The following is a 69,546-nucleotide window of genomic DNA, read 5'->3' on the forward strand; positions in this document are numbered from 1 at the left end:
TATCAAACTTGACCATTGCCAGGCGATCCTGGAGCTTGCTGCTAAGCCCCTGCTTGAAATACGCCTGCTTCTTCTCATCAGTGTCCACGTGATACCCGACATACTGAGAGAGTGTATTAAAAGCCTGGGCATACTGCAACACACTGTTATTGCCCTGCTTCAGAGCTAAGAACTCGGTGAGCTTCCTGCGAATGACCCCTGCAGGGATATGTTGTGCCCTGAATGCTTCTTTAAACTGTGTCCAAGTGAATCGAGTACCAGCAGGGAACATGGCCACATGATTGTCCCACCATGTGCATGCATGACCCCTAAGCTGCTGAGCTGCAAATCCTGCCTTGTCCCCATCATTGTATGGGTGCAGGGTGAACTTGGACTCAATGGTCCGGAGCCAGCTGTCCGCTTCTAATGGTTCATCCGCTTTATGAAAAAGCGGTGGCTGAGTACACAGAAATTCCTCGTATCCAGGAACAGGCGGTGGGTGGTTACGTCCAGGCCACAGTGCTACCCCCTGCGCCACAAGCTCACGGAGGAGTGCCGTCTGCTCGTTGCGCCCAGTAAGCATGGCCGCAATGGCCTGGGCCAAATCAGGAGGGTTCGGTGGGTCTGCCATTCTGCATTCAACAATGATTGGATTAGTTGTATTATTCTGATTACATAAAAATAATTATGACAGCAACCAATATTCAAATCATGGAAGAACTGGCAGAAATTAAAACATTGGAACTCATTGCAAAGGCTTCTGTCTGCACCAACCGGTCAGACCGGTGCAATCGACCGGTCAGACTGGTCTATATGGCACTGCCAACTGGATGTAGATCAACCGGTCCGACCGGTAGCCAAGACCGGTCAGACCGGTCTCCCACCCCCTCCCCCAGAAATAGATTTCCAAGCTAACATTGTGTACCAATCCCTTAACCCAAATCTTCAATGCAATTTGAAAACAATAAATGCCATGACGCATGATATGATACATGAGTCCCTAAACCAAGTCACATATGCGACGGGAAGAAAATATAAATAGCATGATGCATGGAGGTCCTACGTGAAGCTCTCAACCAAAACTGAACCTCTAACTACGACTCTAATATAACCTATATAGGACTTACTACGAATAACCCCACCCACATCGTTAAACAACTTTTACCCTAAATTAGAAATTCATTTTTAATTTGTAAATCCTTAAAATTAGTCATGCTCGTACCACCCCAATGCGTTTCGTCTTTGATACCACCTGTGACGGAACCGCCAAATTAAAACTCTAAATTAAGCATAATGGCCATCATTTGAATATATCAGGCGCATTCGCTTAATGGTTTAATTTGACAGTTCTTTCTCAACCCACGGCCCGATCGAAACAACACCGGTAGTCCCACGCGAAGGCGGGTACAGATGGTACAAACATGATAAATACTTGAAAATACAAGGTAACAAGCGATATGAAACAATATGCTTTACAACATGAGTTCAAATACATACATTATTTACATAAATTAAATATTTTACAAACTATAACCAAAGTTCAAAAGGAAAAGATACTACCATTACACCAACTCCTTGGGTTCAGGTTCATCACAACCGGTCAGACCGGTTCACCTAACCGGTCAGACCGGTTCACCTCACCGGTCAGACCGGTGCTTCTCAGCCTATCCTAACCACCGGTCAGACCGGTCCACCGACCGGTCAGACCGGTCTAACCAAAACTGAGGGGCCGCACACTCTGCCCTCAAGTGTGCAACCCGCCGACCCCCTAACCTAAGGGTCCCGCTCCACCACCTCCCACCCCTCTGTGTCCCGGCGGATGAACTTGACACAGCAGGGGCAGAACTCAACATCTGGGTGCCCTAAAATAAATTAGTGGCAACAAACCCTGAGCAACTAATACTCAGCAAGACTTACCCGACCAGTGGGTATACTTAGCCTACATACTAGACATGCAAGGCATTTAGCTGATGGTTATTTTGCAGAAAAAGCAACTAAAGTACTTCCTTATTTTCATTGGCTGGTGGTTAATTCTCACTGTTACAGTATTCTGCACAAAAGCTGGGGGGAAAAAGATACACAAGCATATGTCGAGTCACATATCAAACCTTGGGGGACTATGTTACACAAGCGAAAACTTGTAATATAAAGATTACAGTCATATGTCAAACTTTGCGGATTTCAGCCTGTCAACGGGGCGGGACGGGGCCGGGGGACGCCCCCATCCCTGCCTCGTCCCCGTAAGTTCTAACGGGGCAAATATCTCCCCCATCCCCATTCCCATCCCCGGCGGATCCCCGATCCCCGTTGGGGCCCTGTGGGAACTGCTAAACAAGGTGAAAAATCGTCTCATTATGTTCATCTCAGCGCATGCATTTAAGATATACAAGTCGATAACGATAACCACTAGGCCATTGAACTATTAACTATTAATTATTAGAGTTTTTTCTGTCAGATTTGGATTATATTGGGCTACATATTAAATGAGCCATAATGCATTTTTTCGGAGCACCACGGATCCCCATGGGGCAAAAATGCCCCCCACCCCGCCAACCCCGCGGGGGCAAAACGCCCCCCATCCCCATTGTTCCTGGGACGGATCCCCGTGGTTCCCCGGCCTCATGGGGAAAATTGACAGCTCTGATTAAATCTGCTGCAAACGCATGCTATTTCCAATTCAGTTTAAAGACTTTGATTGCAGGGAGATCCACAGGCCACCTGAACACTATAAGACTTCTAATATTTCTTCATAGTATTTTTAAAGTGGCAATAGTTTTTTATATTTTGATAAGGGACGAATTTACTAAGAGTCATGTAAACCTGAAAAAAGATGCAAAAGTTGTGTAAACTTCTCAAACGACAATGCAAAGTTTGGGAGTAAAATTTCAAAATATTCATGGAAATGGCCCGTGACCTTGCGGTGGAGCCTGTATCCAATGGATTTTCACTCGTCAGTGCTGACTAAAATTTCTCCCTCCATATGTCTATTTGTCTGACAGGCGGAATCTATGCCAACGGATCCAGCGGAAACGACCCAACTTTAGTGCTTCTGTATTTACCCACTGACGCATGGGACCGGATCTGACCGGGCCAAAGTCAAAGTCAGGGGAAGACTTATCCATCCAACCACCCCCGATGGGGAACACTAGACCCTGCCCTTGTGGGCACCCTCGTCAACGAACTCCGACCGCACCACTGCTCGGCTCAGCCGTCGTCGTCGCTGCCGCCCCACCAGATGGAGGCTGCCACCATGTCCCGCGGCAGCTCCACTTCCTTATTCCTAGGCGTCGACGTCGGCACCGGCAGCGCTCGCGCTGGTTCGACCTCCGATTCTCTCTTTTCCGATCCTCTTTTTTTTTTACCTTTTTTTTCGTGTAAGGATTCGTCTTCGTTTCCATAACTTGGCTATCGCCGGTATCTTGTTAGATAATTAGTTGGCTAGGGATCGCCTATTCCCCAAGCTGACCGTTAATTCTGAGTAATTTACCGTTTTAAAGGAGTATTTGGACTCCAAATTGCTGGCTGTCCAGTGATGACTAAAATGGTTGTTCATGACAAAGTTTGCTGTTAGTTGCTTGCTCGGATGTAGAGTAATCTAGGATAGGCATCTTAAATAGTCCTTCTGATTCATTTTATGACAGATGTTCATACAATAACTGCACGGTGCACGCAGAACTGTCTTGGGTTTTGACACACATGACATCTTAGAAGGGAAATACTTAATCTATTTATACAATTTCCACTACAACCAAGTGTTTTTAGCCCTTTGTTTCAGTCTCTCAGAAGTGAACCCCAACTGTCATTTGAGACATTTGATCTCCTGGCTGTAGATACGTTGTACAAATATGTTGAACATGTCAGTTCGCTGTATACTGTTCTTTGTCCATTGCTTCAGGTATCTTTGATCAGAAGGGCAAGTTGCTGGGGTCAGTGAGCACTGAGCAGTCCTATACAGATATGGAAGGAGAAAGACTGTATTGAGGTTGAGAACTGTTCATAAACGTGCAATGTATTGCATAACTGAAGCATGCAGGAAGTACCGTTTTAATGTGTTTGATTTGTTTTTATATCCAGCAATCGTCGACGGATATCTGGCATGCAGTCTGTGCTGCAGTGAAATCTGCTTGCTCACTGGCAGGTGTTGCTCCTGAGGAAGTTGCCGGCCTTGGTTTCGCCGCTACTTGCTCCCTTGGTTTGTTCTGAACTCTATTATCTTTTGCATCATCATGTGTGGAGGCCAAAGGTTAACATTTAAATGGAAGGGTTCGTTTTGTGTATCTGGGTTGTCTATAGGATTTTACCAACTCAACACAATCATATGCTGCTTGTAGTTGCTGTTGATGCTGATGGTTCCCCTGTGTCGGTTTCTTGGAGTGGTGATACACGGAGGAATATCATTGTGTGGATGGACCATAGAGCTGTGAACCAGGCAGAGCGAATCAATGCTTGCAATTCACCAGTACTGCAATACTGTGGTGGTGGCGTTTCCCCAGAAATGCAGGCTCCAAAGGTAGACTTGTGTGTTTTGTGTGTATGGTTGATACCATGCATATATGCAAACTTTTGTCTTCCTGGTTCATCATTGGTTGCCAGTAGACATTTCTAATCGTGCTGCTGGAAACGCTAGCCATCATGTTCATAGTCAGATAATATTTATCTTGTTCTTATCACATTGCAATCCTAAAGTTGGGCTTGAATGTCTCAGAAACTTAGATTCTAGTATTTAGGAAGTGGAACACCATAAATATTTACTCTATGTGATGTTGTTAATATTCTGACTTCTTTACATTAGTATTAAGAGAGACTGGAAATGGTGCTCAGAAAGTGATGCATGTTGATAATTGTTTGCCAATATTTGCTACAGTTAATGCTGTTTCGATTATTCTTTTCACATTAAAGATGTTGTACTTGAGGAGTGGCGAAGCAATGGGTACTGTGTTCTATCTTTGTATCTGAGTTTCTGCATTGCTAGTTTCATAGTCAGACTTTGTGCATTTGCAGCTCCTATGGGTGAAGGAAAATCTGCAAGAGTCTTGGTCTATGGTTTGTAGGTGGATGGACCTCAGTGACTGGTTAGCATATAGGTGAATCCCTATCTTTGATTTTGCTGTAACCCAGAAGGTGGTGGATGGTGAGTTTCTTTTAATATTTTTTTGCTCTGGTGCTTTTTTTTTTGGGTAGAGCAACAGGTGACGACACCCGAAGCTTATGCACAACTGTCTGCAAATGGACATATCTTGGACATGCACACATGGAACAGTGGCAAGAATCCGATTCACGTGATATGGAGGCATGTGGATGGGACAATGTTTTTTGGGAAGAAATAGGGTTGGGAGACCTTGTCGAAGGAAATTGTGCAAAAATAGGTGAATAAGATTCTTTCATTTTTTGTGCTGAAGTTATATATTTATTGTTGTATGATTTGTTGATTTTTCTAATACAGCATTAAGTCTTTATGCAATGTAAACAGGACGCAGTGTTGCTTTTCCTGGTCATCCTCTTGGTTCTGGTTTGACAGCTGCTGCTGCAAAGGCAAGAAACTTAGTTGTACTCAAAGTTTTTTGAGGTAGTGTTGTTTAAGTTTGCTCTGTGATAAATTGTATCATATACAAGATACAATGCAATCCAGTTATATTGGTGCTTTCTCTACAATGTGTGTTAGCAAGAAATGTCTGTGCCATTGATTTCCATTGTTCACCATCTTGAAGTTGTTGCTTCTGAATCTCAGGAATTGGGCTTGCTTCCTGGTACGCCTGTTGGAACTTCGCTTATTGATGCTCATGCTGGTGGAGTTGGAGTCATGGAAAGCATACCGGATGAACAATTTAAAGCTGATTGTAAGTAATGGTCAACTTTCATGATTTGATACATAACTTGGTTTTAAACTTGTATTCTATAATGTCCTTACATCTTTATTCAGTGCCTGATGAAGAAGCAATATGCCATCGGATGGTATTGGTCTGTGGGACATCTACATGCCATATGGCTATCTCAAAGAACAAATTATTTGTTCCTGGTGTCTGGGGACCATTTTGGTCTGGTACAGTGCTTTCTCACATGTATTTCGTTTTCCTACTTCCTTCAAACCACATATTTGTTTTGAATAATTTCTTGCCAGCATCTTTGTTAATTTTCTTTATACTTAGTTATTTTCTATCTTTTGTTGATCACGCTGGCTAATACTGCACATTATGCTTCCAAATCCAGCAATGGTACCTGAGTTTTGGCTCACAGAAGGTGGCCAAAGTGCAACTGGTGCTCTACTTGATTACATTACTGAAAACCATGTTGCTGCTCCTCTTCTTTCTAATCGTGCTTCTTCTCAAAGTATGTTTCATGTCTTCTGAGGCCCAGTATCTTATTAGCTGCTTATAACCATGTAAAGGAACATAATTTTCTGCTCAAATTATCCAGGTATATCCATATATGAACTACTGAACAAGATGTTGCTTTCAATGTCTCATGAACAAAATAGCCCTTTTCTTTCAGCATTGACTCAAGACATCCATGTCCTTCCAGATTTTCATGGAAATCGGTAAGAAATAACATTACACATTTACTGTTTAATATTCAGGAAGAATGTTGGTTATCTTTGGTCTCCTTCACATTTTTTTCTTCTCTGGGACACAATAAGATCACAGACCAGTGTTCTCCCTCCCTCCCTCCCTCCCTCCCTCCCTCCCTCCCTACGATTTCTGTTTCTCTCCAGCTGGTGAAAACTCACTCATTGGATTGCATGAACTTTCATAGAATGCACTTATCGAATTGGCAGTGAGACATTTTTCTTCTTTTGTAATCCCAGCTAGATGTCCGATGAACAATATGACAACATGATACAATAAGTGAGGCTGCAAGAAGTACCATTTATTTCTATGAGGCTAAACATCATGCCAGAATGGTGGCATATCATACAATTCGCTTGCTTCATGTTATTTGTTCTTTCCCTCATGAACAGTACTTTGTATATTTTGGTTGAAACTTACTTTTCACCAAATGGCACACTTCCAGTGTATTTGACTTGAATGCAAACTATTACAGGTCTCCCATGGCTGATCCAAAATCCAAAGGGGTGATTTATGGCCTGACACTCGATACAAGCGAGAAGCATTTGGCTCTTATGTACCTAGCAACCATTCAGGGCATTGCTTACGGTACTCGTCATATCGTGGAGCACTGTAATGCTCATGGACACAAGGTACTTATTTTCTCTCAACGGTTTAATGGTTAACTTTGTCAGATACCATAGAGCTTAATGTTTAGATTACTTATATTCCCCCTTTTATATATAATAGATCGACACTCTTCTTGCCTGTGGCGGACTTGCAAAGAACTCTGTTTATATCCAAGAACACGCAGATATCATCGGCAAGTCCCTTTTCCTGCAATTTATGCCTCTACTGCTTAATCTTCCCTCCTTTTTTTTTTGCGAAACTGCTGCTTCGCTCTTCTAACGCATCACCTTTTACATCGTACTGTGCAGGATGCCAAATAGTACTTCCTAGAGAGAACGAGCCTGTGCTTTTGGGCGCTGCTGTTCTTGGTGCTGTTGCTGGCAAGAAGTTTCCTGGTGTTCGTGATGCAATGAAAGCGCTTAACGCAGCAGGGAAGGTATTTCCCAATGTTTCTTCAGCTGTGCTAACATATATAATTCTTAACTTGGATCTTCCGTCTTTACTGCTAGTTGTAACTCGGATATATGTTTTTGCAGGTTGTAAATCCGTCGTCAGATCCTAGAGTGAAGAAATACCACGACGCAAAATATCAGATATTCAGGTCCCTGTATGAGCAACAGCTCTCTCATCGCTCAACCATGGTGCAAGCATTGCAGTAGGGCTCTGGATTATTTGCATGTAAATGATATCATCTCTATCAATAGAAGTGATGATAAAATACCTGTATGAATGAATAGTAGAAAGCAGGCCAGCAGACTAAGATGATCCTTGTTACAGAATGGGGAACCCACAAGTTTGTGTGATGTTAATAAAGAGAGCAAGTTGTGATCAGTTGGAACGCGTTGATGAACCGCTCACATTCCCGATTCAGTTCTGCACAACTTCCCTTACCTGCTATGCAAGGGGCACTGTAGTGGAAAGTGGTTGCCTCTGAAGTGCGACTGCTTTCACTGTCTGTGCTAACCTCTTCAAGATCAGAAGAACCATCATTATCACCATCAATTCTTGATGGATTGTACTCCCCTTGGAGCAACTTGTCATCGAAAATATCGCTTATCTTTGCTCTCCGTGCCAGATTTTAAAGACGTTGAAATTGCCAACACCTGAAGGCCAATACTCGCAAACATTTATGGAGAATTTCAGTTGGAGTACCCTTATAGGAGACGCATCCAGAAACTCTTCTCGAAATGAGCTTCCTGACTTCCTTTGTGCTGAGCCTTGTGTAGCGAACATTAATTGTTCAGCATACATACATACTAGAGACGCGTAGGAAAAGCTTGAGTAGGGAGAAGAACCAACAATCGGGCGCTGAGTCAGCCAATTGACCTTGTCCGACTTGAAGACGGGACCAGCGTAGCGGATCGAGCCATTCGGATTCTTCCGTGGCCCCACGTACCTTGTCCGACTCCGTCTCGGTCTTGATGAGGGGCGGCCGGCGGCGGGTGGTCTTGGAGTATTTATATTCAGCGTGGAGTACAGAGTACTCCAAGTCTCCACTCTCCAACACAGACGGGGACCATGGCGGCGCGGCAGCAAGAGCAGGAGGTTGAAGAAGGGATGCTGACGCCCAAAGTAAGCCGCGCGATCAACGTAGCCCTCATGTGCCTGGGCGTCGTCTCCGCGCTCTGGGGCTCGCTCGTCCCCGGCATGACCATGGACTACAGGATCGCGCTCTGGATCGTCGCGGGCGTTGCCTTCCTCTCCGGCGCCGCCTTCTTCTGCTGCGACCTGCACTCGGCCAAGATGATGCAGCCTGCCTTGGACGTCGAGTCCGCCGGCGAGCTGCGATCTGCTCCGACCCCAAAGCGAAGCAGCAGGACGAGTAGTAGCTAGGCAAGTTGCTGCTTGTAATTAATTAATTGCATCGATCGGCGGCCGCTTTTAATCGGACGGGCTTGTACAGAAACCACATACTCCCTCCATACCTAAAAAACCTGACGTTTAGGACAGTGACACGGTCTCCAAAACACAACTTTGACTTCTTATTCCTCTAAAAATATTTATCAAAAAGTGATATATGTATACTTTCATAAAAGTATTTTTCAAAACAAATCTATTCATATAATTTTTACATTTTCAAACTCAACAACTTGAGAATTATTCATGATTTATATTCTCAAGGTTTGACTCAAACCTTGTCCTAAACGTCAGGTTTTTTGAGTATGGAGGGAGTATATGTGATGATCATGTACGGACCCGCATGTAATTAGAGGTGGTGAAGGGCTCAAGATTTTAAACTAGAAAATTTAAATGTCGGATTCTAAAAGGGCCGGACTCTAATTTTATACAATTTTGAACAAAATAATTTAAGAGTCTTATTGAACTGTGAAGAAGCCATTAAACCCATGATCTATTACCACCTTTTATACGTGGTCATCGTGATCACGGAACCACGGCGCACAAATGGCAAACTAAGTTCAGCTAATTATCCGGTCGCCGGCAAGGCGGCAAGTTACCTCCCTCGTCGGCCCCCCTGCCCACCGGCCGGCGGCGAGCCCCTCGGGAATGCGTTATCGGGCCCCCTGTCATCTGGGCCTGGTTGTACCTGAGCACACACCCGGCTTGGCGTGGCCCGAAACGGCTGCCCCGGCCCATCCTCGCCATCCCTAAAGGCCCTGTTCAGCTGTTCTTTTCCCGGCTTATTTTGGCTTGTTTTGGCTTATTTCTTCTCACATGGTACTATTAAATCAGCCGGCTTTTAAATCAGCTGGCTTTTAAAGACGGACGAGCTGCCACGTTTCTCCGCGAGCCGGGGGGAGGCAGGCAGCTCCGCCACCGCCACCGGGCACAGCTAATTTACGGTCAACCGCACGGAAGGGTTCCGTGCGATCGATCTCCCGACCGTTTTTTTTTTCATTTTTAGTATTTTTTTGTCGTTTTCCGATTTTGGAATTTTTTAAGAGAAATTTTGGAGAGAGAAAATTTTTTGACGAAAAATTTTGGAGACAAAAAAAATTTCAAGCAAAAAAAAGGAGAGCAGAAAAAATTTCAAGAAAAAATATTAGAGAGCAGAAAAAAAATTCAAGAATTTTTTTTTATCATTAAAAAATATTCATCCGAAAAAATCAAAAGAATTCAAAAAAAATGTTGAAAAAAATTTGCGAAAAAAAACTAAAACCTGGGGAGCTCCGCCTCCCCGCCGCCGGAGCCGCCGCGCCGCGCCTCCCCGCCGCATCCAGGGGCGGATCTGGCCGCGGCTGCGCCGGAGCGCGGATCAAGCGGCGCGAGGACGGGGAAAGCTCGCCGTCGCCGGATCGGCGGCACTTGGCCCCGTCCGAGCTCGCTCCGGCGCTCGCCCGCTTCCGCTTGAGGCTCCAGTTCGGGGCGGCGCACTGGAGGGCGTAGCCAGCGACCCAGGCCGGAGTGGCACGGGCGAGTCCTCGTCCCCGCTGAGCACCAGCACGACCGCGGCGACGGTGATGAAGGCGAGGTTCCAGAGCAGGTCGAGCGCCACGACGGGGCGGGAGTAGGCCCAGTCCGCCTGCCGCTCCTCAAGGTGCTCCGCCGCGGCCTCCCGCACCAGCACCGACGGCTCCCGCATCGCCCGCTGCCCGCCCCGGCGTAGCAGCCGCGCCGCGCCGCGGAGGGAAGGCCGCCGGCGCGGGGGCTTAGGGAGCGGGGCGTCGCCATCGAGGGGAACCCGTGGGAGATCAGGAGGAGAAGGAAGTGTTTGTTCCAGGAGAAGGGAATAGGGACGGATTTGGGGACGGGCAAAAAAAAAGAAGGAAAGGGCGCGCGTTGACATTGACCGTGAGTTGTGAAACTCACGGTCAACCGCATATTCAGCATCGCGACCGCCACCGCCGCCGCGGGATCCGTCGGCGCCGAAAGCCGACCGGCCGGCACCTACTACGGTTCCGCCCTCTGCCGGCCTACACGTGCGCGCTCCCGGACACGGGCAGGCACGCATGCCTTTTCCCGGACACGACCGCACAAGAACACATGCCCTTCCTGATCGATCGTGCGCGTGCGCGCCCGAGTTCGTTCTTGTGCGGTCACGAGGTTGGGTCAAGTCTGTTATTATTTATTAATTTACAGTGTAGAATTATCAATTTTCAACTACAAAATTGAATTGAATAATGAGGATCATCCAACTATTAAATTCGTACAAATTTAACTCTTAGGATGGTTTCAAAGATAGTTTTGTATTTTTAAAAAATTTCTACTTAGATATAAAAAATCAAAACTAATTTATTTTAAATAAAAATTGGTACCAATTTTTTTTCTAAAAATGTAGCATGTCCATATTATTGATCTATTTAAATTTTTTTATTTAGAATAATAGATATAACTATAAGCAAACAAATACTAGAAATCTATCTATCTATAGGGATGAAAACGGTCGGGAACGAGCGGGAAAACCCTCAAACCATTCCCGTCACCATATTTTTTGACCGGGATCAGGATCGGGAACGGGAACGTCGGGCGGAAAAACGAAATCGGTAATACGGGACATCGGGAACGGAAGAGTTCGATCGGGAATATGTCGGTTACGGTCGGGAACCGGGAACTCAAGACGGGAATATATATGTAACCCCTTGAAATATTAAGCTCGAGAAGATAATTCCAACTTACAATTAGCAACTATGCAGTATGCACACAGCAATCTAGCATACGGCTGGCCGCTACCAACTACCATCAACATGAGTACAGGCAGTAAGGCGTACATTAGGCAACAGGAGCAGCGAGCACAGCACAGGAGTACAGCAGGCAACTAGCAACATGCAACTCGCAACTAGTCCAAGTTTAAAAATGAATGCCACAACACCACGGGCAGCAGTTCACAAGTCCAAATTTAAAGATAAATGCCACAACAGGCAGCAGTTCACAAGTCCAAATTTAAAGATAAATGCCACAACGGGCAGCAGTATCATGACCAATTAACCATTCTCCAAACAAGTCTAATTTCGCAACTTCCAAACTCTAGAAATCATCGGCTTGCCCATTCATTTCTCCATCACTGTCTGCACCATCGTCATCCTACAATACAAGAGGACGGTTAACAGATTTGATATGAATGGTTGCAACCTTTGGCATGGTTTCTAATACAAGTATGTACAGCAGATTTGAAAATTAATTTTTGAGAAGCACAAAATTATGGACAGCAGGATCATCACCTTCAACAATGATGGCATTTCTAGCATCTGTTCCTTCTCTTCCCTGTCCACCAGTAGCACCACCAAGATTTACAGCAGCATTACCACCAGAAGCATCACCAACAGCACCATTGAGAGGAGTGACAGCCCCACTTGGCAAAGAATCACCAGAACCTCCACCAGCTACATCACTAACACCCCCACTTGACAGTCCAACAGCTGCATGAGTTGAACCTCCACCAGCTGCACCACTTCCTGGGCTAGATCTTGATGTAGGAGTTGCACTGGATAGACAGAGACCAAGATCTTGAGTTGGAACAGGACTTGGGCTTCCATTTGATGAGCTTGACCCCTTAGATCCTACCAAGAGAAAAAAATCAAAGACATACACCCATTTTTAGATAATAAGCTTCATTGAATCAGTACGAAAACTAGGAACTACGCAACTACAAATCAATTTACTACTCTATACTAAACTAATAAAATGCAACTGGAGGATCTACTCTACTCTCTACTCATGTACAGATGACAGATCTATCGAGAACTATAGCAGCAGCATGAACTAGTGAACTACATACACATTGATTTTGAAAATTACCTGTGGTTGACGTTGGAGGAAGAGTGGTGCTGTGCACCACCACCGGCGGCCGTGGTGGCTCGAGGATGAGCCGGCGCTTGGATGCCGATGAGGCAGCACCAGGACCTCCTTGACGCGACATCCTTGGTGGCGGCGGCGGGCCTGAGGACCGGAGGACGGAAGAGAGCACGGGCGTCGCGTCCTGGGGGCTGCCGGGGTGCGGCCCTCGCCGTCGCTCGCCGGTCGGCGGGCGGCGCGCGGCGCAGCGCCGGTCGGAGGGGGACGGCGAGAGGGACTGCTAGAGGGCGGAGCAGGCGGCGCGGCACCGGTCGCCGGTCGGAGGGGCTGAGGGGGACGGCGGGAGGTCTGCCGGAGGGCGGAGCGGGCGAGCGGGGCGAGCGCCGAGCGAGAGTGCGAGACTACGGTCTGCTGGAGAGAGAGAGAGACAGAGAGAGAGAGACTCAGAGAGAGTGTGCGGCGGCGGGCGGCTGATATGGGGAGGGAAAGGGGAAAATTAGGCGCCTTTAGGGTTTGGGGAGCGGGAGAGCGGGGCGCGCTGCCAAATTTTGGTGTGCGCTGTGCGCGGGGCGCCGAATTGGGCTGGGCCGCTGAGATCGGAAGAAATTGGCCAAAATGAGGTAGGGGTACGGGAATTCCCGCGGGAATTTTCCCGGCTCTATACGAGAAACCGAAAATACGGGCGGGAAAATGTCTCAACCACTTCAGTTTCCGTTCCTGACCATATTTCTCGGGAAGTTTCATGTTCCTGTTTTTCCCGCCAATTCGGGATACGGGCGGTATATTCGGAATACGGTCTCGGACGGTACGGGATTTTCTCATTCCCGCTTTCATCCCTATCTATCTATCTATACTATAAAGATCGAAAACACTTGAAAACTTTTTTCACCCACTTTGGGCCCACCGTACCCCACGCCGGACCCACCCGTCAGAGCCGAGGGAGGTGGGAGGGAGTGAAGACTCGTAGAAATTGCAAGTTGGGGGATGTTTCTGTCCAAAACCAATTATTTTTCTCACCTGCCGCAGTCCTACGCCGGAAAAAAATTCCGTGCGGACGGACCGCACGAGCGCTCCCGTGAGGACCCTCTCCCGATGCTGCACGCGTGGCAAACAAATTCATCCGACGCTCCAATCGCACGCTCGCTGCCTCATCTATCGAACGCTGGCTCGGCTTGCGCTAGCGCAGGGCCGCTCCCTTTGCGTCGTGCGGCTCGCACAGCTCGGTTCCCAGGCTTGGCTCGGGTTCTTCTCCATCAGGCCATCACGCCACTTCGTCGGGAGCCCTGACGGACGGTTTGTTTCTGATCTTCTAGATCGCAACGAGCAAGGGCAGACGTCGGGCGCCATGACAGAGCTGATCCAGAGTTCCAGACATCGCAAGGGCTGCAGCCCGAGCTCCAGCGGAGCGGAGGCCATGGCCGCGGGCTCGCTCTCTCTTCGAGCTCCGGCGGCGGCGGCCGGAGCCGGCCCACCGTGGCTGGCGGCGCGAGCGCACCCCTCCTACGTCGTGCTCCGGAATGGAGCGGCGGCGCCTCGATCCGGCCCGCCGTTGCGTCGATTCAGCACGGCGGTGGCGCGGGGACGAGGCGCCGAGCAACCAAGCGTCGCCTGGGAATTACCGCGAGCCGCATATGCGAGGGAGCAGCGATGCGCCTGTGCGAGCCGAGCCAACGAGCGAGGCAGCGAGCGTGCGATGGAGCGTCCGATGAATTTGCTGGCCACGCGTACAGCATCGGGAGAGGGTCCTCACGGGAGCGCTCGTGCGGTCCGTCCGCACGGAATTTTTTCCCCCTACGCCTACCCCTCCCAAACCTGACTGCCGCGGCATCCGAGCTCCGCACTCTGACCCAACCTCTCGGGACGGCGCTTGCTTCTGCGCTCGAGCACCACATCGTCATCTTCGACGTCCGCATCCGCCGCTCGGCCGGAGACGCCCCGACCCCATCTACATCCCTACTGGCGGCGGCCACTTTGCTCTCGCTTACGGCGAGGAGGCCAAGGAGTGGTCGTGGTTTGAGATCCCCGAGACCTGACCCGCTGGTTCGAGCGCAAGCACGACACTTCCTATGCGGTGCACGCGTCGACGAGCAGACCATGTTCGTTAGCATTAAGAAGGGTGGCGCCTCTGCCGCGACATTCTCGTTCAAGACGGAGGAGCATGGCGGCGTCTGGCGCCGCCACGGCAAGTAGGCGCTGCCGTTCACCGCCCGCGCTCAGTTTGATAGCGAGCTTGTTGGTTGGGCTTCCCGGGGAGCTGGACAGCATCGGCCACTTCTGCACCTGTGACGTGGTGCTCGCCAACCCTAATGCCGACGGCAAGGGGCAGTGCCTAGCCCGGAAACTAGAAGATGTTCAGCGATGTGATCCGACCGAGAGGCACGTTGGTGTGACCCTCGTGTACATGGGAGGCAGAAGCAAGTTTTGCCTCGTGCAGTGAATATCTCGATCGTCGACGGATCATTGACAAGAGGTGTGACTGCAACTTGGATGACGAATACGACTCGGCCGATGAGAGGAATGGCTGCCGTCTGGAGGAATCATACTAATGTGATTAGCTTGTAGACATTATTTTTATACGGTTATTTATTATTACAATCCTCAAAATTATCTTAAAACATGTAAGTAGTGTGATGATAAGATACATGTACTGTGAGTGCAATAATGAGTTTAGCTACACATTTATCCTCTGATTTAGAATCTAACGATGTTTTGGTTTCACAACATACCAGGTAGCATTATTACACTCTGAATTCGTCTTCTTTTTTTGTTTGAAACGTATATGAGCTCACATTGTGAACAAACTTATGCTGCTTGCTATATCATCCTGTACGTTTTTTGAAAAAGGATTTAGAGAAATGACAAAACACTTCTTCAGGAGAGAAGGATAGAGAACACGCCAAAGTTGAAGTCCCAGCGTCAACTCCACACTGTTCCTTTGGCTTGTGCTGCCTGCAACAATATGCTATTTTTGCAAGACTTTCTTTTTTATGTGCCTTTTATTGATGTGTAGATTTTTTTTGGAACGAACTGGACAGGAGCTCTGTCTTTCAATTAAGAAGGAAAAAAAAGTTAAAAGTACAAGAACAAAAGGAGAAAAATGGCCAGACACCCCTGCCCTGCAGCCCAGACAAGAGTCCTAGGCGCAACACACAAGCATGGCCGCAAAAAAAGTAACACGATGACTCCAATCGGTTTTGAACTGTTCTAAGCGCTCTTTAGTCCTTTCGGCTACCTGTCGTGCCGTCGAGTGGATGTTGTCAAAAATACGGTGGTTTCGCTCATTCCGTTGAAGTCTTGCCTCCGATTGGTCGGCACCCTCGAAGCTTAGAAAAGATTAATTTACTGTCAAGTGGTGCGATGAGCCACACGTCCTTCGCTTCAAGAACGGAATTTATCTGAATAAGATCATCATTAGCTATAGGCTATGGAAATGCCTTTTTTTATCTGAAAAAAAGGTTAGCATGCAGATGAGAAATAGTGTTGTGAACAAACATTTGGATATCCCTTTCACGGACGCTAACTGTACTTCATTCTTGTGTATTACAGCGTGAATTCACTTGTACGGTAGAGTTGATGAGAATCTTGTCTACAAGATTAGTATAGAAATTTTGCTTGTCCATCACTATGAATTTTCTTTCTTTCATAACTCCAGCCACTGTTCTCTTTTCTCTGATTATTATGATGTGAGCACGTGGTAGAAAACCTTTTATAATGTTTGGCAACTTGCGATGGAGAATGAGAAACTTACTACATGATTCAATTATTCAAGATATTTTCTTTCTTTTTCCTCTTCGAACGTGTATGAAAGTGAATGAGTGGTCCAATAATGATTAATGAATTTGATGATCAACGATTTATAAATACGTGTGTGCCGCACGTACACTTTACTAGTACAAAAAATGATCGGAATAATTGAGAAGCACGGTGTCAATAGATAGGTGACATTCTCTAAAAATAGTACTAGTTTAATATTTCTCTAATGTAAAATAAATTACTTACAACTTTTTTTAGTTTACATTTAAATATTTTTATTTTTTGCAAAATGAAAAATCACGCCTACGTTGTACGATTTTGTAGTTGAAGATTGAAAATCAGACTTTTATAATAGTAAGTGTATAAAGTGGATGTTTCCTTTCTTTAAATGAAAAAATTTTCTCCCAAAGTTCCACGTCTTTCTTCTTCTTTTCTTTCGAGTTATTTTTTCCCCAACTTTTCTCCCTCTTTTAGCACGGATCATGAAGCGAATCCGACGTCAACTTTTTTTTCCTCGCAGAGGGAAAGATCGAGTTGCAAGAGAGTTAATGAGAGAAAAGATAGACATGATTTCTCATGCAAGACACCATGTCTATACAAGAATCAAGAAAGGGAGAAGAGTGATAGGGTGAGACAATTTGAGAGAAGAAAGAAGATTGGATGAGATATATTTTCTTCATTCATCATAGAAACTATGCATTGGAGAAGTAGTGTCTATAGCTAGTTTTTTAATCTCTTTTTTCTTTAGACATCACCTATGCACACAAGGTTGGGGATGGCCTCAGGTCGCGGAACAGGATCTATAGCTACCCACATGCCGCATGCGCCCCCCGGCGGAACCGTCTGGAACCCTCCGCACCGCCGGGCCTGGCTTAGGCTGTAGCGCATCACGCACATCACACCCACGGCGATGGCTACGGGTCCAACGGCCATGTTGATCGGGGTGTTGCGCCGCGCCCCCCGTCGATGGGTGGCCTGACCGTGCCGCCGCCCCACGCACCCCCCGCCATCCGGGCATCCAGCTCGTTCACACGCGCGCGCGCAGCTCCCTGACGTCGTGAGACGACGTGCACGATTAAATGGGCGATCATAACTTCGAAAAGATCGGGGAGCTCGACTGCTCGAGCTGACGGGGACATGCATGATCGTCGGTTACACACATTTCACTCGGGCAACAGGTGAGTACCATCGGCATCGGCTTCGGCTTCGTTTCCTTATTCTTCTTTTTTACTTCATGAACTTGGACTTCACCGATGAGACTGTTTGAGAGAAGCCTCGCTAAACAGTCGAGTCAGAAGCTAGCATTATCAAAGAACTGGTCCAATGGTCCATGCGCATTGCACTCGCACTCGAATAGTACGATTCCAACCCGAGCTCATAACTCCTTAAAAAAAACAAATCCAGCTCAAAACTAGTGGGAACTACTACACTAGTATGACTGGCTTTGCGATGCCGATCCGATCAACGCGTAGATCCAAAGGGGGAAACACGCTCGTTTATCTGCGCCCGCGGCACAGAATCTCAATCATCAAGACAATGCCTTTTAATTAACAAAATCCGAAAGAAACCGACCCGAACTTTGAATTTAAAATGTTTGTTGGCTCCAGAAGCATCGGAGACCATTTGGCTGCACTGGCGAATGGTGTGACCCCCCCCCCCCCCCCCCCCCCCCCCCCCCGTGGTGATGCAGATGCTCGCATCGCAAGAAGCGGCTACCAACTAGAACAGCAGCCGCAGCCAAGACGCAGCTGGACCTGGTCTGGACATGCAGCATGGTCGATTCGGCAAAGCGATCGACACGGCCACATGCCCGCACCGGATCGCCGCGCCGCTGTCGCCGTCAGGCCCCGCGGGATATGACGGCATCGCGTTCGTCACCCGCGCCCAAATGACCGCCCTGCCCCGTCCCCGGTCCCCGTCCCGGCTGCCCTCGGCGGCAGGTCACGCGACGCGACCGCCGCCGCGCGCAGACGACGTCCGCGTCCTCGTCAACGCGAGAACCGCCCAATTTAATACTATTTTAAACGAACCGCCGGTCATTATCATCTAGATAAGAGTTAACACGTACTTGCCAGAGTGCGTGCCACGTGTTATCCCACATCTAGAGACACGAATAACCGACACGTCATTCATCCAAAATAATATCAAATACGGTAGTCCCGGTATGTGCTCCAATATACGCCCAGGATTCAGCATATGCACATACCGTTTACAATCGAATACATTGCCAAATACTCCCTCCATTCAGTTTTGATTGATATATTTCCATATGGCACAATGACCAAGGGCACCACAAGTGTGCTTATCAATCTAATAAATGCAACATATTTTTTTGTTGGTCCTCCAATGTTTTAACTGGAAACTCCTTGTAACTAGTGCTATTTATTGTCACAACCCATACCAATAGTAAATATAGCTATCATTTTTGAACATTTAAGTTTTTGAAATATAGCTATCAAAAGTGAATGGAGGGAGTAAACCACAAAGAGCAGTTTTATACAAACCAGAGTTCACAGCTTAATTATAAGTTCAACATAGGTGAGTTTCAAACTTCTCTTACAAGCCTTGGGCTCACGAAAGTCATATTAAACAGAAACATAAAATTTATTGCATTTACATACTCTCACGAAGCTCAGATACGATAAGTACTTACTAAATTAATGATGCCTTGCTCAAGGACACCACTACAGCCACCACGACCTATTCTTCCCCCGCGTTTGGATCAGCGGGGTAGAAATGGCCGAACACCACTTCGGGCTCACCTGCAACTAGGTTTAGAAAGCAACCTGAGTACAGAAGGTACTCGCAAGACTTACGCGATTACATATACAAGGATCATGCATTGGCTCAAGTAAAAACTTTAAGGTTAAGTAATTATTGCATCAGCACTAGCTCTCTACACTATCCCCTATCAGAATTGATTAATGTTGCCCAAACCCCTAAACAATTTTAGTACATTAAGAGAATACAAACTACTGAGGCACAGAGGTGCCATCAACCATTTCCAACATAACCGAAACTTTCTACGAAGAGTTCAACGGACAAAGAGCTTGCTCATAACCGAGAGCGCGGCAATTCGAATTGATTATAACCTTGCAAGGGTGTACTACTTTACCCACACGACGCAAGGACCATGCGACTCACCCAACCCGCTAAAGTTGGATAAGAGGGTACTCGCATCAACCGTTCCCAACATGGCTCGATCATTGAAATCTTCACACCTAGCTTACGCGTAGAGACTTAGTTTCCATCGGGGATATCTCTAAACTTTCCTACTCATGGGTCCACCCGGGGATACCTCTAAGCCTCTCTGCATAGCCCTTGGCCACGTATCTAGGACTGTACATCAATGACCAAGTCAAGGAAGGTAATTGGCTTATCCGTTCTATTATATTGGATATGTGGTAGCACGAAAAGGTGCTCAAAGCCGACGTCATCCACGAATGGTCCTTAAACGATCCAAGCAGACTATGCCCATGTGACTCCATTCACTAGGCCCTACCATTCTGCTCAAACCTCGATACTACCAACCTCTTAACAACCCAACCGAAACAGTGCGATCAAGGATTATCGGTAAGTGTGATCCTCCAAACTGTTCCTGTCTAGCGAGCAATAGGAGTACTCTAAGCAAGGCTAAGCATCTAGTCAAGTTAAGTAATTAACTAACTAACTAGTGCCAAGAACACGGATAACAAATCAAGGAAAGGTAATGCATGGAGGCAGGTACAAGAGTGCAATACATACATACATACTATATATATAACCCAACATTACCCGGTGAGATAACTAACTAACTCAGATTAAATAGGAGCAATGAATCATGCTTAGCTGCTTGCCTGGGTTAACTTCAGACTCGACCACGAACGGGACTCCGGGTTCGGGCTCCACGGACTCGGCGGGTTCCATGGATTCGTTCTCCGACGACTTGGTCACTAAAATGCATGAATGCGTTGCACGAAATAAGGAATGAACTAAACAGCAAGCATAAATCATGAAACAATTTGACAATGCAGAGGACATCACAAAGAACTCATGAAAATTGGTTTTGCAGCAAAAGCATTTTCCTACATTTAATCATAAATATAACAGTTTTCAGCCACTTTAAACAAAGTAAAACAGAAAAGGAATGCAAACTCAACTAAACAAATCCAAGAAAATTATCTTTGAAACTAGGCAGCAATACAAGGCTAACAAAATTGGTTTTGCCATTTTATCACTTTCCAGTAAAAAGTTCTAGAATAAACCATTTTCATACGAAGTATAGGAAAACAAGCTAAAACTTTGATAACCAGCAAGGAATCATGTGAACAAGTAGCACCACTGAAAACTACACCTCACAAGGAGTCTAACAAAATTTGGTTTGGCATTTTTCCAGCAGCACACAAATAACTAAGCAATAAACTCACTTTTGTAAGATAAATCTATAGATAAATCTACAACAAAGTAACATGCACAACAATATTTTTCCTAAGTAGATATCAGCTAGAGGAATCCAACAAAACAAGTTTCACAATTTTTGGAGCTATACATGATTTTCTATGGATTTTGCAAGCTTGCAGGAAAATAAAACCCTAGCAAAACGCTAGGAACACCCGGATTAGGCCACACCCGTCAGCCAGAGGCCGACAGGTGGGTCCCATGGGCCAGCGACCCACCCGCCGGGTCAAGGCAAGCCACGCGCCTTGACCCGCGCGTGCGCGGCGACGGCGCGAGGCGGCGCGACGGGGCAGGGCCGGGGAAGCCCGGAGAAGGTGCGCACGGGAAAGAGGAGGAGGCGGTGAGCCTCACCGGCGGTGATGCGGGCGAGGGGCAGCGGCGGAGGGGGCGGCGCGACGAGCGGAGGCGGCGGCGGATCGAAGCTCTCGCCGGCGGCTCTGCAGAGAGGGAGAGGGGGCCAGGTTAGGGGCGAAACCGAGCGAGGGAATGGAGGAGATGCTCTGAAAGGATCACCGGGGTGTCCGACCCTAGAGGGGGAGGGGGTGAATAGGGTCGCTAATCGCTTTTTAACATAGGGCTCAAACTACTTGCATAAGATAAACCTAACACGTCCTATACATGCTAGTTATGACTAAGGTTTATCTATGCTACTCTCTACTTACTCTTAAAAGACTTGCAACCTAGCCAATCCTAATCATACTAACTAGGAAAGTAAAGGTACGCAAGATAGAGTAAATGCGGAAACGTAATGCGGTAAGTAAAGAGGTAAGTGCAAGAGGGATGCAAACTCCCGAGTAGACACGGTCATGTAACGTGGTTCGGCACAAACGCCTACGTCCACGGGACACCGAGGCTCTTCCGATCACCGTCTTGCACTACGCCACCAATGGCGATGCCGGCAAGCAAAGGCAAGTGCCTACAAGACACCGAGTCTCGTGCACTGCCACCGTCTCTCTCGGTCACCCGGCCGAAATCCACTACGGAGCTTCTCCACCAAGGAAGGGGCCTCCTCTTCCCCTGCACAAAGTGTCGTTGCCACTCCACACCAAGACGGAGGGTCACACGACGGATCACAAGTTGCTTGCCGCAGCAAGACTTCTCTTAAGGGAGCTCTCGCAAGAACTAATCCCTATTACAAGCACTAAGCACTCTCACAAGTGTGCTTAAGCCTATATGATGTACAATGAAGCTCTATGGTGGTTGGAGATGTTCTTGGGTGTGTTTGGGATGTTCAGCAACTCCAGCACACTTCAAATGGACGGGGTGAGGCGTATATATAGGCCACCAAGTCTTGTAGCCGTTGCTCCAACGGTCAGCTGAAAAACTGCGTATCACCGGAAGAACCGATGCCTCTTGGTGGGGTAGCGTCGGTTCATCCGGTCACTCACAACATGAAGTAGCCGTTGAAGTCCTGACAGCAGACGCAGAGACCACCGGTTGAACCGATGCAATGCACCGATGCCTCACCGGTTCAACCGGTGCTGAAAGAATCTTCTCCTGGACGCTGACGTCATTACACCGGTGGTATGCACCGATGCACCGTCGGTTGAACCGGTGCTGAAGAAACTTCTCCTGGGCACTTGACATCGTCTCTGGTACAAAGGACGGCCAATGCACCGACGGTATGCTCCGATGCACCGTCGGTTGAACCGGTGCTGAAGAAACTTCTCCTGGGCGCTTGACATCGTCTCTGGTACATAGGACGCCCAATGCACCGATGCCCTATTTTGGACCGTCGGTTCAACCGGTGCCTATAGGCTGACTTGGCTTCGATTCCCTTCTGCACCAAGGTATTATGGCGTCGGTTCTTCCGACTACCACCGGATGCTCCGATGCCCTGGCGTCGGTTCTTCCGGTGCTCCTGAATCGAAGAGCTTTCAGGGCGCTGCCCTGAGACCCGCGAGGGGCGGCTCCCCCTCGACCCCCGTCCGCTAACCGGGTAGCGGAACCCCCGTAGGGGCGGCCCTTTGGGCCTAGCTACGCCTATCTTCTCTTTGTCATCACTTGAACCTAAAAGCCTGAGAATGGTCATCTAAGCAAACACATTAGTTCAAGTGTTGCGTGTGTCATCAATCGCCAAAACATTATATTGAAATATGGCATGAGAGGCCATTTTCGCTACATGCTCCCCGCGCAATGAATTGAGCCGCGGCTCACCGGAGCGGCCGAATCGCGGCGGCGGGCGGCGATGGGAGCTCGGGCCGGCGGCGTTAATGGAGAAGGGGGAGGCTAGGGTTAGGGTTTGAGGCGAACGGGGGTCGGGGCGGGGTCTGAGGCGATGAGAGGAGGGACGGTTGGGCACGGCACACGAAGATAACCGGCACGTGGCCCGAGGATGGCCGGCGGTGACGACGCGTGCCGCGGCGCGCGGGAGAACAGAGGAGGAGAGGGAAGGGGCTGACAGGTGGGGCCCGGCGGAGGATTTTATTTTCTTTTTCCATTTTTTTTCAGGGCTGTGACAGTCAACTTGCGCGCGCGCCCGGCGGCGCCGCGCGGCGTCAACGCCGGGGGAATCCACGGATCGGTGTCGACGCGCCGGGGCGCGCCGCCGGTCGGCCGGGGCCGGCCGGCCACGGGCGGCGAAGCAAGTTGCTGTGGATTTGCCGGGGGGCTGGGCAGCGGCATCGAATCCGTTGGTCTGTTCGAGGGAGATTTTTTTTCCACGGGAAGACAAGTTTTTGGGCGGTTTGTCTTTCGTGCGGCACGAAGCGTTTGATAGCGGACCCGGTCGACGTATACGGTGCCGGCCAACTAGGTGTACACGCGATCGCGGCCGCGGGGGATTATGGCTTGACGTGTCTGCAATGCAAAACTGTTTTCGTCTCTTCTCGAAAGTTCGTTCATGGGTTGAATTATTCATACTATATGGGATAGGGGATGGCTAATTAGTAGTGGTATGTTGGTTTTTTCATTCAAGAAGATGCCGGAGCTCACTTACACAAATCACACACTGACCTTACGAACCCCATTACTCCTATGATCATACACTCATACTCCCTCCATTTTTATTTATATGTATTAGGTTTGTCATTCTAAGTCAAATTTGGCAAACTTTAACCAAATCTATAGAAAAATAACAACTATATTATCCAACATATACACTATCGATATATACTTCACGGTGGATTTAATCAAATAAATTTGATATTGTAAATGTTATTATTTCTTTCTATAAGTTTGGTCAAAGTTTGCTAAATTTGACTTATGACAAACCTACTACGACATGTAAATAAAATCGGAGAGAGTACAAGTATCTTCGAAATGTCATTACCGCCACAACATGAGATAAAGCCGCCGCGTATGCGCCGCCGTGGATGGACATGTCACTTACCACTAGAAAGAATATCATCGTCAATTTCTACATTAAATCTTGAAAATCAGGACATGCTCGGCAAATCTACTTGGCTATAATTGTATAGACCACCACACCACCCGCTTTTGCACAGTTGTGGCTTATACATGCAAAACGTTCGAGAGCGAGTCCATCTCCGAGCCCCGTCGTCGTTGACGGCAGCATTTGGCTTTCGAACCCACGGGGTAGGTATATACACGGCAGAGCAATTAAGCACAAGGCGCGGACTCGGAAGAATTGATGCAGCAAGGGTGAGACAGACGCGCCGAGGCTACTCCTGACATTTCGCGCGCTGCACCTGCACGTCGCCGCAGCTCGCGCTGGTGGTCTCCGAAGCGAGAAGGCAAGGCCAGCTAGACGGACGTGGATCGGCGGCGATACGGCATTGCCATCATCTCGTCACGCGTTAATGACGAGCGCGAGGGGTGGTTAATCGGTTGCCAGCGCATTCATTAAGGGCAACTTTTAAAAATAATTACTTTTGACTGCCCGGGCCACGGCGGCGACGTCAAACCGCCCACGCCATAAAGCTCATCCTTGTCTCTTCCGGAACCCGCGGCCGACCGACCCATCTGTATGCCGCCGCTTTCGCAGTAATAATATCTCCCTGCCCGATCTTATCGTGCACTTATCACTCGAGCACATGGTTTTAAATAGTGGGCTAAGGAGTTTAGCGGCTGGACTCAAAAAATAGCTAATAGCGGGCTAAATGAAGCTATAGCAGGCTATAGTGGCTAAATTACACATAAGTTCAAATAGCGGTACCATGTCTCAAATAGCTATAACGGAAGCTATAGCGGGAGATTTAAAACCTTGCTCGAGCATATACAACTTAGCTTGGGAAATTACTGTGATTTTTCAGCTAGGTTAGTTTAGCTTGAGCGTTAAGGTTAAGCCAGGCTCTATCGTGCCGGGAAAATAAAGAAAAATTTAATTATTACAAGAAAAAGGTCATCGAGCTGGTCTGGCATGTACACGCGGCGACAAGCAGCAGAGATGCCCATAATTTTAATAGCTTATCCGTACAAGGATTATCGAAACCCTGCCTGTCTAATGACCTAATCCCCGGCGGCCTTGACCAGCGATCACACACACCCTCCTCTTCTCTTTGTGCTCCGAGATGTCCGTGCGCGGGCCCCACGGCTCACATGACCCGGCGTCGGCACGTGGGCCCCCACCTCCCGAAAAATCCACGAGATCAACATTTCGCGCATTTTCGCTTGGCCCGCGGCGGCCCACGTGTCCCCCAAGCCCACGTCACCATCGCCGCCCCTTGGCCCGCCACCATCTCTACCCCAGACCATCCCATCCGCCCGCCCCCGCCTAGACAAACGCGCCCGCCCCCACCTTCCCCTATAAAGCAAGGAATAGTCGCGGCCTGCCCCCAGCTTCGCTAAGCTTGCTGCTAAATCCTGCCATTAGTGGTAAGCAATTAAGTAGATCAAGCAGCGTCGGTGCAGGTCGGAGAGCTTGGGGAGGAGGGGCCGGATGGAGGTGGGGCTGGCGGCGGGGTACTGGGGCGTGGGCGGGCGGCGGTGCGGGGCGTGCGGGGGCTCGCCGGCGGCGGCGCACTGCCGGACGTGCCCCGGCGGCGCGTACCTGTGCGCGGGGTGCGACGCGGAGCACGCGCGGGCGGGGCACGAGAGGGTCTGGGTCTGCGAGGTGTGCGAGCGCGCGCCGGCCGCGGTCACGTGCCGGGCCGACGCGGCGGCGCTCTGCGCCGCGTGCGACGCCGACATCCACGACGCCAACCCGCTGGCGCGCCGCCACGAGCGCGTGCCCGTGCAGCCCATCGGGGCGGCCGCACCTGCCGTGGACCCGCTGCTATTCAGCGCTGTAGTAGCGGAAGAGAAGGATGCTGACGCCGCGCTCGCCGGGATGCTTGCTGGTCGCGCGGTCGGCGGCGCCAATAGTAAGGTCAACGGGAAGCTGGACTTCCTGTTCACGGACGTCATGGACCCGTTCCTCGGCCAGGGCTTCGCTAGGTTCGTGCACGCCGACAGCGTCGTGCCTAGCAACGGACCAATCGGCGGCGCGCTGGACCTTGACTTCGGTGGCGCCGCCGCCGCCGCGGTCGCCACCAAGCCCTCCTACAGCTCCTACACGGCGGCGTCGCTCGGCCACAGCGTAAGTAGTTGATTACCTAGCCCCTCTCTGATTGTTTGCTAGTATAATATTATCTCTTACACCTCGTGGGCACGTCTTCCTAGCAGCAATTAATTTAGAGCTTTTCCCTTAATTTTGCTAATCGGCTTTGGCTTTGGTCGAGCAGGGCTCGTCGTCGGAGGTCGGCCTGGTACCGGACGCGATCTGCGGCCGCGGTGGGAGCGTGACCGGCGGCGTGATCGAGCTCGACTTCGCGCAGTCCAAGGCGGGCTACCTGCCGTACGCCGCCGCAACTCCTACCCACAGTGTAAGACCCTGTGCCCAACCTACTTTCCTATGCAAGCTAGACGAACATGGAGGCAGGGAGCACGATGCGTGCTAGCTATCGGATTCGGATCGATCATGCGCCGATCTTACTAACTTGGGTTTTGGCACGACGAGCAGGTGTCGTCTTTGGACGCGGGGGCGGTGCCGGATCGCAGCGACGGCGGCGTCGTGGGCAGCAGGGTCGCCGCGGCGGCCGTGGAGAGCCGGGAGGCGCGGCTGATGCGGTACCGCGAGAAGCGCAAGAACCGGCGGTTCGAGAAGACGATCCGCTACGCGTCCCGCAAGGCCTACGCCGAGTCGCGGCCGCGCGTCAAGGGCCGCTTCGCCAAGCGCGCCGACGACAACGACGCTGACGCCGACGCCGAGGCGGCCGGCTTCCCCAACGCAGCCACCGCCGCCGCGGCGCCGCCGCCAAAGCAGCCGCAGCCCGCCGCTTATCACTCCTACGTGCTCGACTTCGCCGCCGGCTACGGCGTCGTGCCCACCTTCTGATCGACGCGCCGCCGGCGTCGTCGGGTGCGATTGCTGCGCCGCGTGCCACGTTTTTGAGCCGGCCGGCCGATCGATCCGCCGCCGGCGTAACGCGCGCGTCGTGTTCGACGACGTGCGTGCCGTCGTGCTGCATGCGCGCGTGTTTGCTAGAACACGGCGAGAGTTCTAGTTGGTGATCACCCGTTTTGGGCTGGCCTCGGTTTAAATTAGCAGTCTAGCGGGTGCTTCCTGCTACGTGTTTGCTGGAACGGCAAGTTTCCAGTTCTGTAATTTTGGATCAGGATTCAGGAAGATGCTTAGCATCTGACGAAGCTCTTCGAATGATTCGGTATGCTATATATATTTGTTTGGAAAGCCATGGATCTCTCTTGCAAGGTTGCATGCATGTGCTACACACCATGGGAAAACGAAGCTCCGTACGGCCGATTGCCCTAGCTAGCGACGAGCAGCTTGTGAGGCTGGCACGCGGTTCAACCTATCAATCCCTTCCATATTTCCCCAATCTGTTTGTCCTGACGACGACGTCTCCGTTCCAGAGAATTTAGATGAAGATCGCAGCCACAGTCTTCATATGAAGAACACGTTCACATGGCAATCACCATCGAGTTAACAATTTGAGTTGTTTCCAACACAAAACCGCCATCTCTGTTACGTTGGGGACAGATCGATATACAGACTTGTGCACAATCACATTTGCAGATGCAGCAGGTTCCAGCACATCCTTGACCTATAAGTGAGGTATGTATTGAGGTCGATCGATCCGAAAACGCTTCCCCCCTTCCCCCGTCGCTCTCGCTCGAGGGCAACTCGGGGGACTTTCGGACCCGCGCCGCCGGTAGCCCCTCAACCTTATCCGGGGGCCGCCGCCGGCCGTCGGCGCTGTCGAAGCCGGCGGCCCCGCGTGTCCCTGCCTCCTTCCCTTGCCTTCCCCCTCCTCCTCCCCTCACCCCACCCACCATGCATGGTCGTGCTCAGGCTCTCCTGTAGGTCGCTCGTCCTCGCCGGTGAGGACTCCTTCGGCGTGTCTGCCGCCGGATCTGCACCCCTTGCTCCGGATATGCGCTCTCCGAGTCTGGGACGGCAACCCACCGCCGCTTCTTCTTTCATTGCCTCGGTCGCATTGGTCGTTGTTCGTCAAATCCGGCCTGTTGTAGGGGCTGCCCGTTCAGTCTTCCGCCGAATCTGCACTGCGAAGGTTCTTCCTCTTCTCGATTGAGCCTTGCAGGTGTGCCACATCATCGTGCCGTGGACTGCCTGCCGCTTTGTTGCCTCGCCGCTTCTGGGACTTCGTGGTAGTTTGTGTGGAGTTGGGCTTTGGGGGTCATGAGCGAAAGCTCTGCCTAGCATTCGACGGCACCGACATCGGCTGCGTCTGTGGATGTAGCTCCCCTCGCTAGGGGTGTTGTTTTGTTGTGGCCACCAAACTCAGCTATTTGCCAGGTGGAGACTTGGTCCGTTCCTCGGAGGACGGACGGACGATGGTGGCATCGTCTTGCAAGATCTCCACATCCTTCCTCCCGCTGGTCTCTCATTAGTTAGGCAACTTGTGCAGGTTTCCATAGTGTTTTTTTCTTTCACTGCGGTCCGTAGTCGTTAGGTCGTTTTGGTGTGGTGGTGGTGATGTGTTTTCTTTCGATGTTGCTCTCTATGTCTTCTGTAACTTTGCCCTTTGAGAACTCTCTTGTAGTTGTGTTGTAGTTGTTTCACTGTAAGTCTCTCTTCTTCTTAAGCCTTGTTTAGATGCATAAAGTTTTTGGTGTAAAGCACTATAGCACTTTTGTTTGTATTTGATAATTATTGTCCCGCCATGGGTTAACTAGGCTCCAAAAATTCATCTTGCAAATTATAGAATAATTGTGTAATTAGTTATTTTATTTAACTATATTTAATACTTCATGCATACGTTAAAAGATTCGATGTGACGGGGAATCTTATAAAGTTTTAGAATTTTGAAGGAAACTAAACAAGAAATCCTTGAGCTAGAAAGAACAGTGCAGAAATAGGTGTTCCAGTGTTCAACAGTTCTCCTGATGCCGAAACGGCAAGAGAAGGAACAGTTTGAGCTGCCGTCCGTGCAGTCCAACTGGTCGCGCTCATTGGTGGAGTGCTCGGCAAGGCCGTAGGGCGTAGGCGCGAGTAGGCCTTTGTGATTGGTCGCTGATCTCTCCTCCCATCGCTTTGCCTTCGCTTCAAGCTTTTTGCTGGCATCTTCCTTATCCTTCCTTCCGGTCTCAGTCGGTCACGCCTACCATCGGCAGCAATTCAACACGTGCTCTTTCGTTTCGTAAGGAGGTAGCAAAAAAAAAAAACTATGATAACTGGAACTACCTGTGGAACGAGAGCAATGCTGTGCCAGGGCGTCCATCTGCGGTTGCCTGATGGGCCCGGCCCAAAGTATTGGTTCGGCCCATGGGCTTCATGGTCCGGACTCTCCTCTCCTCCTGCTCTGGAATTAGGGACGAAGCCCATGAAGGAATCGATCCCGACAGGCCCAAGCATTGAAATTAAACGCTGTAAATTCTAAAGAAGCTTCGGTTGATTCTCAAAAAAAAAAAAATGAAGAAGCTTCGGTCGGAACAGACGCAGAGAGAGATGACGAGCATCTGCAGTCTGCACGAAGGAAAATTGACCTGTCAACTGTCAAGAATATAATCCTGCGTGAGTTGACAGGCCACGGGGGCATCTAATCCATGCTGTCGGGGTCTACTAAGCTAAGCATGCATGAAAGAATTCTTGACGCTTCAGGTGTCCTTCAACCCAAATCTGGTTCTCTTCGGACCCATTTGGAACAATTACAGCTTATTTTATTATTATTTTTAATGTTCTCTCTCATTTTGCTTGAGCCATCAGCCATCTACAGAAATTTTCCTGAGTTGACTGGCCACGGGGGAATCTAATCCATGCTGTCGGTCTACTAAGCCAAGCATGCAGGGATAAAACTTCTTGACGTTTCAGGTGCCCTCCCACTGAATCGAACAGGGCCAGTAAGACAGTGCGTGGTTGCCGAACATCTTAGGGCCCATTTGGAACAAGCACAGTTTATTTTCAGAATTTTTATCTCTCATTTTGCGAGAGCTATCCACCGAAATTTCGATCCTAGTTTTCACGCTGTTTAAAAACCTCTACAAGAACAAATTTTTTTTTCTCTTCATTTTTCATTCATGTGAGCCGACATGACGGCCGCCCAATGCACTGTGGCGGGTCGATGCTGACAAAACTGCACCTGACGGCTCGCCCACAAGGCCGGAACGAACGAAGCTGCCGCAGGCCAGTCAGAGCACACTACCCTCACTGTCCGTGATCTGCTGTCCCTCAGCACGTACGTCGTCCATGGTGATGCGCCTCGACTCGACCTCGATGGATGATGGCGATGGCTACCTCTGTCCACGCGCACACCGTACCCACGATCGGTCCATCCGCAAGCTGTCCATTAGTCCACATGCTGCACAAGTCCGTGGCCACCTCTTTGGCTCTGCTTGGAATTCAGTAAGAACATTTTGAGCTCTGTTTGGAATTCAGTAAGAACATTCTGAGGACATGGGATTCGGTAATTTCGATTGTGAATTTTCATCGCTGGAACTTATCTGATTCCTGTGAAATTCAACTTTTCAAACTTCAAGCTGCCCTGTGTGTCAACAGTCAAAGATAGATCATCCATGATCCATCTCACTTTGTTAGTTGTTACTCTTCTCGGTTCCTTGCAAGGTTTTAAATCTCCAGCTATAGCTTCCGCTATCTCCGGCTATAGCTGTTTGAGAGAGATTTAGCTAAGTTTTTTCATGTATAATTTAACTCTTAGCTGCCGCTATAGCCGGCTATAGCCGGCTATAGCCTGTTTTTGAACAAAGATAGCTAAATAGCTTAGCCCGCTATTTAAAACATTGGTTCCTTGTTCCAACTCTTTGGAGTTTGAATCATTTGGAGCTAATGGTCTCGATGATCCGCAGCTCCAGCACCCGGCTAATTTTTACATATACGGAAAAAAAAGTAGACGCAATCTTGGAACAAAAGAATTTGCAAGAACAGGATCTAGCTCTTTTTACGAGACCTTTCATCTCTCACCGATTACAGAACTACCACCATAATCACTCTGCTCGTCGCCGGCCGGCCGCGGTCGGGCCCCGCACTCCACGCACCGCCCCTCATCGGAGCCGCCACCGCAGCCCACGCCCAAGGCCAGGTCGTCGGCGTCCAGGCCCCAGACCGAAGGCGACGCCGGCGTGGCGAGGAACGTCGGCCTCTCGTCGCCGGCCATGATGACCACCACGTGCTCCCGCCAGCGATCCCCGGCGGGCCCGGCCTCGCCGCCCGCCGCGGCCTTCCCGTCGCCACGCCGGCTCCCTGCGCCGCCCTGCCGCTCGTCGCCTTCTTCCGACTCGCCGTCGGCGAGGAGGCTGCCGGAGAGCTTCCAGTAGGAGCAGGCCAGGGCGAGCAGCGCCAGCGCGATGAGCCCCAGCATCGCGGCCAGCCCGCCGAAGAGGTACGGCACCGGGGACTGCCACGGCGAGTGCGGCGCCGCCGCCGCAGGGCCGCGGCCCATGGCCATGGGGTGCTCGCCGCCTGCAGGCCACATGGTCTTGTTGATCTTCCCTTCTAGCGCATGCCAGTGGCACGAGGCTCACTGTCTCTGTTGCTGCTTGTGTTTTTGCTGTCTGAGAGAGAGATGGTGAAGTGTTCTTTGGGGTTAAGTGAAATGGCAATAGGAGGGCAGTGGTTGTACTTGCTTAGTAGGCCTCTATTTATATAGTTTCATTAAGCTACAAATATGGTAATAAGTTGGTAATAACAAATCAAGTAGAAAAATATTTAGTCTAGTACCGTGAAATTGAAAAAGGAAAAGTGAAATTGAGCGAGGTAAATATTTTGCATTCATGTACTACTTTGTATCGATAAATTAGATCTTTATCGGGTTATTTGTAAAGAGGAATTATTTGAATCCTTTGCAAAAGTGCATTATGATCTGCCCCAGATCCTACGGCAAAGATATTCGAAGCACGACACCTTAGGTTGCTTCACCGGTTTGTTAGCCTGGTAACTTTTTTCAATTGCTGCTTAGTGATCCATAAGTGAGAAAAGCAACCACTGTTTTGCTTTTCATGGTACTATAGCATATCTGTGGGCATTATCACTTGTTTTTACAACTCTCACAAATTGAAGCCACGTTCTTAATTAATTCTTATCCATGAGCAACTAACATGAATGCTATCTCCATAAGTGGCTCCAGCATTATATGGCCTTTTGCAGATGTGCGCACACTGTGGCTTGCAATTTGCCCATTTTGTAAGTTGAAAGAATTCCACAAAAGGATTGAACAGATTGATCAGCAACAGATCTCTCTCTCTCTTTTTAGCTTACCTAGGTCTTGCAAACACTGCAAAAAGCAACGAGTAATTAAACCATGTTATTCTCCTTTTGAATGATTCCTTTACAATGGTAGTGTTACTGTATATCCTCATCTAGAATCAAGAAAGTTTCTCACGTTATTCTTTTTCTTGTGGTGGGATAAGCAAAAGTTTAGATCAAACATCAATTTGAACTTTTGAAGATTTCAACATGAAAATACACTGAATCTCCGACACCGAATTTAAGTGGCAACTGACCGTAAAAAATATGATTACAAAAATCTTATAGCAATGGATTAGACGGCTCTGCCTCTGCTCATTTCAGGATAAGCAACTGCAGACCTCACCACAATAATTGAGCACTACAGAGAAATTCAACTTTTGCAGTGGTAGAGTTTCAGTTTATTTTGTAAACGTCCGTACCACTCAAAAGATGAAAACTACATGACAAATATGATGCAAGGATCTTTCCGAATGTAAACAATTGCTGGAGCCTTCTGATTGTTGTGCGGCGTTGCTGCTCCATGGCCTGGCGACGACACCCGCGCTGCTCCGTGGCCACGGGTCGGCGCTGCTCCATGGCCTGCCGACGGCCTACTATGACCAGGGCGTGTCCGCGCTGGCCGCCGACCCGTCCAGCGCCACAGGCGACGTGCGCGGTCTCGAGCATAACGGCGCTGGAGGTTGACGGAGGCAGGGGGTGGATTGCGAAACACGCAGGGCACGGTGGGAAGAGGCGGGCATGAAAATGAAAATTTTACCCATCTCTGTCCGGTGCCTTCCGATCAAGATCATGTGGCCTCCGTTGCAGTTTCTATAGTTTCCACGGGAGGTTTGGTTTTCATAGAATACGGTGCTTTTACAAAAAGCTACAGAAGCTGCCCAATCCTTTTAAAAGAAACTGGCCACTGGAAACTATTTTAATATTTATTCATAACCAGAGAACGCTTTAATAATTGCGTGACTTCCTCTGTTCTACTTCTCCCTACTCTGTTAAAGGCGGTGACAGAGCTATCATTTTTGGGAGAAAGGCAATAACCTTTCGTTTTTTGAACGTTTTCGAGCTTTTGGATACCTTGATATTTGGACACATACACACAACAACCTGAGCCCGACTCTTGCCAGTAGAAGTGCGTTTGGCTTGGGCACTGTTGATGACGACACTTGAAAATCACATGCACGCAAAAACGACTAGGATGGGAGAAACCCCTTGTTTTCATGAAGGAGAGTATTTTTCTTTTTTGCCTTCTTTGTCGGCATGATATATGTCCACTCACAAATAAACTAAAAAAATAATCATGCTGCATAATTTTTTTTTTTTTGAAAAAGGGATGCACGATATTGTCTCTCTACCTCAAAAACAAAAAAATTGCATTGGGATTGGGAGGAGGGAGTTACTAAAGTTGAAGAAGAATCTATCTGCATGCATGCCCCAATCCCCATCGACGGGCTCCACACCTTTGCCACCTTTCTCAGACGGACACGGCTGAATTCAGGACAGCCCGGCGGCCACTTGGTTGCGCGCGATCGCAATCAACCCTTGTTGTTCATGAATGTATAATTCAGACGGAATTCATTGAGAGCTTAACCTGATCGGTCCCCTTTGATTACCTGGTTTCGGGCCGATCGAAAATCACATGCAGGCTGCTCTTTTGGGTTGGTTGGCACACCGGTGCTCGGTTGGCACACCGGTGCTGCGATCCCCACCGAGCGCGTCGTCACACTCTGATCGGATCGCCGTTAATGTCAGGTTAAACTCCTTCCTCATGTAGTAGGTTTTTTTTTAATAACTTCCCCTCATGTAGTTTGACCGTGAAAATACAGATACCGTCTTGCTTTTCAGGTTAATCTCAGGTTGTTTTAGCGTTTTTATTTGACCTGAATCAGCGCCTAATTTGTGCTAGCATGCAATGTGATGCTGATGGCAGCTGCTTTGTCACACACTGAAATTTTTGAATTTCAGGACGTGATTAAAATTAAAAATAAAACAATAATTTTCTCATAGTTTTTAAAATTTTCCAACATTTATTTTCTTTACAGGGAATTTAGTGTAAGAGAAAATAAATATTGGTAAATTTTTCAAAATTAATTGATGTGTTTGGTTTGTTTTGCATTCATGCTGCAGTGCATTATTTTATTATTTGTTGTTCAATTTAAATTTGAATTCGTTTGAGTTTGAATTTAAATTGAATGTGTTTGAATCTTTTTAAAAATGGAAAAGCCTTCCTTTTTACCCTATCCCTTTTGAGCCCAGCCCACTCTATCTCCATATCCCCTTTCTTTTCCTTTCTTCCCCCGCCGGCCCACTCCTTTCCCGCGGCCCAAGCTCTCCACCCCGGCCCAAAACCACTCTCCCAGCCCACTCCGGCCCGGCGCCCCTTTCCTTTCTCCCTCTCCCACCGACAGGCGAGGCTCGCACGTCAGGCCTTCCTTTTTCCTCCTCCCGGGTGCCGCGCCGCCCGCGCCCTTGGCCCGCACGTCAAGGGGGACGCCACCCCTATATAAGCAGGGACCCGCACCCCCCAGAACCCTATCAAGCCGAAGTTGTCGCCCCTTCACGCGCAAACCCTAGCCGCCATTGTTGAAGCTCCGCCCGAGCTCGGAGCTCTCAACTGCGCCGCAGTTCCACCGCTTCCCCGACGACCTCGAGCCGCCCCGGAGTTCCGCCTCGAGGTAGTGAAGCCGCAGGACCCTTTTCCCCCCGCCCTCTCGTGCTATCTCTCCCGGGAGCGCTCGCCGTTGCCGCTATCCGCCATGTGCCGCCACGAGCTCTGCTCCGGCCATGCTAGCCCGCGCTGCTGCCCTAGATGGCTTTGCCGTGTCGTGCCCTTGCTCCCAGTCGAAAGAGCGCTCAAAATCGAGCCCTGGACGGCCGATCCGGCCTAGTCCGACGGTGCGTCGCCGTCCACGCCTCGCCGCCGGCGCCTTGCGCCGCCGCCAGCTCCGCCCCAACTCTTCCCGGCCGTCAGATCTCAATCGAACGGCCACGATTAGATCTATCCAGAGGCAAACCTAGACAATACCGGTCAACCTTATGTGACTTTGCAAACGAGACTCTCTCTTTTATAGAAATAAACCCGCAGTCCAGCATAGTTCAAAAGTAATTAGGTTTAAGTCCTTTTATTTCTGTTTTAGCCCTTGAGCTTTTCTAAAATCGAACCCGCCATCCTTAGCCTGTAGATTTTCACGCTAGCCCCCGAGTTTAGGGTTTAATTATGTTTTAGTCCCCGATTTCTCCAGATCTAGCCCCTGGAAGCTCTGTTCTCTTACAAATAAATCCCTAGAACTCTGTTTTAGCCATAACTTCTCTGTTTTAGCCCCGTTTTCATCAATTCTTGCGCTCACGTGATCCTTGCAATGTGTGTGGTAGCTTTATCACTTTGTTATCCTCTGTGAGCACACTTTGTTGTGTCTTACAAATCTTTTCTGTTAGTCCTTAACCCTTTAGTTAATCACGACTAGATCCCTGAAGCACCGTTTAGTCTATAGAATCGCCGTTTTAGCTTTGTTTTCTGTGTTTCTTGCGCTCTCGTAACTATAGCAGTGAGCCTTATCCTTTAGTACGCTCTTTTAAAGCTTTTCTTTTGTTTTTGGTGTATTGTTCTTAGATCTACTTTGTTTGTTTGTATGTTTGTCGATGATTGCTTCGAGTAGAAGGATCGCTGTTTGAAGATTGAAGATCAAGAGTTCCAAGTGAGCAATAGCGGAAGAGCAGTAAGAGTAGCTTTTTATTGGAGAAAGGCAAGTGACCCTAACCATACTTCTATCTATGCTTATTTATGAGAATACTTAATTTAATTGGAACATGGAGAACCACCCAGGAAAACAATACAACCACAATACTACATGGCTCTGGTCTTGGCTGATTAATTAGAAACTCTAGCTTGTGACAGTCTTACCGAAAGGACAAGAGGGGCTGCATCGATGGGGTATAGCTCGGTCCTCTTAGGGTAGCGGCCTTTGCTAAGGAGCTGACCATTAGGGAGGGTTATGCTCTGTTTTGACTCGAAATCTTAGCGGATTGTCATTTATTAGGGAATCTTTGTAAAGGCCTCGTAGCGTCCATATGCAACCATACCTTGGAAGTGTGGTATTGTGTCTGATCAACACATGTGTGGTTGGGTTCAAAGTTCTTCGGGACTTTTACGCGAATTGTGGTGAAAGTGTACAACCTCTGCAGAGTGAAAACTAACCGGTTAGCCGTGCTCACGGTTAAGAGCGGTTTGGTCCCTCACATGATTAATTTAACTTAAAGATGGATTGAAATCATATTCTGGTTATTTCTTGTGGCCTTACTGAGTACCAACCATAAGTGTACTCACCCTTGCTTACTGCTGCTCAGAAGGAAAAAGGCATATCAAATTTCTTGAAGATGTTGCTGAGTTCTAGGCGTATGCAACCCCCAGTCGATTGCCTATGAAGTTTGAAGCCTTCGTTTCCAGAATAAGTTGTATAACTCTGATAGTCTTTTAATTGTTTTATTTATCTTTTTCGTGATACTGTTACTGATTATTCACTTATAATGTCACTATATGTATGAAACTTGATCCTGGCATATATATATATATAGCTATGCATTCGGTTTTGTCTTTAAAAACCGGGTGTGACATGCTTTTAGTTGCTGACTGTTGTTAGCTTTACTATTTTGGTGTGTTCTTGTTGTCGTTGTCTCCGTTGCTCCATCCGTTGGGGTTGTTGCACCGTTCAGTATGGTACTCTTCTTCTATTTTCTTTTAGTATACAATCGGCAACTCAGGAAAAGAAAAGTGACTCTGATGAGGCCAATGCAATGCCAGTAATCATCCAAAGATTAACCATTTGGTATAGCATAGAGAGCTCCAACAGCTGCTCAGCAGTAGCTGCGGCGGCTCGATCAGCTCGCCTGGCCCCCAGTGTCCCACTGGCAAATGAGTGTGCCGGCCACCGGAGCTAGCCGGCAGGAGAGGCCTACCCGCCTGCGCTGCCGCTCTGGGATAAGCTCGGAGCCCAAAAGGCTGCGAAGAGAAGATGCCCAATCCAAAAGGAAGATGGGGGGAGACAAGCCGGAAAGGAGCTCATATCCGATGCTCGATTAGCTTTGCTCGCCGACGAGGCAAGCGCTGTAGCGCTGCTGCGGCCGGAATGACGCCGAAGAGACGGGACAGTGGAGCACCCAACAGCTCGGAGTTGATCCCGATCGCAGCAACTAGATGGCATTGGAATTTTGCAGGAAACGGAGTGGTTTTCATTTCTGAATTAGAAGCAGTCTTCAGTTAATCAGTAACAGTGTGCTGTCAGGGGGAAGAACCTTGAAATGCGATATTGCGGTGCTTGGAAGCAGCTGGATGAGTGACGACAGTGGCGGAGCCACCACTAGGGCGAGCCAGGGCGGCCGCCCTAGGTCCCTCTAAGTGAAGTCTAGAGTATATTTGTTAACAGTAGAGGTAGCAGAAAAAGAGAAAGAAGGATGGATCTGAAAAACATAGGAAGAACATAAGAGAACAGAAAATTGGCTTCCGCAGAATAGATTACTTGAGAAAGGAGTAAGAGTTCAAACAAGTTGTTCGATACCATTCCTCCTCGCACGCACTTAGTATTTAACTAGCGACTCTCTTGCGTTTACATGGACTTGACCTGATACGTGCGCGCAGGCACATCTAGCGAACCCATTCGCGCCAAGACAGACACTAGGCTTCCTGGTGCGGGGCCCCATAGTAGGAGATGCTTTCTCTGGTTCGTGGGTGCTGACAATATCCCCGTTCTCAACTCCGGCAGGGGCTCATGGCGGTGCGGCAGCGCCCCCCGAACGCCAGGTCGAGTGGGCTGCGGCCTCTTAAGTGGCTCAACCTAGCGCCCCAGCCCAGCACCGCATCTTGCCACCAGATGCCGCTGCCAATTTCGGCAGTTCACCATCTACCCCCCTGCAGTCCCGCTCAGGCGCTCACGCTGGCGTGTCAATGCCGTTGCGCGACGCCACTCCACGCCCGTCCGTTCAGCAGCCCCATCTCGGCGCCCGTCGGGCGCCTGCAGCCGGGCAGCAAGTCTCGGCGTCTCGCTCTGGTCGTGCAAAAATTTTATCGTAAAAGTCCGCCCTAGGTCATTTTCTGGGCTGGCTTCGCCACTGAGTGACGAGCTGGTCTCCATACAAGTCCCAATTGAACGGCAGTCACAGTTACAAGCAGAGTGAGCTGAATCTGCATCTTCTTCTTAAAAAAAAAAAGAAAAAAAAAGAAAACTGAATCTGCATCCACATGGCAGTCACTGTCCACAGCACACCTTTTTTTTTTTTTGAAAATCTGCCCACAGCACACCTTGAAGTTCAGTGCCGATAGGAACGAGTTCAGAATTTCGGCCTCGGGGCTGTAGGCTCTAGTCAGCCTCTGCGCTGCCGTCGAGGGATTATGCTCAACATGCAGGTTGGTCTGGATGCTCATGTTCAGCAACAGTGCCCAGGTGCTAACGCATGGCAGGTGGCAGCTGCTGCCGATCGTGCAATTTGTGCTGTCTCTGAAGAAAGACAGGAGGAATCTATCTGATATGTTCATGTACTTCCTATTTTGTTGTTACCTCGTTGCGTGCTTCTTGGCAACCTCTTGGTGAATAAAATAGTTGCAGGGTCTGATGCTGCTGCGAGACATCAATCAATCCTAATCACTATTTGATAAACCACAAGTCAGAATGCTCAACCGAATGCACAGTTTGTTTTTTGAAAGCAGAAAAATTCCATCTGCCAGGGTCTTCCCTTGAACCATAAACATTCAGTGCACACGGGAAGGAATTCAGCATCCGGGCTCTAGGTCAGCCGTCAGCGGTCAGCCTGTGTGCTGCCGCCGATTCTGCACGACATGCGTGTTGGTCCGGATGCTCAAGATTCAAGAACAATAGTGCACACCTGTGGGAAGTGCAGTGCTCAGGTACCATGCATGAGAAATTGGGAATCTTTTGTAGAAAACTGCAGTGTCTGAAGAAAGGCATGAGGATCCTTACTTTTTTTTTGAACTAACCAGACAAGAGAGCTGCTGATTTTATATTAAAAAAGAAGATGAAAATTCAGATTGGACAATACAACAATAGAGAAATAAAACAACAACCCTGCATCAAACAACTCGACAACCACATGACGCATCACTCAAATACTCAAAGCAACAAACCACCACTTTTTGTATATATATATAACTTTGTTGTTACCTCATTGTGTGCTTTTTGGCAACCTCTTGGTGAATAAAATAGTTGCAGGATCTGATGCCGACACCATACATCAATCAATCCCATCACCGTTCCATAAACCACAAGTCGAAATGCTCTACCAAGTTCATGATTTTTCTGATAAAAACAGTAAAATTCCATCTGCCAGGAGCCAGGGCCTTCCATAAACCATAGAAAAAGGGTCAGTTTACCTACTTTATCATACTGGCATAAACGCAGCACAGAGATTTTTTTAGATTAAGGAAAAAAAACAACATCCGGCCTCAACATTCACAAGTGGCCTTGTTTACTTCCCCGTAAAAAATTTTACGCATCAATCACATCAATATTTGAACACATACATGACATGTTAAATGTAGACGAAAAAAAATTCAGTTTTCACATATTGCCTTAATTTGTGAGACGAATCTTTTGAGCCTAATTAGTCTGTGATTAGAAAATAAATTACTACAGTAAACACATGCTAATGGTGGATTAATTAGTCTTGATAAATTCATCTCGTAATTTACAGACGAGTTCTGTAATTAGTTTTGTGATTAGTCTATGCTTAATAATTCAAATGTGAAAAAGATTCCATTTCAAAAAAATTACCCATGACAACTAAACAAGGCCTAATGTCTACAACCATACTACAGCAGAAAATCTAATCTCTGCAAAAAGCTCCCGAGTTACAGATATTTCTTCTCTTTCATATATGGTACGTATACTGTCAGTATCTGAAGAATTGATGATGTTTCTTCCTACCACTAGCCAATCATTAGGTTCAGACGATTCGTCAACCCTGTTGAAAACCTGAAACTTGGAGCGCCTGCAGCACAATCAGGTTGACGCAACCATTTTGTTTGTGGTTTCAGTAACTGCTAACTGCAAAATGATTTTCGATGACCGATGGACCACCGGCAGGAGAAATGAATCTACCAAGATGGTGGATGGACCTCACTGCCGCGGTGCCACGAAACAGGCGCACACAAAAAGTGATCAGGCAGAGCCCTACGCAAAACAGCGATCTGAAGTTCTCAACACCCAGATGGGCAGCAAATCAGAGCCAGTTCAATTCAGAGGCCTTCTTTCGACAGCAGAAAATCTAATCTCTGCAAAAAAAAGTCCCGAATTACAAACACTTCTTTTTTAATTTAGCGAACATTTGGAATCAAGCAGTGCCAGAAGGGATTCCACTGCATGCAGTCATCGTCTTCCAATCCAATCCAATCCACCGTCAAAGTTGCTTCAGCACAAGAACTGTCAGTGTGTCAGGTCAAGCCTTTCGTATCAAAGTTCAAACGCAAATGGTGCTTCAGAGGAAGGGAGCAATCCAATTATCCAAAGTCAGCTGCTGCCAACAGTCTGTCTAGGGCCCGGTGGGTTGGATTGGTTAGGGCCCAATAAAATGGGCCTGTGCTATCCAGAAAAAATAGGCCCACTCCCAGTCCATCCAATCCAACAACCAATTCTCCAAAAAAAAAAGTTGTCAAAAAAAATTCTCAAAAAAACAACAACCCAACAACCATTAATTGGACGCTTTCACCTCGAGAAGGCAAATCACGCGCAAAGCCACCTCCGCGTCATCGTCGTCGTCTCCTCTCCTCTCCAAGCAAGCGAGGCGGCCTTGAGATCTCCTACTCCTCCGCGCCGCCATGGACGCCGTGGACTCGGTGGTCGACCCGCTCCGGGAGTTCGCCAAGGACAGCATCCGCCTCGTCAAGCGCTGCCACAAGCCCGACCGCAAGGGTAGCCGCCGAGCCCCAGATCCCCGACCCCCGTGCGCTGCTGGCTGCGAAAAATCTCGCCGGATCTGATGGGCTGGCTTTTGATGCGCGCAGAGTTCACCAAGGTGGCGGCGCGGACGGCGATCGGCTTCGTCGTCATGGGCTTCGTCGGCTTCTTCGTCAAGCTCATCTTCATCCCCATCAACAACATCATCGTCGGGTCAGGCTGATCCGGTCCCGGCAGGTATATACTTTGCGCCTCACGCCTCTCCCCGATCTGGTTTCTACCCGCCTTCGGTCAATTTTTTTGTGCCCCGTATGTGCTATTCGATGGATCTCTTAGAGCGATCGAACTCTGCTTAGAACGGTTTCAATTTCATATCGAGTCATGTGATTTGATCCCGCAGAGGTCGAATAAGGCTTGTGCTCGTACGTTCACCTGGTTGGCTCTTGTGCTACACAGTATGATTGGTCTGGAAGTTTTTTAGTCTCGAATCAGTACCTGTGTGGCCTTAAAATTCTCTCGTGATGTTCACTTGGTATTTGCTAAATTAGACGAGTTAACCTGATTTTTGACTATGGTTGTGTTCTGGCTCCAGAAAAAGATAACCAGTGATGATTCAGTCAAGCTAGATTTTGGAAGTTCTGATGTTAAATATGTAGCTGATGGTGATAAACAAAATGCTGTTTCTTTTAACATCCTGCAAACTTCTTCAGTTGCACTTCCAAAACACAGAAATTAAATGTGGAGTACTTGACTCTGCAATTCAAACTCTTAGCCAGCTGTTTTTAGCTAGATCATGTCAGCTGTAAGCTCAACAGGATGATCCTGCAAGTCTATGGTCTGCCTTGTAATGGTGATGTGCTTAACATTAGTTGTATGTACAATAACCAAATTGACCAGACTATTGGGTACCTCCTTCATAGATATGGGATTTTAGGAATCACAGGTTGCTCAATAGATTGATCATTCGTAAAGAAATATTGTTTCCCGCTTTTAGATCAACTGATGATATTTGTGTTATAGTGATTGGTGCTTTGTGCTATTACCTCCTAGCAAGCATAATGAAATGACAATCCATGGATTCACTTCATGTAATCATTCCCAAATTTCTTTTGCATTTGGGTTTTAGATGAACATAGTGTGTCCAATTGAGCATCATGACCAGTTCTAATGGTTATTTTGTTGCCTCTGCTGCAGGTGAGGGGCTGCAGGACCTGGCAATGGCAACAATACCTTGGAAGCAGTTTTCAGCCCTATATCGTAAACAATCATTTAGGCTTTCTTTTTGTTAAGGACTGCTCCCCCTGTTTTGTCTCGAAAGATTGTATTGGTACCCTTGAAACTCCTTTTGTAACCTGATACTGATTAGGCATTGGTGAGCTAACAGGTGACAAAATCCAATGGTTACAGTTTCCCTCACCTGTTTACCTTGTCTTCTTGGTTATGTTGTGGTTTGGCTCCGTTCCTGATTCCTTGCAGGTGGACGCTGTCTGTTCAGTGGTAGCAACCGTAACATGGTTGGTTTAACCAGGACAGGTTTGGATTTGTGAATTGCTTGCAGGTCTGGCCTTAATGTGCTGTTTGGTTGGCAAATCGCTATGAGCAAACGGTATCAGAAGACCCTGGCATTTTTTTACAATGTAACATAATACAAACTTTGTTTGGACGTGAAAATTTTGAGCGCCGCTGGAAAGGTGGGTAACGGGATGTGGAAAGGTTTGGATTTGTGAATTGCTTGCAGGTCTCTGACCTTAAGGTTCTGTTTGGTTGGCAAACCGCTATGAGCAAACGGTATCAGAAGACCCTGGCATTTGTTACACTGTAACAGAATACAAACTTTGTTTGGACGCGAGAAATTTGAGCGCCGCTGGAAAGGTGGGTAACGGGATGTGATACACCTCGCTTTCAGGGAAATCAACTTTGTATTGTACTGTAATCGCTTACCATGTTATCTGAATACATCGCATCCATACCAAACAAAATCTAACAGGAACGATTTCACGGTGTAAATGGATAGCATCCATTTTGTACCGAACCAAACATTACCTAAGTGGTACCATGCTTCGTTTAAACTTTAAAGGGTTCTGTTTGTCCATGTAATGTTCGTACATCTGAGCGAAAGGCCCACAAGGCCGCATATCACTACCGAGTGAATCGACCAACAATGAGCCACATTACAGATTTTACTCAGAGCAATATGTAAAAACAATTCGTCAGCATACATAGAATTCTCAATCTTCCAACAGACCATGAAAGATAGCCACCAAGCTTAACAGTTAAGTGTATCAAGAAAACAGATTAGATGGTCACCAAGCTCAACAGTCAAGTCTACCAAAAATAAACGAATTGAAAACAGGTTATCTGTAGGTTTACACGGCACAACATGCAAACCAACCGACCGAACCGGCCCCTACGAGGCAGCAGCACGGAGCTAGTGCCTGCTGGATATGCTGAAGGAAGAGACCTTCATGGGCGTGGCCACAACCAGTGGCGCCTCGGGGGAGTCGCTGATGGCGTACTTGTCGTGCATGAAACGACTGGCCACGATGGACTCGTCCTTCAGGATGACCTTGTAGCAGTAACAGCTTTTCAGGCCTTCCTGGTACTGGTAGCACTCGTGCTGGCTGTTCTTCACCTGCAGGAAGTTCCACACCACGCTGTACTTCCCCACTGTGGCCACAAGGTGCCGCTCCTGCTTCCCATTCTCCGTCACCTGGGCATGGATATCATAGCAGGTTATTCAAGATGTACCAGACACAGCAAGTTGTCACCAGCATACATTCAAGTTCATATCATACTAATAGTTTTAAAGAAGCTGAAACAAAATGCTCCACTGAACTGCATTCAAATGATACAAGGATGCATCATAAGCACATACTAGTAGTTTTAACAGTATGATACAGCATCACACTAATTTTCCAGCACACTTCATTTCCATGACAAGTGAAAATTGGTAATCATCATACTAGAAGGCAACACCCAACAAACATGCATTGGTCACAGCATCCTATAGTATGAAATATTTAACATAACAAATGACTGGCATACACAACTCTAAAACCCCAAAAGACATGTATTGAATGTCAGGGTGTGATTAAACAGGGGAAAAGGCCCAATCATTATAAGCAAAGGCCACACAATAGAACCTACCACCAATGTAAAGCTGAAGCATTTCGACATGATCTATACTCTTATAAATTGACAATTACAGGTCACTAAATATAGCAGAATAACAAATACTGTGGGTTCTGATCATGCACAGTATCAGAATGCTACCCAAGAAGTGCAATGACCATTTGTATAGTCAGTGGTAATCTGAACATAATTTCATAGTAAGAAAGTGGCAAGCTATACTCACCCAAGAGAACCTTCCCTCCCGGAATCTGTTATTTGCACCTGCGAGATGAGAGTCCAGTGGGTTGAGCTTCAGCAGCCTTGGAGCAGCAATTCTGTGACCCATTCTCCCACTAAATCCGGTCTTCTCCTTTCCATCCTTGTCAATGAAAATGGTGCATATTAGAATCAGGTATGTATCTGTTGTTCCCAAGATCCATTTTCCATCATAAGTCACATCTAGATGAGTAATTGGAGAACCCAGTCCTGGAAAGGCTGTCTTCGCCATCCTCATAGAACTCTTCGAATACAATCGGATCTTCCCATCCAATGATCCCACAACAATGGACCCATCACCAGTAGAAGCAAAACACTGAAAGTTTGTTCCCCGGGAAAACTGATGACCCTGGGTCCATTGCAATACTGGTGATTCAGTTGCAGTTGCAAGGTTCTGCACAATACCCCTCCGGTCCCTCATATCCCACCTGCACAACCGATTGTCATCCAGCCCCAAGAAGGTGGATTCCGACGGATCCATCTGAGCACCTTTGCTATCATTCGTAATATCCCTCATGTTAATGTCAGCTCCATCTTTCTCAAATTTCCATTCCGACACCACTTTCCCAGTCTCAATGTCGAGCTGATGAACACCCTTGGCATGAGGCTTCCCATCAGTGGCGGGGCTCATCAAGAGCATGTTCGTCTCTGCCCGCATCAGAAGCGCCTTCTTGGGAGTTGAGAAGTTCGTGCTCCCCCCAGAAAACTTCACAGACATCCCCTTGCCATGTATCCCATGTTCAAAATTCCTGACAACCTGAATTCCTGAATCTCCGACAAGGAAGCTGTTATCCAGCGCGCCAAGCGCAAGACTCTGAATCCCACTGCCCTCCTCAACCGGCTCCTCGAACTCCCTGAGATCCTCCATCAGTGGCTTCATTGCGGGGGTCCGCGGTGGCATCGGGCTGCGCTTGGGCCCCGGAGAAAACCCGTCGGTGGCATCCTCCCAAATGGACTCGTCACCATCCTCCGGGCGCGCCCACGCCGCGAAGTCCTTCCCGAACACCTTGGCACGGCCCTCATCGGTGGCGGCGACGCCGTAGCTGTTCTCGAACAGGCAACTGTGATACTTGGCGCAGAAATCACCGAAGCCGTCAGCGTGGAGGAACTTAAGGGCCCAGACGCCGTCAGCGACGAAGTCCACCCGGCGCTGCGCGGGGAAGGTCTTGAGCTGCAGCTCGGGCCCGACCCTTGCCCGGATCTTCGACCCCACGACGAGGCACCAGGGCCCGGAGGCGGGCGCGTCGTCGTCCTCGTCGTCGCCGGCGCGGACGAAGGATGCGGCGGCGAGGCGGTCGGAGACGATCCACTTGGCGGACGGGGAGGAGCCGCCGATGTGGAGGTACAGCTTGACGGCGTTAAGGGCCGCGGGGTTGGCGGTGGGGGCGAGTCCGGGGCTAGGGTTCGGGGAGATGGGCTCGTTGTACTTGAGGTGGAGGCTGCGGAGGTGGCGGTCGATGGCGTCGATGGAGGCGGGGGTTGCCGCGCCCGCGCCGCTGGCCGCCTTGGAGGAGGCGGAGGCCGGGGGCGGCGTGCCGTAGTCGGAGGAGTTGTCCGAGGCCCGGGACTCCGCGTCCTCCGAGTCGGAGTCGGAGAGGTCCAGATCCTCGCGGCTGTGCGAACCCCCCATGGCGGCGGCGGCGGCGGCGGGCGGCTAGGGTTTCGGCGAGGAGGTGTGGATGGGGGGGGGGGGGGGGGCGCGGAGCGGAGGAGGAGCGTGCGGGGATTTGAAATTTGGGGGCGGAGAGGGGAGGCCGAGGAAGGTGGAGATGGGGTTTTGCGTTGCGAGTGGGGAAGGAGATCTGGGAGACGAAATGATGAATACAATAGGAATTCCAATACGGAAGGCCAAACGGTACGCAGTTCAAACTGAGATCCGTAGGACCGTGACAGTGACACCCAAGTGCTTGATCTGAACTCAAGTGATTCAAAAGTTTCAAAGTGAATATGCAGCTCGAAATTCATAACAAGAATAATAGTTTCCCAGTTTTTTTTTAAAAAAAATGGGTGTTTATATTTTTTTCAAGTTTTGATATCTCAAATTACCAAATGAAAATTGTGAGAATTACACTGCTGCAGTCTCACAATCTATTACTACTGTTTGTCCAATGATCTGAAGACGGAAACTGAAAGTCGATGAACAGGACCACAATACTGCTGTTTTTTTCAAGTTTTGATACCTCAAATTACCAAATAAAAATGTGAGAATTATACTACTGCAGTCACACAATCTATTACTACTGTTTCGCCAATGATCTGAAGACGGAAATTAAAACTCTGACGAACAGGACCACGAGAAAAGAGAGAACGTTTGCAGGAGTTGGGTTCAGTACTTCAGTGGCCTACCCTGGTCTCGGCTGAAGCTGAAAAGAACCATAGCATGCCGAGATTTTTCCGCAGGTTAAATCGTAAGGATCCAACAAGATACCTCCGTCTGTTGCACTGTTGGTGCCATTGCCGCCACAGCATTGCTCACAAAAAGATTAATGACACTTCAGTGGAAAGCTCTTACCAAAGAGCTGCAAATCTCATTATCTTCTGAGACTTAGGAGCCAGGACAGTAACCTTCACATAACAAATCGCCGTGGGTTCAGGTCCATACAACTGAAGTTGCCGGGATGGGTACTGCCGAACTGCACAATGCAGCCGAGAGTTACACTTTTTACAACAGTATAAAAGGCTGCAAAATCAATGGCTATGTCTGAAGACGACTGCTAACCATTACCATTAGTTGCCCAAAAGTAAAAAAGAAAGAAAGAAAAAAATCGATGTGTTTTGGGATATGGAGAGACCCTTCTGAAGGTCTTCGGGCTGAAACTGAAAACATCTGGTAGCTGGTCATCAGCTCAGCAAGCGCTGAAAAGTGGCAAGTAATCTCTTTTTTTGGAGAGGCAGTCTAATGTTTTGAGACGGAATGAAAAGAGGTTGCTGCATAAATGGTGCCGGACTTATCAAAATAAGCGTTGCTGCCGTCCCCACCCCCGTCCTGCGCCACCGTACCGGGAGAGGTGAAGAAGTGCGCCGTGCGCGTGCTGTGGTTGATGCAGACGTTTGCATTGCAGCTAGCTAGCCCATTACTTCCGCATCAGCGCACTGATTTTTCCACCGCTACGCTTGCTGACCTGTGCACATGTGTGGAATTCGCCGCTGCTGACTGCTGACCCGTTCGACCGGATTCAACAATGAACACTGGACTTGCTGTTCGACTCGGCGTGCGAATCCAGCACGAGGCAAGAAAGTTTGAACACTCCGGCTCATCGTTTGATCCCAGCCTCTACTCTCCAAAAGTGAGGCTGCCGTCGCCGGCCACTGCCGAGAACCAGAAAACACTTTTCTGCCTGCGATTGCCGGGAAGGCATCACTCACAGAAGACCAATGATGAGTAAGAGGGAAATTATTGGCAAATCACACAATCATTATCGCCCGAGACTTGGATCAGCAACCTCCACAAATGCTAACAACCAATCGGTAGTCGTTCGGGTTTCAGAGTTCAGACAATGAAGTTGCAGGGAAGGGGCCTCCATGGTGGCTGCAACAGCAACAGCCAACAGTAGCCCAGTTGCCCACTGCAGCTGGGAGTTGCTCTCCACTTTCCCTAAGGCTGCAAGCCTTCATCGTTGATGGTTATGTCTGAAGAAGACTGTTAACAGTTAGTTACTCAATAGCAGAAAATTCAATGTGTTCTACAATATGGGCAGTCCCTTTCGAAGGCTAGTTTTCAGTACTGAGAGCCTAAAAAAAATCTCCCTCTCACAAAGAAACAATACATGCATAAACGATGCCTGATTTATCTTATATATATGGGCGATTAACAGGACAGGATTAGATGCAGAATGCTAGTTCCTAGCTCCTAGCAACATTCAGAAGAGATGCTGTGTAACCAGAACTGCAATATTGCTGGTACTATGAAAGCAAAACGCATGGAGTCAACAACTTAAAAAAATGGTCTTCTCAAGGGAGTACGGCGAGTTTTTTATCTACGCGGAATTCAGAATCAGCTGACACTAGGTTTGTTGCATTAGGATAAGTTTCAGTGGACTGAAAACAATCCATATTCATCCATCGTGCTGAAGCTGAACCGTAGTCTCAAGGTAGCGCAAAATCCACATATCGTGTTCAGCTGGCTGGTGCTGATTTTTTGTGAGAGAAAAGTACTGCTGGCTGGTTGGTGCTGGTTTTGTGTGTGAGAGAAATATTGTTGGCTGGATGTGTAGACGACCAAAAGAGGAAAAGAAAAAGCAGTTAGCGGCTGGAAATAAATGGGTCAAGAATATGAATGCTCGGTGCCTCGGTTCAAGTACCTGGCTGTGCAACTAAATTTGGAGTTATCCAGAGGTGCCAATAATATCGTCAGTATCCATCTTTCTACATCACTACGATATTGTTTCACAGGAGAGGAGGAGAAGGATCACATCATTCAAATTCTATTTGTTAAGTACAGTACTGGATGTTGCGGCAAACCAATCCTCATGCATCAGAATTCACAAGTTGCACTATAACACAGAGCATGGAATTCCCGATACTGTAAACTTCACATCGAAAATTTCTTAGAAACGGTAATCTTTTATAGGTTCATTTCCTTTTCTGCATCTCTCTTTACAAAAGCAGAAACTTTCTGGAGCTATCAATCACTACACGGCACGGCACATAGCACGCACTCTGTCGAGCACCGAACGAGAACCAAACCTGTATGGTGTATTGCCCACGCGTGGGCAGGATCGCGGCATCATCTCGCCGAGACGGCGACGGCGACGCGGCAGACGGGGCAGGCGGGCGACCTGGCGAGCCACCGGTCGACGCAGGCGGCGTGGAACGCGTGCCGGCAGGCCGGCATCGCGCGCCACCGCTCCCCGGCGCACGCGGCCTCGAGGCACACGGCGCACTGGGATGGGGCCCCGTCGCCGTCGCGCGGCGGGGAGGGGAAGGCGAAGGTCGGGAGGCGGCGGAGGTCGGCGGGCGAGAGCCCCGCGCGGAGCGGCGGCGACGGCGGGCCGCGCGGCGGGACGCGGTAGCGGCTGCCGCGGTGGTGGCGGAAGGCGCGCGCGGCGACGACGAGGACGAGGAGGAGCACGGCGGACGCGGCGGCGAAGAGGAGGAAGATCGCGACCGCGGCCGCCATCACCGCCGCCCGCACGCCGAGGGACAGGACGCGCGCGCCGGCTCCCTGGGCCCGGGGCCCGGGGCGCCCGCGCTTGGCGACGTCCCGATCATGCAGAGGGGGCAGCGCGGGCGCGGCGGGGGCGGCGAGCTCGCGCGCGCCGGCCGGGGCGGGCGGGGCCATTTCGGATGAGGCCGGCGGCGTCCGCGGCGCGGCTCGCCGGAGCACGGGCTCGGCGGCGTGGGGTTGGAATATCCGGCGGGGGAAGATTTTTGGGGATCGGTGGGCACCCGGGAATTGGAGGGGGGCTCCTCCCTTCTCCTATCTTGAGCTTTTTGGCGGGCGGGTCGGCGTGAGGGCAAACGGCTTTTGTAAGCAACCAGGAGGAAATTAAATGCAAGTCAAATGAGTTGCTATCTGGTCTTCCTTCGGACCATATGGCTCGGGAGGGGCTTCATGCGAACGTGTTGAGTACGTAGTGGTTGCTGTCATTTTGTGATTATAAGGCACTTAAAACAACGATGTCTCATCTGGGATTCAAGGATTTTTGGATGCGTGTGGACTGAAACGACGAATGAGCCTAACAGAATTTTCTTTTGTCATGCTACTGATTTAGTGAGATCGTATAAACATTTTAAATGTGTCAAGTTTGCGGGAAAGAAAAAATTACTCCTGTTCGAAATTGTTTTATGTATCTATATTTTTATTTACATGTCGTATTAGATTTATTATAAGTTAGATTTATTTTGTGTGAGCCTAAAAGTGTGGGAGGTCTAGGGATTACAAATTTGGATGTCCATAATTCATGTTGTTGAGTAAGTGGCTATTCAAGTTGATGAATGAGGATGGTATATGGCAAACTCTCCTTAAGAGGAAGTACTTGGGTACCAAGACTTTGTCACATGTGACAAAACAGCCGGGTGACTCTCAATTCTGGTCTGGCCTGATGGAGATAAAGGATCAGTTTTTTGAAAAAGGAAGGTTTGTGGTTCAAAATGGGCAGCAAACAAGATTCTGGGAAGACTTGTGGATCGGTCATGAACCGTTGAGGCAGTAGTATCCCAGCTTATATGCAATTGTTAGAAAAATCAATCCATTGCTAGTGTTCTTAGGGCAAGGCCACTGAATATTTCTTTCAGGAGAGCCTTGGTGGGTGATAAACTGAGATTGTGGATACAGTTAGTTTCTTTGGTGATGAACACAGTACTAACAGATAGTAATGACACTTTTGTGTGGGGTTTGACTAGGAACTCTAACTTCACGGTCAAGTCCATGTATAATGATTTGATGCAAACTAACAGGATACCTGATAATTGCATTGGATGGAAATTGAGGATACCACTGAAGATAAAGATTTTCATGTGGTACTTTAGGAGAGGGGTGCTCTTAACAAAGGATAACTTAGCAAAAAGAAATTAAAAAGGGGACATAAAGTGTTGCTTTTGTGATAAGAATGAAACAATACAACATCTATTTTTTGAAGCCATGTGGCAAAATTTGCTTGGAATGCTGTCTTCTTTACCTTTGGAATTCAACCACCTACTAGTGTATCACATTTGTTGGGTTCTTGGCTGGGAGGGTTTTCTCTAAAACTTAGAAAACAAATGCTAGTAGGAGTAGCAGCTTTATGCTGGGCTTTGTGGTTGAATAGAAATGATGCAGTGTTCAATCGAAAACTTCCTAACTCGTATTTGCAGGGTTTTTTTTTCAGGGGGACTTATTGGACCAGATTCTGGTCGCAGCTGTCTAAGAAGAGAAAGATCTTTTGAAGAATGTCTGTCGACAGCTAGAAGGAAGAGTGTTGGAGCTGTTTGCTAGAAGAGGGTGGAACTTCAGAAATCGTTTGGCCTGTTAAAGGGAGGCAAGTTGAGCTGGTTTTGGGGTGGTGAGCTGGTTATTGGGTAGCCTGTGTACTGCTCTTTAAGCAGTGTTAAACTTTGCTCGATTAACTTTGTTCGGTCTTAGAGTGTTGGTGTGTGTGCCTCTACAGTTTGTGTGCTGTTAGACTTTGGTCGGTCTTGTGTGGTTTTCTTGGGTTGGTTTTGGTTTGTTGGCGTGAGCCTAAGCAGCCTGCGAGCTGATGTCTTGTATTGGCTATGGACCATCGCTTGCGATGTGTTGAGGCCGGATTTTCCTTATTCTAAAAAAAAGTTAAATTTAATCAACTTTGATCAAAATTTTGAATAAGTTTAGAATAATTTGTAACGTTTTAGATATCCGTTAACATAACTAAGTTTGGGACTCAGAGCCCCCGCGGCACACGGCAGCGGCGATGGCATCACCTTCACCTGCCGGCTGCTGGCCCGCGGCGCCGCGCTGTCCCCGTTGGCCGTTGGCCAGCACGGGAGTAGGATTCGACAGCAAAGGCTTCCAAGAATGGTGTGGGGGGTATATTCGGGCACTAAGATTTTTTTTTTAATTGGGGGCGTTTTGGCAGTGTTCGGCTAAGCTGACTAAGATAGAGCTGCGGCTCTCTCTCTCTCTCTCTCGGCATAAAAGAGCAAAAGAAAAGAAAAGAAATATATATATATCCGTTCGGATTAATAAGACTTGGAAGAGGCTTCAAGGAACGTGCTGTTTGTAGTGGGTTATAAAAAATATGTCACTGATTTCAGTGACGGGTTCAATAGGAGGCGTCATTGATGTCTCTCATTAGTGATGCGTGTCAACTGGACGCGTCACCAATATCCCACATCAGTGTCGAGAGTAAATGAACCGTCACTTGCCATTATTAATGACAATTTTTTTCGCATCAGTGACCGGAACTTTAGGCTAATTCCAGTGCGAATTTTATAGAGGTTTCATGCGTATTAAATACAGTGATACATTAACAATTGTGATGACATGGCAAGGTAATTATGAAGAAAGAGAGGGAAGGAGTTTCATCAGGATGAAATTATGTATACATTGTTTCCAAGAGTATGAAACTTGTTGACACTTGCATTGGGTGCTATAGAGTTTCGTTTCATGCACTTGTGCCCAATCGCATGCCTCACAATTAAATGCTATGGCTAGTTTATAAAATCGTGAAATGATACTTTGCATTGAGAGATCTTGTTTCATTCACCAACTCTAATGCACTTATATGACATGACACTCTATGAAACCGTGCAATGGAATCTTGCACTGAAAATAGCCTTAGTGATGTGAAAATTTGTTTATCACTAATTAATTTCTAGAGCCATTACTAATAGGGTTTTGATTAGAACTGGACGAAAAACTCGTAGCTCGTTAGCTCACTCGACTCAACTTATTATGTTTTTTCTAATGAGTTGAGCTGGCATTTTTGCTCGTTAGTATAATGAGCCATCTCGAGCTGGCTTGTGAGCAATTCGCGAGCTTAACGAGCCGTGAAGCACAACCAGCCCAACAGGTTGCACGCAATGCCTAGTTAGCCAAAACACAGCCCAACTCTTCAATGGCCTTGTCGACTCAACAACCCTAGCCCAATCCACTCGCAAGTCGCGACTATAGCATCCATTCGCCTCTTGCTCCGTCGGTCTCATCTCTGCCTATCTCACCCTCGCGCCACCCACATCAAACAACAATTAGCTGCCATGGAGTTGGAGCCGAAATACCGGTCAAATCCGCATCGCACGGCCCACGCTGGACAACGGCGATTCTAGCTGCTAATCCCTCGGCGGTTGGCGCGGGTACATGGAGATGCTGTGGAGCAGCACCAAGCGCTGTCAGGTGCCGTCGCACGGGCATCAACCCGGCCTCTCGTAGTCTCCTTCAGAGGTTTTTTTTTTTGGAGGAACTAGTCTCCTTCAGAGGTTGGTCAGCACGATAACACCTCCCGTCTCCATGCTTGCTTCTCCATTTTACTTGCCTTTTTTTTTTTTTGAAATACTTCTCTCCCTTGAGCTATGTAACTCTTGGTGCAGATGTCGTATGTGAATTGAAAAGAGAATGTATGCAATTGGCCATCATTATTCATTGCAATTCACATCTATGCCTATTTGCTTTATGTTTGTTTCACTTGGCTCCTGAACTGGAATGAGCTGCTTGAGATTTTAACGAGCCAAGCCGAGTACAACTTTTTGCTCGTTAGGTTAACAAGCCAGCTCGTTAAGAAAACGAGTCAGAGCGAGCCGAGCTGTTCATTATCCAGCCCTAGTTTTAACGTAGTGACACCCGATACGGGAGCAACAAGTTTGGTGAGGTACTCTTCCAAGCTAAGAGAGATTCACAACGTTTTTGGTACAACACATGATGTGGTGCGCATAGTATATCCAAAGGTGGAGCATAAAGATTGACAAAAAGAGAGAAATCAGGGTTTACCCATCCAAATAAATATGGAATTATTTTGAGAATCCTGAATGCAACGGTCTTTACAAAGAGACGATGTCTACATTTGCAACGTATCATTAGAATTTACGTGACAGAGATGAAAAGCGTAATGCAAGGCAAGTGTACTTTTGGTTGTAGTACTAATTTTGGCTTCAAATATGTGGTTTATGAAGCTATGAACACATATATTACCAAGTGAAGGAATCAATAGTTTCATTGGAATTTATTCCGGGGAGTCTGAAGCTCAGGTGCCTTGAGTTCTCATATGCATGTAGACTCGCTGTTCTTTTTCTAAAAGAATATGGTGAATCGGTAGAGTGTTGAGGTTGCAACATGATGAGTATGGAAACAGTGCTAGCCCTACATTCAGTAGATGGTGTAAGTTTGACTTACTGTATTATATTAGGAAAACTATTATATTATATTAGGGCAAATTTGCGGGCGGAATGGGGAGCTGGCACCGAAGCTACCTATAGATGAGGAGCCACAGGTGAACCCCGCGTCAAGGTGTGGCTGTAGGTAGGACAGTGGCTCGTATGATGTGCGTATGTCTTCAATTCGATCGATTTCATATTCAAACTAAGACGACGTTGTACATATATATAATGATTTTTGGATAATTTACTTCGAAGAAACTGCTAGGCTAGCAATATAATCTTCTCTTTCTCACCCTCATCGACGAACGCCCACTGGTTCTAGTCCTCCTCCTCCATCTCCATCCACTCCGGAGACACGGGTTCTGTGTTGTAGAATGTTTGGTGTAGAGCGGCTAGAGCAAGGGTGAACCTAGCCAACATATGAACAGATGGCTTACCTCCTTTCTCTTATTCTTCCTACCATTCTTCTTCATTCTTTCTTTTCAAAAATAAAGGGGAGGCAAGTGTATCCTTTGATCTTGAGGATGTAAGGGGGCTTGAGCCCCCTCCCCCCTAGCCCCTGGCCCCTGTAGATCCGCCACTTTATAGCTTGTCATGTTAGCAGTCTGCTGCTCCTCTCCTACTACCAAATTGGCATTCGACATACTATGGTCCATATCTAATCCTTCTGTGTTCCTGATAGCACCGCCGAATCAACAGTGAAAGAAAAAAAAAGCAAAACCAACAATGCACATTCCGCATATAAGCCAAAGGCCCAACTGGTTCTTCGATTTATCTACTACGGGTATACGGCAGTAGAACTCTATTGCCAGCAAGTGACGCATTAGGGAAGGCTTAGGGGGTACCCATTAATCTTGGGGGGAGGGGGGCACGGGTACCCATTTCGATTTATCTACTACAGGTCTAGGTGCCAGCATGTGATGCGTGGAGGGGAGGCTTATGGGGGTATCCATTGAACTTAGGGAAGTAGGACGGCTTGAGCCCCTAGCCCCCCTTCAGATCCACCACTTAGAGTCTGCCGTCACGTCAGCAGTCTGCTGCTGCCAAATTGGCATCTGACATACTCGTAGTGGTCCCTACCTGATCCTCCTACATTATTCCTGATATCACCGCAAAACCCACAGTGCCAGAAGGATTGGTTGCGAAAGGGGGGGAATCGATTTTCCCTGCAGTGGGATTGGTTGCCGGGTCATCAGTGACGACCGCGGCTGTTTCGGTCTACCATGCCAGCGAAGATGGCCGATGTTCTAGCACTCGTTTCTTCGTGTACGAGAGGTCCGCAGCTTGTCGGCTGTGCCTGGTCGTATGCTTGGGTCTTCACTGTGTCGTGGTCGTACCGCTGCATCTTCTCGTTTCTGCAAGCTCTGGCAGAAGGAGAACCGAGGGATGCTGATCTGGAACATGGAGGTGGGGAAACAGACGAGCAGGATCGTGGAGCTGGGGAAGATGAACAGTAGTTCTAGGGACTCAGTTGTAATTTTTTTTTCTCTGCGGTTCTGTTTGTAAATGGGGAGATGCACTGCACTGTTGTTTAATACAGCTTCCCTTTCGCAAAAAGAAACACACACAGTGCCAGAAAGTTAGCAATGACCACAATACACGTTCCGCAAGCGGAGCGGCAGAGCAGAGCCCCCGCGGCACACGGCGAGGGCGATGGCTTCACCTTCACCCGCCGGCTGCTGGCCAGCGCTGTCCCCGTTTGGCCGTTGGCCTTGGCCAGCATGGGGGTAGGATTCGACGGCAAAGGCTTCCAGGATGGAGAATGGTGTGGGGGGTATATTCGGGCACCAGAGTTTTAATTAGGGGATCAGGAGGGGCGGCAGTCCGGAGTCTCTCTCGGCACAAAGAGAACAAAAGAAAACGAAAGAAAAACCAAGTCAAAGTTGTCCCTTTTTCTCTCTTTATTTATAGGGTCTCTTATTTATATCCCTTTGGATTAATAAGACTTGGAAGAGGCTTAAGGGGACGACTGTTTGAAGTGGATTTACGATTGGGACAGCTGAAAAAGCAATGGAGCCCTAGGGAATACGGGGATTTATTTTCTTCTCCAGGCAGGCATGACAGGCTATTTGACCGCCTAATCCACATCATTATAAATGCAAATCGATTGCTACGCTAGGGATTCTGTCGGCAATCCATGTGAACATAAATGGCTAGTGAATTTATTTCCCTTATTACCCCCCATTTACGAACCCGATACTTGTTCTGCGGTCGACCGGGCGGAGTGCTCCGCGCGGTTGACGCGCTCCCCCGTACACATGGGTCAGTGGGCCACGCACGGCAGTTATATCCCACGTCGTTTCCTTCGTAGCTCCACTCTCATCTCTTTTTTCCCCTAACTTTTATATGTTCTGATTTAAAAAAAACTTTTATGTGTTCTAATTTTATCTTCAACTTTTTTATTTTTATCTTAGTTCTGACATATTAGCTGGGCTGCCTATCGTGATTACATACGTGAGCTAGATAATATGCAACTAGCGACCTATTAGCCGCAGCAGCATGTGGCCGCTGGCCGCGTGATTAACACACGGTGTTTGCTACCTAAAAGCTGAGGTGCATCTTTTTATTACTGGTTTTCTTTTCTTTCTTTTGGGTTCTAATTTTCCTTTTTTCTTTTTTCTTTCTATTTTATTTTTCTTTTTTCCTTTGTATATTAACTTCTTTTAGTTGAACACAGTAGCTCATGTGGTGCTGGATGATGGGATTTTTGTTACTAACATTGTGGGTCCAATACAACCTGCTAGGTTGCTACGGAGTTTGCTTCCTAATATTTCTGCTAACGGACTAGTGAGTAGCTAGGATGGCAGAGAGACAGTACAACTCTTTGTACTATATATTCATACCACTAAATTTTTATGTACAATTTTCTTTCCATCGTTATTTTTTTCTCATTCTATTATTTTATTCTAAGCCTACATTTATAAAAATTATGTCTTTTTCTCCATTTATTTATACTTATTTTCCTTTTGTATTCTTATCTTAATTTATCCTTTTCCTTTTAAACTAGTTTTTACTTTTTTGTTCTCGTGTATTCTTATTCTATTCTATATTTTCTTTCTTTGATTTTATTCCATTCTTTTTACCTATTCTTCTTATATTTCTTTGATACGTTTCTATTACTCTCAGTCATAATATAAAAATTCGAGGTGTATAATTTATTTGTTCACTCTATAGATTAAATTGTTCTGCCATGTTAGCTCATTTGTTCGTGATGTTTAATATTTTGTTCATTCTACAATATTATTTGTTCGTTATGTGTAAAAAATTTGTTCGTAAAAATAATTATTTGTTCGTGTTGTTAAATTATTTGTTCCTAGTATTCGAAACTAATTATTTAGTATTAAAGGAAATGATTTTTTAAAAAAAATATTGTGCAAATATAGGCTAGTGTAGTCTTATTTTGAAGATCTTGTCATGAAAAAAATAATGATGAAATCCAAATTTAATATAGATGCTCGGTTTAATATTTATAGCTTTTTTTATTTCCCAAATCTGTGTGCATGTGGCTAACGTGAGCATCTTATTTTTTTCCTGCATGCATGTATCCTTTGATTAGCTGGCAATATGCCCATCACAACAGTTAAACCATCTAATGGGCCGGCCCAAATCAATATTCTACAAAATAATTACTGTTGGAGCCCTTCAGGTGATGGGTTGTGAAACCATTACCCGAAGTGATAGTCGCGCCCGAGATCCGCCTCCCAATCCGCACACGAAGTGATGCATAGTCTCGCCCGAGATCCACCTCCCAATCCGGGGGCGGCGCCTGAACACTGAAGCTTTTCCCATGCCGCAGGCCCGCAGCGCCCCAGGCCCGCCTGTTTTCGGGGGTCTTTTTCATTTTTATATTTAAAAAAACAAAATTTCAAAAATATATGTCGAATAGGGAAATTTTCAAAAATGGGTTCCTGTCGCCCCCCTAATAGGCGACAGGGTGCCTGTCGCCCCATCCAGTGGGCGACAGGAAATAAATGTAAAAAAAATTATATTTAGGTCCTGGCACTCAGGGCGCATTAAACAGTGAACTTGTAAAATCGATATAAAATCGTAGAAAAATCGAAAAAATACAAACTCAATTGTTCTGGATTCTATGAAATAATATCTACAACTTTTGTTACATAAAGTTTTTCATTTGATCAATGTATCTAAATCAAAAAAATAGTTCTTATACCTAGAAAAATATAAAATAATTCATTTGGTCTAGTTGTGCTTATCTAAAATTTACCAAACTTTTTTTATAGCTCTTAGGAAATAAAATAATAGTACTGTAAAAATTATGGCTTCTAATACTCAGTATAGCAGCATGAATAAATAACCCATTTAAACTAGACATATTGCAAGATCTAATTTAAAAACTTATTCTAGAAATGTTTTCTGGGCCTACTAATTTTGTACAAGTATATGCTCACCATATGCAACACTCTGGCCAAAAATGACATGCATCCAAAGGATGGATCTTGAGATTTAAATAAAAGTGTATTAAACTAATATTTAAAATAAAGAAAAATACATTAATCAAATGAAAAACTTATGTAACAAAAGTTGTAGATCCGTTTCCCGGCCTCATGTGGCCCGCGCGTACCGTGTTGACTTGATTGCGGGCCTTAGGCTGCACGGGCATCAAGAGATTTTCGCGTGTGCTCGACACGACACGATGCAGTAGTGATCTTGGGTGTGTGTAGATGCCCCATACCTCTAAAATTCAAATTTTCCATCACATCTCCATCACATCGAAACATTAAATATAGCAAATGATCCATGCATGTAGTATTAAATGTATGTAAATAAAAAAACTAATTGTATAGTTTTGATGTACGTTGCGAGACGAATCTTTTGAGCCTAGTTAGATCATGGTAGGACAATATTTACCACAAACAAACAAAAAGTGCTATAATATACTACAATGTCCGATGTGACTTTTTCTACCATTTTTCCAGGGATCTAAACACAGCCCTTGTTGCCGAGCTGGAGCCTGGAGGTTTGCGCAAGGCAGCAAGAAAATGTCAAGACGTTTTAGCCCTTTTATTCATTTATTTATTTATTTATTTATCTATTCATCCGTGAATAATATTATAGTGCTTCGGTGCATGTTGAGGTTGGGAGCCAAAACATTAGTCATTTCTACCTTTAACTTTTAATAACGTGCAGTTATTCTATCCATTCGAGAGAAAAGAAAGCATTCGTCAATGGGCTAATCTGATGGAACCCTCCGCACGGTCGATTTGGAAGCCCTCCGTAATAACTGTTGTCTATGTGTTCGGTGATTAGATGCCAGCTTCACGTTGGGAACTGCACTGAACTAATTTATTTTGCAGTGTCGGCGAAGGGGAATGGTGGAAACCTCAAAAAATTATGTGGACAAAAATTTAAAAATAAAAAATTTGAAAAACAAAATTTGTTAGAAAAAGTTGGGGAACAAAAATTCAGAAGCAAAAACATAAGATTAAACTCGGGGGATAAAAATTTTTAAAATAACTTTTGGAGAAAAAATAGAAGCAAAATATTTTAGAAGCATGACTTTATTACCTAGTTTGGGATACAAATTTCAGGAACAAACTTAGTCATCGGCTGTAACTAAGGCAAGGAAAAGAAAAGGAGAAAGAGAAAAAAATAGAGATAAATATTTTGTGATTGATAAATTTTGGAAAGAAAAGTCGTCGTGCAAAATTTTTATACCAGAAAAAGTTTAGGAACAAAAAAAGTTGAAGCAAAAGATTTTGAGATAGAGAATTTGAAATAAATGTTGGGCCGATTCGCTTCCCCGAGACTACTTTGCTCTTTCAGGCGATGGATACAAAATTTGTAGCACGAGCGATACATAGTTTTTCCGGCGGATCTCTCCTCTCTCTCTCACTCTCTCCGGGGAAGTCCAAGTAGCAGGTGGGGTTTTTGACGCTCGAACTATTGCAGAAGCAATTTTCCAAGCGGGCCGCGCCCGCGAGTTCGCTCGTGGGCCAAAATTGAAGGCCCGTTATTGGCACATGATTGGAAAATGCACTCTGATGGCAACGTACTCATTTCCAATAAGCCAACGAGCTTATCAGCAGCTTAGGAACAAACTGAAATCTAGATTCATTTGAAGAAAATGTTGCTATCAAAATTTAAATTAAATAATTGCATCAAACTATTCGAACTACTACAACAACAACAACATAACCTTTTTTCCCAAGCAAGTTGGGGTAGGCTAGAGATGAAACTCCGCCTATGCTGACTGGAAGACTCTCTCTCCTGAGTCGTCTCAGCATAGCCGGTTCCAAGCCCGAGTAAAGAAGGAGGTTTGTGTTAGATTTTGGCAAACCAGCATAAAAAATAGTCACTCTAATGGATTTGAAACCCACAAGAAACTATTCGAACTATTCAAAAAATTTCTAAACCTATTTCAGAATGTTTGAAACATTTACAAATATTCCAAAATATTCAAAAAGTTTATATACCATTTTAGAATATATTGAAATATTTATAAATGTTCTAAAAACATTCAAAAAAGTTCTATACCATTTTAGAATGTCTGAAATATTTGAAAACTTTCGAAACATTTCAGAATGTGTGCAATATATGTTCCCAACTATTCAAACAAGTTCTGCTTAATAGGAATAGGCCGATGGAATAGAAAGAGCAAGACAAGGGCAACCAGCCTAATCTTGAATTTATCCGGATTTATCTCTGTAACGATTAGTGGATTGAATAAAAAGCTACCCATTACCCTTAAAAAGACCCTCCATCAGACGCAAAGGGGTAGGATAAGGAGGTGGAGAGAGGGGAAAAGAAGAAAAAGGAGAAAGGAGTGGAGATGGAGGAAGAAGGAGGGAGACCTCCTAAACCCCAAATCTGCCTCCGTGGCTGTTCGATGTTGTCATCGTTGTTCTGTCAGTGAAGAACAAAGTAGAATTCAAAAGAAAAAAAAAATAAAGTAGACTTGCTAACATATCTGAATACTTTTGTGCATGTGTCAGCCTTAGGATATCTCACCGAACAAAGAGTATTTTCTGATAAAAAAACAAAACAAGCACCCAGCAACAATCCCATCAAATTCAATACCTTTTTGCTGCGATTTGGATCGTGTGATCCTCCAGTCCAGAGGCAGATATCTTTAGCCCCCCGAACAAACCAGCAAAACTTCACTCCACTCACATGGGCGCTCAGGCAGTATGATATCAGAACCAAATAAAAAGAAGAGAAGAATTCACAGAGACAGGAGGGGAAGAAAAGCACCTGAAATTGTGGAGGTCCAAGGCATTGGCTGTGCGTACTGCGCATGGCGCGCTATGGAGCCTGCCGGAAAGCGTCATGTGCGCGCTCCGTGTCTGGAGAGAAGCCCATGTGGCCGTCATGTGGGGTGGCCACGGCAGGGAGGCCCTTGCTTTTCTCGATCACACTCTGGCCTGGCCCCTGGCTGGCTGCCCAAAAGCGCCCCCATCTACCTGAGCCACCACCGTTGCCAGTTTGCCATGCCGACTAGTTTCAGATAAAGCTAGCTAGCTCCAAGTTCCTTTCAGCTGCATATTGTTAGTTACAGACTGATCCGAAGCTGCAACGCCCAACGACAACTTCATTCCCCAATTCCTCCAAACTGTGGAGATTATCTAGAATTCACCGGTAGATTCGGCCGTAACTTTTGTGTCACACTCACATTTGCAGTTTGGGAAGAATGCAGCTGCAGGAAGTTTCAGAAACTCCCTGCATGAACCCGTTGCTTGCTACTGACAAACAGAGATCGCTGAACATGCGCGCGATGGGCGGACGGAACGGCACATAACATGCATGCCAACGAATCTACGTTCCCGCTTCATAACTCGCAAGGATGCCAACTCGGGGCGGCGCCGCATGTGCCGCCATGTGCGCCTTGTCCCTTCTCAAGGGAGAACCCCGGCCCCACCCTGCTTCTCGCGCATGATCTCTGAAAATATGGGGAGCCAGAGACTAGCTAGGGAATGAATGTATCAGCTGCTGCCGATATGATGTATATTATTCAGAACTGTTCATGAACCATCTGCATCTGCATTGTACATTCGTACTTGTGATTGTACTTGGAGATGATCATGTGGCATGTGAGATACAGGTACATGCATTTGAAAAAAAAATGCAGGGAGTATCATGGAAATTCTATACCTTGCACTTTCCAACCCTGAAGTGCCACATGCTTAGCATCCGAGCTGTCAATTGGGACACTGCATTCTGCAGCTAATAACTTGCCTATTGGACGCTCTACTTCTTAGCATTTTTATTTCAAAACCTTGATTAAAAACCGAAATAGGCCTTCCAGTGCATGCAACTGTACAGCAATGGAGCATGTGCCATGAGCAGAAAAGGGAGAGGAGATGATAGCTAGCTGATTTGAGAAGAGGACCACAGAGCGGTGGCAATGCATGCTAGCTCACACCACATGCGCCTACATTCCTCATGGAGGTCGATCGGCTAGATGTATATATATATACATCCACACACGCTCTGCTCAAGCAACGAGGAGCTAGCTAGCGTCCATTCCCCCATTGCTTCGTCCTATACCTAGCTCAGCGCTTACTTTTCCTCAACCGACGCGATGCGAGGCCCCAACGCCGGGGCCTTCCAGCAAAGCTTCCTCAAGAACTTGATCCTGAGCCTCCAGGCCTGCAGCGAAGCCTGCGTCTCATCCTCGAGGAGCGCGAGCGCCGTGATGAGCCTCCAGGAGAGGAAGCGCGCCATCAAGTCGTCGGCAGACATCGCCATGGCCGCCGCCCGCGGCGGCGGAGCGCGGTGGCCGCGGGCCATCCTGGCCTCTTCTTCTTCTTCGCTGTCGTCTAGGGCGGCGACGTGCAAGTCGCCGCCGGCGGGGAAGGTGCACAGGTGCAAGAGGTTTGTGAGGCGGTGTTTCCACGCGAGGAGGTCGAGACATGGCGGAGCCGGTGCTTGTTCTCGTGCGAGAACGGCGACGGCGATGGTGACTAGCGGCGAGGTTGCGAGGAGGCTGGTGAGGAAGAGGACCAAGGTGCTGAGGAAGATGATACCTGGGGGTGAGCTGCTCGACGAGATCTCGTTGCTTCAGGAGGCCATGGACTACGTCGCGCACCTGCACGCGCAAGTTGACGTGCTCCGGCGCATCTCGAATGCAGTGCGATGAGATCCGGTGTTACCAGGTTAGTTTTCTGAATCTTTCTGCAACTGATCTAAAGGTCATCATCTAGTACTAAGCTTTTGTCTATCATTTCAATGGATCCTACCTTTTAACTTCGATCTCTGTAGATTACAAGATAAAAAAATGATGTTTTTTTAACCATGCAGGGCTTTTGCACCAAGTGCGTGCCTCCCTGGAGGAATTTAAAGGGCGGTTCAATTTTCAGGCGAAATGGCGGATAGATTGTCCTGGGTAGCAGGTATTCAGAAAGGGGAGGAAAGATCACGTAGAAAGTACGCCGCCAGCTGGGAAGTTGATGTGAGAAAACATAATGTCCCGGATCAGCATGTGGAAATGATGAAGAGTAGATCGAACATCTTGTAGGCTGCCGAGACACGACAGATAGAAACAATGCACGGCAGTGGCAGTGACTTCTGTACTCGAACCAAAGACACATGCCATCGTGGCGACTGTAAAGCTTTGCCGGCAGTATTTTTCTGCATCTAGTATCTTTTGCTTTCTTTTTTGGTCAATCGAAGAGAGAGACACTGCAAGGAGAGGATACCTAGTCTGAAACATGCCTCTAGATGTAGTTCAGATATGATGTAAGGGCTCGCTTTCTCTTTCCCTTTCTTTGCAGTAGTAATTAAGTCATCTAATGCGCCTTGTTATCCATACTTGTGTAATAACTGAAACTATGTTTACCTGAAAGCGAAAACAGTAGAAGTCAGAAGATAACAACCAGCAAGTTTCAGAAGAAGTCCTGGAGCTAGCATTTGGCTGAACTTGAGTTCCATACTGCTGGATTCCCTGACAGATCAACGAAATCGAAAGATAACTTCGGAATTCGAGCTCATCGCTTCCCGTCGTGATCTGACTGAGAATGTGTAACAGATACCTTTCGATGGAGCATTGGATCATATAGTAAGTAGGTTGATGAACTGACTCTAACAAATGGCCAAGTGCAGTTGCGCCCGAGGCAGGCCCCGGCCTCGCGGTCTGGGCTTCGCGCCGCGGGGCGAGTTGCAGCAGCAATGGCAAGCTCCGTCAGATCAAACTGGGAGGACAAAGTATGCGCGCCCCGGCCCAACTAGTTTTTTTTAGGTACTTCAGCCCAACTACTAGTATGAGGCTAATCTGGTGGTCGGTCATCAGATAGAAGCGTTCTTTTCTTTTTATATTTAAAAAAACAAAATTTTAAAAATATATGTCCGTTTTGAAAAATTTCAAAAATACCCCCGGTCTCCCTATGGGGGGCGACAGGCCTTAGATGTAATTTTTTTTCTTCAAATTTACAACGAGGTCCATGGCCGAAAAAAAATGAAAGGGGGCTGTCGCCCCCCTCAACGGGCGACAGGCTCCCTCTCTCCTATATATATATATGCCCTGGCCACCATTTCCTTGTCATTTGAGCCTAAAAATTCAGGAAAAAAGAGAGGGGTGAGGAGAAGAAAAGCGGCGAAGCTCTGCCGAATTCCGCACTTGTGATCTACCGGTAACTTCCGTATGAATCCGTTGATATTGTATAACAATTTAATTTAATTAGAGGATTAGCTGAATTAGATTTGGTGCTTTAAAACACTCGTTTAGTATTACAATTTGAGTACTATTACAGACTTTTTTAAATTAATTATGCATTAGAATATAATTATGACAGTACCTTATTGATATTGCAGCATAAGACAATAGAATTATGATAGTACCTATATTTTCACGCATCGATTTGGTATACGATATGTGCATTATTTAAATCATTGTTCGTCATTTGGCGCACCACACTATAGCACCAATGTCTTCGTCAGGATCAACCTACATTCCGTGGAGCAAGTGTGTAGCCACCGTACCTGAAGGAATTGATGTGCCAATGTGCTTCTGCGGTTCGTTATGCAAGTTCATGCAATCTGAGGTTTTAGGAGATGACTACGGCATGAGGTTCTTTATGTGTGAGAACTACGAATATGATCCACCTAAGCGATACGGCAAAGACCGGGCCAAGGTAGCAGGACAACATACGCTATTTTTCTTTGTGACCTAATATTGAGTTATGATTCTAATTTTTGTTGGACAAAGTCTCCTCCGCCTCTTTGTGATTTTATGCAGTGGTTCGACACCGTGCAGTCGCAGCAGGCAAAGGACTTTGTGGAACAACAAGCAAGGTGGGCTGCAGAACGTTGGCGCCGAATGAAGTACGAGGAACAGCAAGAGGAGAAGCGCAAGAAAGAGCAAGAAGAGATCCGCAAGAGGTTGGAGGAGGTGGATCGTAAGGCGGCGGCCGAACGTGAAGCTGACAGAGAGAGAAAGCGAGAGAGGGCACGCCGTGCGAAGGAAGCCGGGCCCGAAGCAATTAGGAATGGCAAATATCCTCGGTGCTGTGGCAGAACCGCCTAAATTATCCCGGCTCAAGTGCGCAGGCCATCACCATAAAGGCAACATTAGGTTAAACGCACTTCAAACGGAACAATTCTTGGTATGTCGGGTAACATCCCGATACAACCACCGGTTCTCGGATCGAACAAGCATACCCCGCATGAAGGCGAGTCCAGAGATATTACAACCACAATTTTACAACATAGGCATAGTAATGATTACAAACCAGTTCAAAACATTATTACAAAGCCAACTTAAGTAAAACAGTTATACAAACCATAATTTAAGTTTAGAGTTTAAAACAGCGGAAGATAAAACACGACGGCTACAGCACGTCGCAAAAGGACACCAGTGCTAGCCCAAACATGGTATCACTCGTCATTGTTATTGCCGGTCGTAGACGTATCCCACTCTACGGACCAGCCAGGAGGCAACGAGCAAGGGTAGGTCAAGATAGCGATCTGATCCTCAAAACTCATACCTGAATAAAGTTCAATAACAAGGCTGAGTATTCTAATACTCAGCAAGACTTAACCGCCCACGGGTATAAATAGCCCACTTTAGCTAGACTATGCAAGGTTTTGCGAGGCCCTGGTTTTCCTTTTGCTGAAAAGCAATAAAGAGTATGTCCTTACTTTCAAGTTTTAGCTTTCAAGATTCTAGTTGATTAACCATTCTATGTAAGCAACTACTATTCAATCATGGTAGAAAACTAAGCAAACATCAAGTTTGATAAATAATATTGTTGCTCTTATTACTCTGTGTGGCAAAGGGATCAAGCAGTCTCATTTCATCGTGAGAGGCGGACGATTCTGAATCGAAATTCAACCTTGCAAGGATAAACCTAGCACACACGTCTGGAACACCATCGGGTCATTCCCAAACAACCTTTGACCTTTCTTTCCGGCTTGTGGATAGTGCCACTCTCCCCGACTACAGGGCTCCAAGGCCGAACCTTGTCCCTAGAAGTCGTAGTATTGCGCAACATAAAATAAAACCTATTTCTAAGAGAGAGTGGGAGGTATATCCACTCCCCGGTCCAAACGGCTACTAGGCTTGCCGCGTACCATATTTACGGCTTGTGGCTAGTACTTTCAAAAACTTAACCACCGCTACCACACACCGCGACCTTAGCAAGTTCATCAACACGGACGGAGTCTCACATAAAGTCATGATATCGATCACAACTCCGTCCGTCGTCCTTATATTGTTAACAGAAAGTAAACAGGCGATTCCTATAAAGCTCGCGAGTGACAGGCAATCACTCGACTTTTACCGGTCCTATAAGCTTAGCAAGTAGTCGAACTCAAGTCTAGTGTTCAGTACATAGGTTCCTAGGATCATGCATCTAGGGTTTCAATTCAAATCCTAAGAACTGTAAATGCACAAGTAAGTAATACAGTAAATGATATTAATTTGAAATATAGGTTATGTCCGGGGCTTGCCTTCTCGATAGTTGCTAACTATTTCAGCCCTAGGCTCTTCCGAACTTTGGTCCGGGGCTTCGGTTAGTTCAGCAGTGTTTACTTGAGCTTCGAGATCACCTCCGTCAGACTCCGGGATCAGCTCGTACGTCCCGTCCGATAAGACAGTTGTGTCTACATGTAATGCAAGAACAGTATTATAAACACACATGGGCAATCATTTATAGAGTAGTTAAATACCAAATTTAACTACACAAGGCATCATGATCAACAGCACAAAAGAAGTTGACTAACTTTATAAACAAGTGGGGGTGGTTTTCTTATAACAAACAAAACATAGTTTGCTAACAAATCAACTACTCATAGTACAAACTGTAACAAATGCTGCCAAAATTACCCTAAACAGAACATGAACAAATCAATCAACTCTGTAAAAATCATGCCAAGACATGTAGCCATTTAATCACAACAAATCATTCATGCAGGCAACACCTAGCACAAGCTTGAATTATACAGGTCAAACTAGAGCAAAATAGAAGCTCAAAATTTAACAGGAGGTTGACACAGAAATGAACTAGCAACTGGAAATTTTTCGTGATTTTATCTATAAATAAATAAATATGAGAAAATAAACAAAACAGACAAAAGATTAGCAAGATTTATTTTTAGCCCCTGATCTAGCCCTGACCTGAAGCTCAAACTTCCTGGAAAATCTAAGATACTCGAGATGAACACTCAGGAATATTTTCAGGATTTAAGAAGAACAGAAACTATTTATCATAAATAAAGTCTATTAAACATGGATTAAATCAAATAAAAAGCTACACATAATAACTGAGCACTAAATTTTTATAGCAACACCATATACATATGAGTAAACCACCATAACAATTTCATTGCAAGATCAGGCTTCACACAGTAGATAAGAAAAAGATAAAATCAGCCAATATTTATGCACTAGTAACACAAATCAAATTCTACAGCAAAAACTTGCAACTAAAGCCTAACATATTATGGTTCTACTGCATAGAGCTCTTCAAGAGGATTCCAAAACATCTAGATTTGCTATTTTACGAATTTTATACGAATTGATATTGAATTTCAAAGATCACTGAAAATCATCACAAAGAAGTCCCTACGGCACTATTCATATGTGTCTTGAGCTATTCAAATAACCCCCCGGGTTCTCTGGAATTTCAAACCTGAGGTCCTCGGGTCGGGTCAGAGGGGGAGCGCGGGTTTGACCGGCGGTTTCCCGGCGAGGGGCTCACCGGCGGCGAGGGTGGAGGGGTGCGTGAGCTTCACGGGTTCAAGGCGCACATCTGGGTGGTCTAGGGTTGCGGGGAGGGGCTCGGAGGCGGCGGCTCGACGGAGCAGGGCGGCTCGGCGGTGGAGGCAACCGACGGCGAGGGTGCTCCGGTGAGGATTGGGCGAGGGGAAGCGGTCTGGGAGTTGCGCGAGGGCGAGGCGCGGCTAATGGTGGGGGCTATTGGGGTGGAGCGGGTTTGGAATGGCGGCTCCGCGTCGGGGTGAGCTCGCCGGGGTTTGGGGTGGAGCGGCGGCGGCGTTCCGAGGCGTGGGAGCGAGGGGAGAGCAAAAGAGCGCACGAAATCGATTTCTGGGGTATGTGTAGTGCTCAGGCGCTCGCTAGAAGAGGCCGGCGGCTTCTGCAGTGGGCTCTCCACCGCGACGGCGAGGTGGCCGCGACGCGGGTGCTTCTGGACTCGGCGGCGCGCGTGTCACGGCCGGGGAGCTCCAGCGCGAGGCAACAGGAGGGGGAGGAGCTCCGGGGCGACGTGTGGGTGACAGCGTAATGCGAAGTAATGGCCGGGATGGCCGGGAAGGCGCTCCACGGCGCCGGCGGGCGGCGCTGTCGGCGGCGGCGAGAAAATAGAGCAGGGGGTTGGGGAAAAGGACCCAAACACAATTCCAAAAACTCTAGGGACCCCATTGTAAAACA

General features: G+C 47.4%; 7 protein-coding genes and 1 pseudogene across 9 annotated transcripts; 4 read left to right on the top strand and 4 right to left on the bottom strand.

Annotated features, from left to right (window-relative positions):
* Positions 1–3,117: 3,117 nt before the first annotated feature.
* Positions 3,118–7,982, top strand: LOC120670541 (FGGY carbohydrate kinase domain-containing protein-like). Its single transcript, XM_039950696.1, is given in 16 exon segments — positions 3,118–3,296; positions 3,875–3,912; positions 3,914–3,961; positions 4,054–4,171; positions 4,311–4,489; positions 4,981–5,063; positions 5,161–5,345; positions 5,450–5,511; positions 5,708–5,816; positions 5,900–6,019; positions 6,187–6,306; positions 6,394–6,514; positions 7,018–7,174; positions 7,272–7,344; positions 7,460–7,587; positions 7,688–7,982. Coding segments are annotated over 16 exon segments (1,746 nt in total). The 5' UTR covers positions 3,118–3,214; the 3' UTR covers positions 7,811–7,982.
* Positions 7,983–9,820: 1,838 nt separating this feature from the next.
* On the bottom strand, positions 9,821–10,896 carry LOC120651977 (annotated as a pseudogene).
* Positions 10,897–25,725: 14,829 nt separating this feature from the next.
* Positions 25,726–27,667, top strand: LOC120670615 (zinc finger protein CONSTANS-LIKE 3-like). Of its 2 annotated transcripts, XM_039950854.1 has the most exons (4): positions 25,726–26,511; positions 26,657–26,797; positions 26,935–27,315; positions 27,386–27,667. In XM_039950854.1, the coding sequence occupies exons 1-3, from the start codon at positions 25,873–25,875 to the stop codon at positions 27,307–27,309; spliced, it is 1,155 nt and encodes a 384-aa protein (XP_039806788.1). In that variant the 5' UTR covers positions 25,726–25,872; the 3' UTR covers positions 27,310–27,315; positions 27,386–27,667. The 2 variants fall into 2 exon arrangements, with proteins under 2 accessions (XP_039806788.1, XP_039806726.1); XM_039950792.1 differs by having other exon boundaries at positions 26,935–27,667.
* A 3,528-nt stretch (positions 27,668–31,195) lies between these two features.
* Positions 31,196–32,036, bottom strand: LOC120670766 (protein GLUTAMINE DUMPER 2-like). The gene has a single exon (XM_039950941.1). It carries the CDS (start codon positions 31,880–31,882, stop codon positions 31,361–31,363), a length of 522 nt encoding a protein of 173 aa, XP_039806875.1. The 5' UTR covers positions 31,883–32,036; the 3' UTR covers positions 31,196–31,360.
* A 9,299-nt stretch (positions 32,037–41,335) lies between these two features.
* LOC120670842 (protein transport protein Sec61 subunit gamma) lies at positions 41,336–42,965 on the top strand. The gene is made up of 3 exons (XM_039951045.1): positions 41,336–41,564; positions 41,657–41,786; positions 42,744–42,965. The coding sequence occupies exons 1-2, from the start codon at positions 41,471–41,473 to the stop codon at positions 41,770–41,772; spliced, it is 210 nt and encodes a 69-aa protein (XP_039806979.1). The 5' UTR covers positions 41,336–41,470; the 3' UTR covers positions 41,773–41,786; positions 42,744–42,965.
* Positions 42,966–43,765: 800 nt separating this feature from the next.
* Positions 43,766–46,629, bottom strand: LOC120670919 (protein CYPRO4-like). The gene is made up of 2 exons (XM_039951145.1): positions 44,905–46,629; positions 43,766–44,259 (listed from the first exon to the last, which is right to left on the bottom strand). The coding sequence occupies exons 1-2, from the start codon at positions 46,564–46,566 to the stop codon at positions 43,978–43,980; spliced, it is 1,944 nt and encodes a 647-aa protein (XP_039807079.1). The 5' UTR covers positions 46,567–46,629; the 3' UTR covers positions 43,766–43,977.
* A 1,686-nt stretch (positions 46,630–48,315) lies between these two features.
* On the bottom strand, positions 48,316–50,487 carry LOC120671008 (RING-H2 finger protein ATL56-like). 2 transcript variants are annotated; one of them, XM_039951256.1, is made up of 2 exons: positions 49,623–50,487; positions 48,316–48,566 (listed from the first exon to the last, which is right to left on the bottom strand). In XM_039951256.1, the coding sequence occupies exon 1, from the start codon at positions 50,215–50,217 to the stop codon at positions 49,663–49,665; it is 555 nt and encodes a 184-aa protein (XP_039807190.1). In that variant the 5' UTR covers positions 50,218–50,487; the 3' UTR covers positions 48,316–48,566; positions 49,623–49,662. The 2 variants fall into 2 exon arrangements, with proteins under 2 accessions (XP_039807190.1, XP_039807260.1); XM_039951326.1 differs by having other exon boundaries at positions 48,316–48,576.
* Positions 50,488–63,146: 12,659 nt separating this feature from the next.
* LOC120671137 (transcription factor IBH1-like 1) lies at positions 63,147–64,506 on the top strand. Its single transcript, XM_039951433.1, has 2 exons — positions 63,147–63,817; positions 63,963–64,506. Exon 1 carries the CDS (start codon positions 63,244–63,246, stop codon positions 63,799–63,801), a length of 558 nt encoding a protein of 185 aa, XP_039807367.1. The 5' UTR covers positions 63,147–63,243; the 3' UTR covers positions 63,802–63,817; positions 63,963–64,506.
* Positions 64,507–69,546: the final 5,040 nt, after the last annotated feature.

This window comes from Panicum virgatum, chromosome 1K (assembly GCF_016808335.1).
Source record: "Panicum virgatum strain AP13 chromosome 1K, P.virgatum_v5, whole genome shotgun sequence".
Taxonomy (NCBI): domain Eukaryota; kingdom Viridiplantae; phylum Streptophyta; class Magnoliopsida; order Poales; family Poaceae; genus Panicum; species Panicum virgatum.

What these genes read in the sequence shown, in the direction of transcription:
- LOC120671137 (XM_039951433.1), top strand. Translation starts at nt 63,244, where the DNA reads ATGCGAGGCCCCAACGCCGGGGCCTTCCAGCAAAGCTTCCTCAAGAAC.
- LOC120670766 (XM_039950941.1), bottom strand. Translation starts at nt 31,882, where the DNA reads ATGTGGCCTGCAGGCGGCGAGCACCCCATGGCCATGGGCCGCGGCCCT.
- LOC120670919 (XM_039951145.1), bottom strand. Translation starts at nt 46,566, where the DNA reads ATGGGGGGTTCGCACAGCCGCGAGGATCTGGACCTCTCCGACTCCGAC. An exon ending in GGGAGGGAAGGTTCTCTTGG is followed by an intron (nt 44,260 to 44,904) that starts GTGAGTATAGCT and finishes ATCCATGCCCAG; the next exon opens with GTGACGGAGAATGGGAAGCA.
- LOC120670842 (XM_039951045.1), top strand. Translation starts at nt 41,471, where the DNA reads ATGGACGCCGTGGACTCGGTGGTCGACCCGCTCCGGGAGTTCGCCAAG. An exon ending in CCACAAGCCCGACCGCAAGG is followed by an intron (nt 41,565 to 41,656) that starts GTAGCCGCCGAG and finishes TGATGCGCGCAG; the next exon opens with AGTTCACCAAGGTGGCGGCG.
- LOC120671008 (XM_039951256.1), bottom strand. Translation starts at nt 50,217, where the DNA reads ATGGCCCCGCCCGCCCCGGCCGGCGCGCGCGAGCTCGCCGCCCCCGCC.
- LOC120670615 (XM_039950792.1), top strand. Translation starts at nt 25,873, where the DNA reads ATGGAGGTGGGGCTGGCGGCGGGGTACTGGGGCGTGGGCGGGCGGCGG. An exon ending in CGGCGTCGCTCGGCCACAGC is followed by an intron (nt 26,512 to 26,656) that starts GTAAGTAGTTGA and finishes TTGGTCGAGCAG; the next exon opens with GGCTCGTCGTCGGAGGTCGG. An exon ending in CCGCAACTCCTACCCACAGT is followed by an intron (nt 26,798 to 26,934) that starts GTAAGACCCTGT and finishes CACGACGAGCAG; the next exon opens with GTGTCGTCTTTGGACGCGGG.